At 34.4% G+C, this 72,089-nt stretch overlaps 4 protein-coding genes and 1 long non-coding RNA gene across 15 annotated transcripts; 3 read left to right on the top strand and 2 right to left on the bottom strand.

Annotated features, from left to right (window-relative positions):
- Window positions 1-26,818: 26,818 nt before the first annotated feature.
- LOC112294415 (E3 ubiquitin-protein ligase RKP) lies at window positions 26,819-36,186 on the top strand. Of its 5 annotated transcripts, XM_090243735.1 has the most exons (15): window positions 26,857-27,207; window positions 28,263-29,119; window positions 29,470-30,114; window positions 30,503-30,804; window positions 30,988-31,525; window positions 31,895-32,058; window positions 32,220-32,358; window positions 32,591-32,674; window positions 32,828-33,112; window positions 33,288-33,428; window positions 33,748-33,947; window positions 34,087-34,291; window positions 34,506-34,644; window positions 34,958-35,669; window positions 35,886-36,186. In XM_090243735.1, exons 2-14 carry the CDS (start codon window positions 29,081-29,083, stop codon window positions 35,254-35,256), a joined length of 3,180 nt encoding a protein of 1,059 aa, XP_090099861.1. In that variant the 5' UTR covers window positions 26,857-27,207; window positions 28,263-29,080; the 3' UTR covers window positions 35,257-35,669; window positions 35,886-36,186. The 5 variants fall into 5 exon arrangements, with proteins under 5 accessions (XP_024400550.1, XP_090099860.1, XP_024400552.1 ...); XM_024544782.2 differs by having other exon boundaries at window positions 26,819-27,207; window positions 28,263-30,114; XM_090243734.1 differs by having other exon boundaries at window positions 26,832-27,207; window positions 28,270-30,114; window positions 34,958-35,527.
- A 74-nt stretch (window positions 36,187-36,260) lies between these two features.
- On the bottom strand, window positions 36,261-39,553 carry LOC112294279 (uncharacterized). Of its 2 annotated transcripts, XM_073540258.2 has the most exons (8): window positions 39,143-39,553; window positions 38,721-38,881; window positions 38,393-38,612; window positions 38,104-38,153; window positions 37,768-37,993; window positions 37,475-37,663; window positions 37,021-37,281; window positions 36,261-36,854 (listed from the first exon to the last, which is right to left on the bottom strand). In XM_073540258.2, exons 3-8 carry the CDS (start codon window positions 38,540-38,542, stop codon window positions 36,483-36,485), a joined length of 1,248 nt encoding a protein of 415 aa, XP_073396359.1. In that variant the 5' UTR covers window positions 38,543-38,612; window positions 38,721-38,881; window positions 39,143-39,553; the 3' UTR covers window positions 36,261-36,482. The 2 variants fall into 2 exon arrangements, with proteins under 2 accessions (XP_073396359.1, XP_024400341.1); XM_024544573.3 differs by having other exon boundaries at window positions 38,721-39,553.
- Window positions 39,554-54,854: 15,301 nt separating this feature from the next.
- Window positions 54,855-56,648, top strand: LOC112294138 (copper chaperone for superoxide dismutase, chloroplastic/cytosolic). 5 transcript variants are annotated; one of them, XM_090243733.1, is made up of 5 exons: window positions 54,855-55,058; window positions 55,273-55,348; window positions 55,488-55,610; window positions 55,764-55,996; window positions 56,229-56,648. In XM_090243733.1, the coding sequence occupies exons 2-5, from the start codon at window positions 55,321-55,323 to the stop codon at window positions 56,565-56,567; spliced, it is 723 nt and encodes a 240-aa protein (XP_090099859.1). In that variant the 5' UTR covers window positions 54,855-55,058; window positions 55,273-55,320; the 3' UTR covers window positions 56,568-56,648. The 5 variants fall into 5 exon arrangements, with proteins under 5 accessions (XP_090099859.1, XP_073396351.1, XP_024400098.1 ...); XM_073540250.2 differs by having other exon boundaries at window positions 54,855-55,098; XM_024544330.3 differs by having other exon boundaries at window positions 54,861-55,098; window positions 56,223-56,648.
- A 37-nt stretch (window positions 56,649-56,685) lies between these two features.
- On the top strand, window positions 56,686-59,185 carry LOC149987548 (uncharacterized). Its single transcript, XR_016497928.1, has 2 exons — window positions 56,686-56,823; window positions 58,492-59,185. It is a non-coding gene; the product is annotated as an uncharacterized LOC149987548 (long non-coding RNA).
- A 637-nt stretch (window positions 59,186-59,822) lies between these two features.
- Window positions 59,823-63,202, bottom strand: LOC112294228 (serine carboxypeptidase 24). Of its 2 annotated transcripts, XM_024544492.2 has the most exons (10): window positions 62,929-63,202; window positions 62,319-62,432; window positions 61,963-62,058; window positions 61,732-61,824; window positions 61,513-61,598; window positions 61,048-61,320; window positions 60,786-60,919; window positions 60,552-60,653; window positions 60,341-60,446; window positions 59,823-60,181 (listed from the first exon to the last, which is right to left on the bottom strand). In XM_024544492.2, exons 1-10 carry the CDS (start codon window positions 63,200-63,202, stop codon window positions 60,038-60,040), a joined length of 1,422 nt encoding a protein of 473 aa, XP_024400260.1. In that variant the 3' UTR covers window positions 59,823-60,037. The 2 variants fall into 2 exon arrangements, with proteins under 2 accessions (XP_024400260.1, XP_073396350.1); XM_073540249.1 differs by having other exon boundaries at window positions 60,341-60,653.
- Window positions 63,203-72,089: the final 8,887 nt, after the last annotated feature.

Below are 72,089 nucleotides of genomic sequence, written 5' to 3'. Positions count from 1 at the left end.
TTTTTGTATTTAGTTTTTATTTTTATTAAGTCTATTATACAAAGACTATCAATAAATATATATATCAATTTGTAATAAACTTATGATTTTATTTTTTTAACATCTAAGATTATATAATGTATTACAAATCTCTCTCTCTCTCTCTCTCTCTCTCTCTATATATATATATATATATATATATATATATATATATAAAAATTTACATCTTCATGTTTTTTTAATTTAATCAAATAAATAATAAATACAATATATTATACATTTTATTAATTAAAAAAAATCTCAGAAGATTTAAATTTTTAATTTGTGATGTTTAATTATAGTAATGTACTTGTAAAATCTTTTAAATTTTTATATTTTAAAATATTAGATTTGTAGTTTTACATTTATTTGAAGATCATGTTTTATATAAAATAAAAACTAATTTGATTTCAAATAATCAATAAATTGATGTAAAGATTTTTATTAAATATTTTATTTTATTCTTAATATTAATAAAATAATCCAATTATATATATATATTTTGTTTAAAAGTTTTATATTTTAATAAAAATCCTAGAATATATTTGTAAAAAATAGTTATTTATAATTATACTTTATTAAGTTAATTTTTATTAATTAAAATTTTACTTTATATTTATGGGATTAAAAATAATTATAATTTTTTTAAAAAATAATGATATCATATTTTTTTAAAAATAAAATTATTATCTTTAAAGACAAAAAATTTAAAGACTTTTTATTTTTTCATTTTATAACTACAAAATATATAAAGAATATTATTGTGATGTAACACATCTATTGGATGAAAGAAAAAATATATATAGATTATATTATAGAAGAGCTTAATTGAAGAATAGTATAAAAAATCACTTTAAAAAAACATAAATAAAAGATAGGAGTTTAATATAAATATTTAGTATGAATTTTTTTATTTTGTTAAAAAAAATAAAAATAAAAAAATAAAAACAAAACAAAGCAAAACAAAACAAAAAAAAAAAATCTACTTACTTTGTAGTATCATAAATAAGACAAAAAAAAGTGCATTAGAAAAAAAATATCATAAGTATTTTTAGGTGAAAATAAAGACTAACTTCTAATAAAAATTATTTAGAAAAATTATAAATTGATAACTAAAGAAGATTAATTGTAAATCAAGGTTGAAATCAGTTCCTATAATATAGAACTATGTATCTACTGCAATTTTAGGATTTTTTTTATTAATTGATGACTAAGATTAAGAAAAAAAATTATAAAATTTGTTTAAATATTAATTTTGATAGATTTGAGTAGATATTAACTTTAAGTGAGATTTGCAAAGTCAAGGTTATTCTGGATGATTTGAGATTTTTTGAAATATAAAAAAAAGTTTATATATATGAAAAATTTATAAGTATTGTAGCAAGTCAACATGTGAAAATTTAAGAAGTTGTGAATCTATTTTTTTAATGTATTTTATAAACTTAATATCAATAAAATAATCCAATAAAAGGTTATTTATATTTAATTGGAGTAAGATCTTAGAAATTGGATTTCAAGAATTAGTAGAAGTTTTTATGAACTTCAAAAATTTATTAATTGGATTTTAAAAAAAATTGAGAACTAAAATAGAACTTAATTTTTAAAAATTTGATAATTTTTTAGGAAAGTGAAGTATGCAATAAATAACTATTATTACTAAAATATTAACATGAAGGTTGAAAATGGTATTTTAAATGAATAGCCATCAAGTAATGCGTGATATATACAACATCTCAATCTGAATACAAGAATTGTGTTTGTGCATGCCAAAGTGCATATTGCATTATTGTGAAGAAAGAATTTATTCTTAAGAAAGTATTGGATCTTTTGTTGCTATTAATTACTCTATTTTCTTTTAAATATTTACAAAAAAATACAATAAATTTGAAGTCTTTTTAAAATTATTTTATCTTAAATTAAATTTAAAAAATCATATATTGTAAGTTCAAAAAACAAAATAAGAGAGAAAAATATCTTTTAGAGGCTCTTATATACTTTTCAAAGAAATTTGTAACTTTCTAAAAACCCTAAATCCTATTCTAGCTTTGAATCCTAAAGCTTAATCGTACATCCTAAATCTTAGTTTCAAATCCTAAATTCTAAATATTTAATTTACTTATAAATAATTTTATTTATTTTTCAAAAGGTAGATTGAAGATTTTAGAAGATTGATGCCATCATACTTTAGCTACTATCAACTTTTGGCTTTTTTTTATTAAAAAAATTATATACCTATTTATTTAGAAGATAAATATATAAAAGATATAAACATCACACATCATGCTAATATTAAGGAAGATTCCTTATTCTTGCTCATAGGTAAAAAATCATCCAATATAATTCTTTAATGCAAGTAATGTTAAGCCAATCTTTTAAATATCTTCAATATATTAATTGAAAAATTTAGAAGAATATTCTTTTTTTTTCTTATTTCTCAACTACCATAGAATTTTGAACCCAAGATCTCCTAGGTACCACCTTAGATCCTTATCATCTATCCACCAACAGAAGCTTTTAGCCACCACTTGATATCCAAAGTTTAGAATTTTATTCCTATAAGATTATTACATGACCACTTTTTATTTTTTAATCCTTTATTTTTCACAATCTATAACTCTTTTTTAATCAAAATTTGCATACCTATTTAAAAAATTATTAAAAATATACCTACCAATTTTTATCTTAAGTAGACACTTTAATCATTAGTTATCTTTAGATCCTAATTTTCTCCTTTAAAGTTTTAATTTCAACAAGAAAATTGGTACTTCTTGCTATTAAAATTCAAATATTTATTTTTAAGTTTAAGAAAAATATTCTTATTGATTTATTTTCTAATTTATAATTTAATTTACTGGTTATTTTTTTAGAACATATTTTCCTTCTAAACCTTTTATTTAATAAATTAAACATATATCAAGAAACTAATGGATTTTATGGTCTTAAGATGATTTTTATATGATATAAAAATTTACATTATGACAATATAATATTATCACTTAGATACAATATATGCAAGCCTTCAAAGTGGACTATGAGCAAATTGTGGCACATTGTGTATCTTATATGAAGGCACAAGACCAATAAAAAGTATTAGCAAATAGAGAAGTATGTATTGTAGAAGGCCCCATAATACATAGAATTCCTCTTATATGTCATTCTTTCAATGGTTATGTAGATAATCTTTGCAATTTACTTGGCATCATGAATGCTCCTTATAGTTATTATTGAATTTTTTATTAAATAAAGAAATATATGTTTAATACTTTAAGAATGAATTTACTCTCAAACACATATAATGTCAATAAAAAAAAGTCACATTTTCTTTGCTCCATCCTTTTCTAAAACCTTAATATAACTTCTTAGAAAGTACTAAAAATAAATGTAAAGAATTTTATAAGATATATGTGGGTACAATAATAAATTAAATTTTATATGTATTAAAACAAACATTGATTTGTGTTTTGTCTATACTAAGAACTATGCTTATTACCTACATAGAAAATTATATCATTGAATATATAATCTTCTTCTAATTATAAATAAAACTTCTAAATTTTCTTAAATAGATATTTTAAAATTTTAATCTAAGTTGAAAAATACCTATACAATAATTGTTGAAGTAATATAATTAAAATTTATAAAAATATATAAAAAATTATTTATAAAAATCTACTATTAGGATGTCAATCTTTGCTATCTTAAAGAAAAAAACGATGAAAACTTTGAAAAATATGTTGCATACTTATAATCCATATGCATGATTTTTTATTAATTTAAACTAAAAATTAAATAGACATGTAGAAGATTATAGTCTTTGATCTTAGTCTTAGTACTTTGGCAAAATAATAGCCAATGCTATAATTCAATAATTTTTGATGAAGTTGGTGCAATTATAGTAGAAAAAGGCAATGATGGCAATTCCAAAAAATAAGATATTATTTTAAAAAATATCAATTAGAGTATTTTTTTGTATTTTTATTGTTTTATCCATCATATTTATTGCTTCATTATATGCTTTTATTTCCAAATAAATAATATAAATGAAAATTTAAAATATATTTGAATAAATTTCAAAAAGATAGAAATATATTTATGACTAAAGATAATCCTGTCATTGTATATTAAGGTAGTTCTAAGCATGTAACTTAATTGTAATTCCATAGTTACAAGCTTCATTTTTCATGTATGTAAAAGCAATTGAAATAGTGCATAATTTTTGATATCTCAACTTAATAATTATCTTTATGTGTAATCTTAAATGGCCAAAAATTCAAAGCAATGTTATTACTTGACTATATAACACAAAATTGGTCTAACATAGTTAATTAAGTATTTTAATTCAAATTAATTAAACTCTTCACAAAAATTTGTAGCAACCTTTTTGAGTTAATCTTTACAAAAATATATATGATAAAATTTAAAATAAGAATTTATTGCATGCATGTGAGCCTAAAATCCACTACTCTATAGAATTAGTACTACAAAACAAGCTCAAGATGTAGAATGGAAGAACTCCCAATTGTGTAATTTTTAAATTAATTTAAATGCAAGTGTTTATAGTTCAATTAAAACTAACACCTTTCAAGCGATGGTTACTAATATTAAATTAAAATATTAAATAAAATTTAATTTGCAAAAATGATAAAAATAATTAATTAAATTATTAATATTAATTTACATTAGGAATAAAAACTTAAGTTTAAGTTAAAATTAAAAATTAAAAATTAAAAATTAAATTTAAAGTGAGAATATTAAAGGTTAAAAGTTAAAATTTAAAATTTTTTAGCCAAAAGTTGAAATGTGGAAATTATGAGTCACTGTGAAGATAAAAGTAAAAATAAAATAAGGAAGATAAAAGCAAAGGTATCTTGATAACATCCAATGATTGAAGGCACTGACCCCCTTCTACTCCAAAACTTGACAAAAATTATAACTAGCTCCAAATTAAATAATTCTTAGTTTATTAGAAGATTAACTTAAAGATGCTCTTGTTCTAATAAATCTTATTGTAATTTAGTGATCCAATTGTGAAAATTGCTCTTTTGAAATTGAGTGATCCAAACTTTTTGAAAAGCTAATACCAAAAGCTACAACCAAAAGGAATTTCACATTGAAACTAAAAAAAATTGAATGATTGATTAAGTGAAATTTAAGGCTCTTGAAACCCTTGGAATACTTGGAGGCCAAGAGACCTATCTACCACAATGAAGCATGTTTTAAAATCCAATGACTATCATTTACAACTAAAAATCCATGTACATCCATCTACAAAGTTTACAATGAGATTTTAAAATCTAAATGAAATTAAGATTAGGATTTTTGGCCAAATTTTGGCATGGCTTTGCCCTTCACTAAAAGATGAGAGAGAGAGGGTCCGAAAAACCAAGCCTCTCTTATACAATTGAATTGAGGCTTGTGGAAGGGTGGTTGCATCTCCACCCTTGATTTCTAAGATGCCTTATCTAGATCTATGGCCTTCATTCATCCAAAAGCTAATTTCGTTACCAAAGCTGATGGCTATTATAAGTATTCAAAAAAGCAATTTTTGGTAAATCTAACTTCACCATTGTGTTCAAAACTCCTTTTTATGCTAAGATTGTCTATTCATATGCCTCCATCTATATTTATTTGTAATTTTTATGAAAGTTTTTACCTTTAAAGATTTTAGCAATTATTGTAAAATCCTTCAAAAATGAAAATTTCATTGCTCCACTTGTATGTTGGAGGAGAAGGTGCTAATCTTGTTTTCTTCACTCCATAGGGTGAATCCAATGCTGCCATTGCATTTGAAAGTCTCTATTAATTGAAAAAAACTACTTTGCTGCTTGAATTTGTTGAAGTTGAAGAAAAAGCTTCAAAATCATCATTGCTAAACTTCACTAAATCTTTTAGAAGGTTCTAATTCTAATTCACTCTAAATCATATGATATGATTGTAGATTAATTCATAAGCTTTCAATCAACCCTTATAGCAATGACTAACGACCTCTAAATTATTAAAACTAATCAAATTACTATTCAAATTTTTTAATCCTTATCATTTTGGTCTTAATTAACCTAATTCAAGGAATCAGCCTAGGATTTATACCATCAAAGGTTATAATCCTAAAATTTTAATAAAACCAAATTCTACCTATATAAATGCTAATCTAACATGCTCAATTATCTTAAAATAAGAAAAAATTAAAAAGTTAAATTTTGGAGCATAAATGAGAGCTCAAAGTGCACATAACTTCATTATTTTCAAAGGTAATAGAAAATATTTAATGTAAAAGAATATAACTTGATAGATTATATTAAATTCTTAGATCTAAGTATATAATCTAAAGCATATAATATGATGATTTATTATTTTATTCATAGTTGTTTTGATGTTTAAAACTCAAATGTATCATATAAAAATAAAAACCAAACCAAAAAGTACAAAAAGTGCTAATTCTATGATTTCAATGTATAAATGCAATTGATAAGGATAAATATTGGATATTTGTTTATCTGAGAAGTTGAAACAAATATTGAAATAAAAAAAAGCAGAATTTTTTCTTCAAGCAGTTAATAAAAAGTTAAAAGAGAAGTTAGAAATTTTTCTTGAAGATAGAAAAAAAAGATGAGAAATTGAAAAATATTAGAAACAAGAAAAGAGACAATAAGATTGTTGAAAAAAAAAGAAAAAAAAATATAGAATTGGTATTTAAAGGCCAATCCAAGCATCTCAAATGAAAATGCCTACTATTCAACTTACATTTGTTACTTAATTTTCAATGGTTATATTAAAGAAAGAAGAAACAAATCTTCATGTAATTTAATGTATAATGAGAGATTTTAAAATAAAATTTTTAAAATTAAAAGAAAAATATCAATTGTAAAGATTATTAATAAGACAAAGATCAAAACTAATAGAAGATATGGTACATAGATGACGTGGTTTGATAGCATAGATTATTGAAGAAAGAAATGCAAAGATTTTATAGAAACACTATAAAAAGATATTATTTTTTAAAGATAGTATGATATATTTAAAAAAAATTAAAAAAAATGAAGAACAAAACTTATTAAAAGAAAGATGAGAGTGTTTATATGAGATGTTTTTAAAGTACACATAGTTTCAAGCAATGATATATCAACAAATTAGATGGAAGAAAATCCAAAAAAATATCTAAGAATAAATTTTAAATTTCTAAGAAAATCTAATTTCCTATAGTTCATTACACCAAATTATATTAATAAAGTAAAATTTATTAGAAACAATTTTTAAAATTTTTACAATAAAAATTTATATATTGGTGTGTAAAATTAATTTGGAGATATATTATTGATTTATATATATTAAAAGGATTAATAATGAACTATTGATAGAAGAAAAATAAAAATAAGAATAAAAATCATAAAAGGCCATCAAAAAGGACTATAAGAAGAAAAAAAGTACTACAACAAAATAATCCTATATATAACAAGATAATAGCAAATTTTTCTATAAATGAGAAAGAATTCATAAAAATAAATAAATAAATAAATCATGCTTATAAATAACAATCAAATATTAAAAATACTATAATTTTTTTTAAAAATAATAAAAGAGCATTTTTTTATGAAAAGGTTAAATTTATAATTGGTGAAGTATTAGAGATTGCAAAGCATGAATTTTATAAATTTATTTTAATAAAACTTATATATAAATTTGAATTCTTCTATAGCCACATGTCAATTATAATTTCAAGATAAATTTTACATTTTGGTCCCACATTTGATAAATAATACTTTCTTTCAATATTTCTCACAATAGTCAAGGAAGCCACATTATGTAAAGAACTTTAAAAAATTAAAAGTCATGTCCATAAATTATTTAAAGGTGCATGTGAAGCTCTTAGCTTACTTTGCATAAATAATGAGTAAGATCAATACCTAATTAAAGCTACAAAAGTGCTAACAAGGCCACAAATTTGAAACTCTATTAAATAAAAATTTAAAAATCTTATATTATCACTTTTAAGTTAAAAATTAAAAAGACTAAATAAAATGCTTGCAAATTTTAACATTCTTTTTTCTTTAATTCTTCTTAAGGAGCTAAAAATTAATAAAGTTATCAAAGAATAATTTGATACTAATGTAATACAAATCAATAAAGATATTAAATAAGAGATTTAAGTCCTAAATAATGATTATCATATAATATATTAAATAATGATTGAAGCATGCATTTGAAAAGTCTTTAAGAATTTTATCATTGAAAATCTTAGGAATTTTTTTAAAATCAAATTAATTTTTTTTAAAAAAAAATTGTATATACATATGAAGAATTTACTCTTATGGTTGTATCTTTGGAAATTATTCTATATAAATGCAATAAAATATGATGGCACCTTTTAGATTTTAAATCATAAATAAATTGAATTTCTTAATATTTTCCATATTTAGAGTAAATTAAATTTAATAATGAATTTATGAAAAAAAATAAGATTAATTCTTTGGAATAAACCTCTACTTAAGAACAAAATAGCATTTGAAGTAATGGATAGAATGCTTTAAAATATAACCAAAAATAATAAGTCTTTTAGAGGTCTTATTTTTTTTATATCTAAGAACTTTAGAAAAGTCCTCTTAGTAATTTAAAAAAAGACTAAACCAATATTGAATCACCATTAATTAAAAAAATAAAAATTTTAGAACAATGATGATATTTTTTATTTACAAAAAAATAAGCAAGTAGTTATTGCATATACTATAGATAGTAAGATTGGAGATAGAAATTTTGTCAATTTTTTTCTTATTCTTAATAAAAATAAATCATATCTATCAAACATGATTATTTTTATTGTCCACCAAGCATAATCTTGAATCAACAAGATATCTTATACTTAATTGACAAGACATACATTACAATATAGATTGGTTTTAAAGATAATAAATTTTTAAATAAATATATTATTTTTGGTTTTTCATAATAATATAATTACTATAATAAATAAATAAAATATAAAAATAATAATTAAAGAATATTATGATTATTTGAGCATACACAAGATTAATGAATAACAAGTTACAAAGATAGTTTTACTAGAATACATAAACATATCACAGATATACATACATATTTTAATAAATATCTATATCATTAGATAGAAGTAGATAAAAATAGATAAAAGTAGATTTATTTTATAATTACTTCAAGAAAAGCTTTTTAAAAGCTTTATAGATATTATTTTGACTTTATATGAATTTGTAATTAATTAATAGATTAGAAACTTGGTCAATAAATTAATCACTAGTTGATAGCTTACAAAATAAGCTAATTATGTGGTGTATATATAGAAAACTTGTCTTGTAAGTTAAGATATGTGTATTACAAAGTTAATACATTTTGGAGGTCTTATAGTATATCACCACATAGTTCCTACTTAAAAGTATATATGGAGGCAAGAATGAAGCCTTCTTCATTCTTATCAATACCTTTCAAGTTCTCAATCTTATTTCAAGACTTTTTGGTCTACTTATTTTTAGCAATAGCTATTCTAGTTCAATACTATATCATCTTTGAATGACTTTCTAGTTCTTTTCAGTGACACAAGAGTGTATGGAAGATTTTTTTTTCAAGATTCATGTCTTTAATACTTTGGCATGAATGCTAATATATTATTTTTATCTTGTTTTAAAAGTGAGTAGAATACTGTACTTCTATTATTGTATTTTGAAGGATGTTGACTATCGACCTTTAAACAAACAATCTTATTTTCTAACATTGATTTTTTCCTTAAAGAGAGTGAATTTCTCTTCTTTATGGAAACTTTTATTTAATATTATATATTATAAATTATCCTCCTCTAAATTAACTTTTTGAATTTATTTGAGTTGATTATAGAAGAAAAAATTATAGATGCTATTCTTAGCAAAAGTGAGAATAGATTTACAACTATGGGTATAAAGATTAGTAACCTTGAAAAGTTCAATAGAACAAGATCAAAATTTCAAGGATTTTTATAATAAGTCAAGTTCTATTTAAGATTGCATCCTTCTTATAACTTGATGGATTTATTCAAGTTGGATTCATAGATGCAATTCTATGAAGAAGTATTCTATCTTAATTTGCATCTTTAATAGAAAAATACTTGTGACTCTTTTATGATTTAAATTTATTTTTAAAATTTTTTATAGCTATATTTAGAAAAAGTGATAAAGAAAGAATAGTAGAGACCAAGCTCTTATCTTTATAGCAAAGATCATGGACAACTACTATATATGTTGCTGAATTCTAAAACCTTGTTTCCAACATGGACTGGAATAACAAAGCCCTTATCGATAAATTTTGATATAGATTGAAGGATAATATTAAAGATTTATTATTAAAAATGCCATACACAAAATCTTTAGAATAATTTATAGCTTAAGCTATTGTATGTAAAAATTAATTATTTAAAAGACATTATCATAATACATGAAGTCTTGCTTAAGAATACTTCGAGCTCCTAGTTGTGGAAGGTAGAATAGAAATTGCAACAACAAAATCCTAATTCTAATAAAATACTAAAAATACTAAATAAGCTTTAATCAAATTCAAAGAAACCTCAAAGAAAAAATAACAAATCTTTAAGAACTATTAGACTGATTGGAAGTATATCTCAAATAAATCTCAATTCAATTTTAGTGTAATTCTAGTTAAAATCCTATTAGACTTCATTCAAACTTTAGGCCAAAATTAATTAAATCTTAAATCCTAAAAAACCCTAATAAAATCCTAAATCCTAAATCAAATCTTAAACCTAAATCAAATCCCAACCAAATCCTAAACCAAACCCTAAATCCTAAATCCTAAATCCCAAATCAAACTCTAAACAAACCCTAAATCAAATCCCAACCAAATCCTAAACCAAACCCTAAACAAATTCAAAACCAAATTCTAACCAAACCTTAAACCAAATCCTAAATTCTAAGTCAAACTCTAATCAAATTCTAACCCTAAATCAAATCCTAAACCTAAACCAAACCCTAACCAAATCTTGAACCCTAAACCAAATTTCAACCAAATTCTAAATCAAATCCTAAATCCTAAATCAACTCTAATCAAATCCTAACTCAAATCTTAAATCCTAAATCAAACCCTAATCAAATCCTAACTCTAAATCAAATCCTAACAAAATTCTAAATCCTAAACCAAATCCTCACCAAACCCAAGTAATTTCCATTACAGATTTAAACCTCAATAACTAATGAATGAACCATTGATCTTAACTCAAATTTTTCACACTTTTTAAAAACTAAGTTGAAAATAATCACAAAAAAATTGAAAAAGATCAGAATTACCAAGCAAACGATAACCTCAAAAACGTGCTCAAGTATTGATCGGCCTCCTTTTCTAACCTTGATCCCAATCTTCGAGAGCCAATATCTCTCCTTTTCATTGTTTGATTGATTTTAAAATTCTCATACACATAGAAAAATAAGTCTAATATCTTTCAATCTAACTAGTAGTTTATAAGAAATCTTAAAAACCCTCACTAGACCTAAAATTCTACTTTTTGAGACCTTGACTCACTTAAACTTCAATAACCCTCAATTCAACTATTAGATCGAGCTCAAATTCACAACACATATTGAATATAACTAAAATCATTAATCCACAAAATTTTATCCATAGATCTATTACAAAACTCTTGAAATCACCCAAAACATAAACCTTATTTTATTTCACAAAACTCAAGTCATCCAAAACAAACCTTGACTTTGCATATCTCCTAGAAAGACAATACAGATCCAAATCACCCAAAACCAATGCTTATAGAAATCTTATCTAATCTTCTATCAAATCCCACTCTTTGATCTGCCAAAGAGACTTGGAGTCATCGTCGAGACTCGGTTTTGTGCCTCAGGGTCTGATTTCGACCCTGGTTCATAACCGGCCATCTCTGGGTATCAACATCTAGTTTTTCTAAGTAATTTTTACTAGAATTTACTCTTAACTTCTTTCTAAAGATGTCTATATCATTTATTTTTCCAATCTATCTTATTTTGTCTTATTTTTGGCCCTACAAAGTAAGTAGAAGCTATTTTTTCTAAAAGGGCAGCATTACTACTAAAACTTTTATTACCTTCCTATCTTTTATCCATATTTTTTTACTTTTTTTTTTACTTGGCTATTCTATAATAAGATCCATATTATCATCTTTCACCATATAGTTGTGTTATAATATGACAACATTTAAAACAAAGACTTAGCTGAAGAAGAATAAGTCAAATAATAATTATAACTCCAAAGTTTTCAAAAACTTATTCATTAAGGCTAGAATCAATGCAAATTGATATGGTATGTTTTAAATTCCACATAGAGCAAGAAAAGAATCAACAACTTCAAGAAGGCTTATGGTTATATTCTAAAGAAACTAAACATATTACTCAATAGTGTCCAAAGAAATAATACAATAACAAAATGAAAAGCATGGTTGCCAAAGAAGACAATGTGTTGGAAAATAAATTTTTTGAGCTATAATAAGGATTGTGGAGTTGGAATCTTATGTAACTCCTAGTGAAGGTCTTATTTTTTCCTCACACCTCTATCCTTGTATTACAATAAATATTTATTTAGGACAAAAAAATCACAACGTCTTAGCTTTGTTAGTTTTAGGAACCTCATTTTGTTTTATAAATAAAGATTTTGTTAAAAAATAAGAAATATTGTTGGTCAAGAAAATTAAATCCATATATATAGAAGTCATAGATGGTCATTTGCTATTTTTTAGAAATATTAGATATGAAACTATTTCTTTAGATGTAGCTATTAAAGATCATAATAATATAGTAATATTTAATGTAATAAGTTCTTTATTCAATCCAATTATTTTAGGATTATTTTGGTTAAAAAAGTGTAAACTTGGAATAGATTAGATTTTTTATAACCTTAATTTTTTTAACAATTTAATCTAAAATCTTGTTATCCAAATAGAAATATATAAGTCTAATACACCTAAGCTTTCATAAATATTACAAAAGAAGGGACATCTTTTGCTATATATGCCACATCTATTTTTGATGGTGGAAAGATATCAAGTAGTATTTGTAGCTAGTATTAAGATTTCTAAGACATTTTTGAAAAGAATAATGGAAATATTTTTCCAAAGCATCATCCTTATGATTATTTCATTGATCTTCAAGAAAGAAATTAAGTACCATTTGGACCAATCTATAGCCTATCACAAAAAAAATTGGCTGCACTCAAAGAATATATTGATAGAATTTGACTAAGAATTTTATATACTATTCTAAATTTCCAACCAAGGCTCCTATCTTATTTGTAAAAAAAAGACAGATCTTTGTAAATGTGAATAGACTATCAAAGATTCAACAAAATCACCATCAAGAATATGTATCTTCTGCCTTTGATTTCAAGAGTTTTTTATCAATTCAATCAAATAAAGATCTATATAAAAATAGATCTATGAAGAGCATGTAATTTGGTATGTATTAAAGAAGGAGATGAATAGAAAACTTCATTTCAAATCAAGTATAGACATTTTGAATATAATGTCATACCTTTTAGAGCCATGAATACACCAAGTGTTTTTCAATATCTAATGAATAATGTCTTTTGTGAATTTCTTGATAATTTTGTTGTCTGTTATTTGGACGACATCTTAATCTACTCTAAAAAATAGAAGAGCATGAAATTCATTTTTATCATGTGTTACAAAAACTTAAAGATGTAAGATTATATGCCAAATTTTAAAAATATGTATTCTACACTACTTAAGTTAACTTCTTAGAATATATTATTTCCAATGAAGGATTAATGATAGATCCAAACAAGGTCTAGAATATCATGGATTTGAAGATTCTAAGAACAATAAGAAATATACAATATTTTTTTGGCTTTGCCAATTACTATCAGATCTTCATCAAGAAATTTTCTCAAATTGTAGGTCCATTGATATGTTTGACTTTTAAAGACAAATTTAAGTGGAATAAAGAAGCCAAAGTATTGTTTGATGCTTTAAAAAAAGAATTTATTTCTACACTAATCTTATATTGTGTTGACTTCTCCAAGGCATTTTCATAAAACAGATGCATCAAACTTTGCCTTGGATGCAATATTGACAGAAATGGGATCAAATGACAAGCTCCATCTAGTAGCTTTCTATTTTTTAAAAAAATTAGTAGCTGAGATTAATTAAAAGATCCATGACAAAGAACACCTCGCAATTATGGATTCATTTTAAGAATAGTATCATTATTTAGAAGGCACCTTGAGTCTAGTCACCATGTATATAAATCAGAAGAACCTTGAGTATTTCATATTGGCACATCTTTTGAATTGTCACAAAGTTTATTGAAATATGTTTTTATCAAGATTTGATATTAAGATCATATATTAACTTAAAAAATAACAAAATTTATTAGATGCCTTTTCAAGATGTTCTTATCTTGCACCAAAAAAAGAGATACATCTTTTGATCAATAAAGAATAATTTTTTTGGAGTTGAAGCATTTTCATCTTCAAGCAATAAAATCAACATTAATTTTTTATTCAATCTTTGTCAAGCAAATTCAATCAAGTATATCTTTTGATTCTATTATCTATAATATCAAGAATAATTCTTTTAAATCTCATGATACTTCCATATTCGAGTTCAATAACAATCTACTCTATTTTGAGAGATAATTATATATTCCAAAAGGCGAAGCATAATTATATGCTCTTGAAAATTGTCATGACGTTTTAGCAGCTAAACATTTTGAATACAATAAGACTTTGGAATTAATATTGAAAGATTTTTTGTGGCCTCAAATGTAGAAGGTTGTTAAAGACTTTGTATAATCATGTGATATTTGTTCAAGATCCAAAACTCCTCGCTATTGATCTTGTGGACTTCTTTAGCCATTATCTATTCTAGAACAACTATGGTCTACTATTTCTATGGATTTTATCATGGATCTTCTAGTCTCAGATTTGAATAAATTTATATTTGTGGAAGTAGATTATTTTAGCAAGATGATATATTTTGTATCATGTACAAAATCTATCATAGGTAAAAAAAAAACAACTAAACTTTTTTTTTAACAATATCTATCACTATCATAGATTGCCTAAAGATATTATATCAAATAAAAGAACTCAATTTATATGAAGATTTTAGAGAATCCTTTTTAAAATTTTAAAGGTAGATATAAAGCTCTCTTCAACTTTTTATCCTCAAATTGATGGACAAATGGAACATGTGAATGAAGTTTTAGAGCAATATTTGAAATGTACCATCAATTATCATCAAGATGATTAGACAACATTTTTTACCATTGGCAGAGTTTACATACAATAATTTGATACATTCTTCCACTCAATGAATACTTTTTTTTGCCAATTATGGTTATCATCTATGACTTTTTATTTTTTACTTTTCAAAAGTTGATAATCCTATAGCAAAAGATTTGGCAAATTATTTGTCAAAACTACATGCAACAATGAAGGCGCAGTTAAAGGAAGTTCAAGAACAACAAAAAATTATTGCAGATGTCTATTACAAAGAACAACTATAATTCAATGTGAATAACAAGATATGGTTATCTTGTTGCAATATCAAGACTACTTGTTGTTGTGACAAGTTGGACTTTCATAGGCTTGGATTTTTTTCTATTTGTGAATAAGTCAATCATATTGCTTATTGATTACATCTATTGGAGTCTATGAAAATCCATCCCATATTTTACATGTCTCTTTTTGAGGCATATAAGATAGTGAATATCTTGAAAAAAAGACAAATGCCACTTCTTCCTATAGAAGTGGATAATAATCAAGAATTTGAAGTAGGAGAAGTTTTAGATTTAAAGCGATGCCAAAATAAGTTAAAATAATTTATTTATTGATGCAGACATGATATTAGTGAATGTACATAGAAGCTAGCAAAGAATCTTGTAAATATAGCAAAGAGAGTTGAGGCTTTTTATTGACGACATCCATCAAAATCATGATGAAGAATAGCAAATCTTTATTGTAAATAAAATAAGATCTAGAGAAGGTAACATTTTACCTTCTATTTTTATTTATAGATTTTGTATATTTGTAATGCTAAAAAGATGGAGAACAAACTATTAACATATTCAACTCAAGAGCTTTTATTTGTTGACTTACCAAATTAGATATTACAATTATCACAACCTTCAAGATGATATAATCAAAATGAAGAACTTTAAGAATGACATGTCTTTTTTAGAATAGATGGCAAGATACAATGTATATGGTACCACGATCTTAAAAGATATTTCTAATGTTTGGTGATTTTATTAGAGATAGGAACAAAATTTAACAATGTTCAAAATATTTTATTTGAAAGAAGTTACAAAGATCTTAATAACAATCAAATAATAGGGTAGTCTTCTTATCCTGAAATATGATACTGTTGATGGCTTAGAAGACCTATCAATCATCTTCAAAGAAAACAAAGATCAAAATATATAGCAAATATGATTTTTTGCATATTGGATTTCATCAACATATGATGACTGCTCTTCATGGAACTCATCTCTAAAAGATGAGGTAATGTCACAAATAGACATGTATAGTTTAGTAAATACCTATATGATTAGATAAAAGTATATTAATTTCATAATACCTTTTAGAAAAGCTTCCTAGAAGCTTTGTAGATATTGTTTTAACTTTACATATATTTGTAGGTGATTGATAGGTTAGAAACTTAGTCAACAAGTTAACTACATGTTGATAGCTTGCGGAACAAGTTAACTATGTGGTGTACATATAAAAAACAAGATATGTGTCTTATAAAATCAACACGTTTTGGAGGTCCTATAAGACATTGCCATGTAGTTCCTATTTAAGAGTATATATGGAGGCAAAAGTGAAGCCTTCTTCATTCTTATCAATGTCTTTTAAGTTCTTAGTCTTGTTTCAAGATTGTTTAGTCTTTTTGTTTTTAGCAATAGCTTTTCTAGTTCAATATTATATCATCTTTGAGTGATTTAATAATTCTTTTCAGTGACACAAGAGTGTATTTAGAATTTCTTTCTTTAAGATTCATGTTGTTGATAAAAACATGTTGGAAATAAGTAAATATCGATTACATCAGCTTATACTACAAGTTGATTTATTTGTGATGCTTTTCTATAATTTTGTCCTAGTAATTGATCTTTTTTATAGGACTTAGCTAATTATCAAATATTTTACCAATTAAATCATTGTAATTAAGGTATTGATATAATAAAATTATTATATTACATTTATTTCTAAGATCACATTGACTTCTAAAAAGCCATGTCTTCCTTATGCTCTTAGTTAAAAATAATTTCTATTGTAAATAGCTTATGTAATGGCATTAAAGAGATTATACAAGAAATAATAAAGTATACTAGGCCAAACTTAACAAAATACATCTTTTTTCATGACCAATTATATGTTTTATTTTTTTATATAATATTACTAGAAAATATAAAAGTTTATTGGAGAGTATAATTAGAATTGATATTGGATTAATACACAATTTTTTTTTTGCTAAAATACTTCAATGATTAAACAAAAAAAAAAAAAAAAAAAATAGCCATAGTTCTTTCTTAGATGACTTTTTGAATTTTCTTGTAACTTCAATAAATTAATTAGTAAATAATTTAATTTATTTTAGACCTTTGTGAATTTATTGAAAAAATTAAAATAAAATTTTCTAACATTGAGATAAAAAAAAATCAGAAACAAAAAAAAAACAAAAACAAAAACAAAAACAAGTCAAAATCTATTGTTTTAGGTTTTAGAAAAGTTGAAAAGATTTAAAAACATAATTTTGACTATAATATTTTTTTAATAATATCTTTATTATTTTTTATATTTAGAAAAAATAGAATAAAAAAATTATTCTCCTTTTTTATTTTACAAATCAATTTACTGATATATACATAAATAAACATAAAATGTGAAGATTTTGTGTTTTAAGAATGATTTTTAGTACATACTCTAAGTGCTCCAAAGACCATGCCCTTAAATAGTTTGACATAGTTATTTTTTATTTGATTTTTTATCTATTTAAAAGACCACGTGGATAAAGACATTTCATTTTTTACATTCACTTTGTCAAATCCTACTAGCGAAATAATACCACATCCTTCCATTGTGCTGCAAACTTTAATTTATTAATATTTAAGATTTTTAGAATACTTATGCCAATACTTTAAATTCTTTAAAATTAATAATTTCCTTTAAAAAAGAATATCACATAATTTAATTCTCATGTATTTCTTCATTTGGTTCTTTATTTTATTAATAATTTGTATTCATGTTTATGTAAGAACTTTCTATATTTTTTTTTATCTTGCCTAATTTAATCCCAAAATTCTTAAAATTTATGACATCTTAATTTTATTATTATTATTATTATTATTATTATTATTATTTTAATAAATTGATTTCCAAAACTTTTTTGCTGAGAACTTAAATTTATTAATAAAAATATTTACAACATCAAAATATATTATTACACATATGTATCCAAATTTGAGATTTGTAGTACAAAAGTGAAAAATAATGCAATTTTTACAAAAGAACCTTCAAAATCTGTTTAACTCTTTAAAAAAAAAATTCAAGTCATTTCTCATAAACCTTAAATGATCAAATCATAAAACAAAATCACTTTTGAAAATCGCATTTTTTAACAATAGCAAAGAAATTTCTTAAATAAAACAATGTCTCCCTTGTGTTGGATATTATATATTATCACATGTTACAATGATTGTAAATATGCTGGTATTTTAACTAGTTTAGAATATTTTGAAGTCATCTTAAAAACGATTTTTAGTCTAAATATTTGACAATGTATCATGATTTGCCAAAGGTTACATCATTACAGTTGTACAATGTGAAAGGTTTACTGTTTATTGCAAATGATTCTCATTTTATACAAAGAATGGATCAACCCTAATTAATGATCAATGTACATGAATGAACATTCTTGTCATTGAACTCAAAAGATGTTGAAACAGATTTTTATAAGATTCGTGTACTATGACTTAAAAGTCAAAACTTCACAATATATTAATTTTAAATATATTGAGACAACAAAAATAACATTTAATGTGGTCCATAAACCTCTTTTTAGAAAAAATAAAAAAATAAAATTACCATCAATTTTGCCAAATCCAATCTTATCTTTGTAATCGTTGTTCTTCTTGTGTTCAAGCTTCAATATACCAATTGAACTAATAGAAGTGGATTCAAACACGAGGAAAGATTGGTTATATGAATTGAGTCTGTTAGTGTTACAATTGACTATACTCTGGCTATCTGAAATCAATTATCAATTACAAAATACCAAGGCTTATTACTTTCATCTTAATTCAACATAGAATCCATTCTACGACTATCAATTCAACAATACTTCCATATTCTTATCCGTTCATCTCCCACTTACTCTCTTTGTAGTTTATATATATTCAATTACTGATCTCTAGCTTACCTATTGTATTCAGTTTCTCAATTCATCACACAGAATTCAATATCTTGGCTTACGACTCTCACAGTCTAGCTCTCGGCTTACAACTCTCATAGTCTGGCTCTCGGCTTACGACTCTCATAATCTGGCTCTTTGGCTTACGATTTTCATAATCTGATTCCTTGGCTTACGACTCTCACAGTCTGGCTCCTTGGCTTACGACTCTCACAGTCTAGCCCCGATCTCTCTTTCCTCAACCTCTTTATCCTACAAAAAAGATGATCCATCCGTCAGCAGATTCCAAAGATTATGACCATTTGAATTCTTAATCATTTATTCCACTAACAACTAACTATTACCAACTAAATTGCCTAACCATTAGTCTAATTCTCAAGGTTATCAATAACCAACCAATAACTTATCACAAAGTTTATTTACCTATTCTACATAGCCCCACTCTTAATTGTGCAGCACCCTCACAAACATACAATTGTTACCTATCTAAAAACTACTTAACAAAACTCTACTAAGATACTATTTCCTCTACTCCACACAATTGATCATTTACTGCATTGTCAAATGTGCGTTCCACCAAATCTGGTTTCAATTGCAAATCTTCTTCTTCTTCCTCCAGTTCGTCCATCGACTCCTTCCTCAACTGGTTTGAGAGATCTTCATTATACTCTCCCAATTCATGGTCTTGAGCTTCCAATTTCAAGATTTAGACATCTCGAAGTTTCAATTGTTGTTGCTGCTGACTCATCCATTCTAGAACATCTTCAATCGACACTTGTGACTAGCTCCTCACTGTTAACTCTTAACTGGAACTACTATTCTCAAAAATACAAGAAATACAAGAAAATGGCACTCCAGCCAACCCAAAACAACACCACATAATGACTTTAACTAGTGCCCTACTCCTATTCTTTTACTACCTGGCAATAATGACAACATGTTACCCATACTGTCCGTGAAAAATAATGAGAAGTAATCTTTTTTAGTGGCTGTATTAAGTTTTCAAAAATCCTAACAAATTCAGATTTTTCCGTTCTTTTTAGCACCATCACGATTAGAGAAATCCACTCACTATTCGGTACCGAGTAAATAAAACCAACTGCAAGAAGCTTGTCCAATTCCTCCTTTACTATGAGAGAATATTTAGGATTAAGGCGATATTACCTCTACCGTATCTATTTAGCGTTTTGCTCTAAAATGATATGATGCTCACAAACTTCAGTGGAGATACCTTTTAGATCAACATAAGTCTAAGCAAAAGCTAATTTATGATGCAAGAAAAATTATGTCCAGCAGGTTAACTCTTATTCTTTAATACCTTCATATACTTTAATTATCTGAGGCTTTGCTGTGGTTGCCAAATTGATAGTTTGACATAAAGGTGCAGTGGCGATGTTTGGTTTCAATCCCCATGCTAGTTTAAAATGAGTCGATAAGTCTGACATGTACGAAGTACTGAATCTTGTGTCCAAGGCACTCACATAATCTTGTGTCCAAGGCGCATAATCGTCACTGGCTCTACGATTGGGACATTCACTGGCATAATGACCAATCTATCTGCAATGAAAACAATGAAGTGGTCTTCGTGCACCTCCATCTCGCATATTGGGTGTCTGCATCGATATATACGTACTAGGCTTGTTCCATGTAGGATTAGAAAATGATCCTGGTTGGTACAGAGGGTATTTGGTTCAATGATGCCAGTGGAGCATATTGCTGATACCTCTGCTGCTCCTTTCTATAGTTCTGGGGGTTTGATGCACACCCCTGATTAAAATTAGAACTTTGAAAGTTATTGAATATTCGATTTTGTGGATTAGATCGATTTCCATTTCATCCATACGTATTTTCCATTTGAACTTGATTGACTTTCCACTAAGTTGGTGGGATCATAGTCTAATTACTGAATTATTCTTGCTTTTGTAAATGCAAGCAATTTTGGGTTGGGTGATTTCTTCCGCAAAATGTACATTAAACACCCGTTTGTTTAGGTGATGGATATTCCATATCAAAATGACCTTGTTCCTTACAATTATTACACCATACATTAGATCTCGTATTAGAAGGCTTATGTCGTTTCTCCTTATCTTTAGCCAAATTCATGGCCAATTCTTCCATCTTCTTTGTTAGATTTAATAACAAGGCTTCATTTGGATCTTTAACAATCGCATTTGTGAACAATTCCAGTTGTTGATAGGGTAGTGATATAAAATAAGGTGTCATTGTTATTAGAGCTATTGCTTGGAGTGGTGTAGCATTAATTGTTTTTTGCAACATAACATTCTTCATGTTGGAGTCAACCATTTGTGGATAATTACCCATCGACACATTTCCTGGTTGTATTTGTTGGCTTCCTGAACTTGGAATCATCGTGGCCTCCATTGTTAATAATTAGTCATAATGACATTCTTCTCACATCTTTGCTCGTGCTAATGATTCATCTATCGTAGCTGGTCGAGCCTCTTTTACAAACATTTTCAATTCTAGTGGATGCAAACCGTTAATTAATATCGACAATATAAATGCATTTGGCATTTGATTATTTGACCATTTATGAAGTATATCTACTGTCATGATGTAACATAGATAATAAGTGAAAGGGTGAAGAAAATATCATATTTTGAGGATCTCACTTCAAAAATATTATATCAAAGTATCTTGGAAAAATAGATATTAGTCAAAGAGTAGAAAAATTAAAGGTGCTAATGTTGCCTATTTGCAAATTATGCTTCTATTTACTTTATAAGGTAGATTAAAAAAATAAAGGATATAGGCATATGTAGGGAGGAGCTAGGAGTGCAAATTAGTAAAAATTACCTCAAGAAGACGAAAGTTGATACCCGAAGAGGACCGGTTATGAACCTGGGTCGAAATCAGATCCCAAGGCACAAAACCACGCTCTGACGGTGATTCAAAGACTCTTTGACAGATCGGAGAAAGGGGTTTGATAGAAGATTGAATAGGGTTTCTATAGGTGTTGGTTTTGGGTGATTTGGATCTGTATTGACTTTGTAATAGCTTTGCAAAGTCAAGATTTGTTTTGGATGACTTGGGTTTTATGAAATAAAATAGGGTTTACTTTTTGGATGATTTCAAGAGTTTTATTAGAGATCTACGGGTGAAATTTTGTGGGTTTATGTTTATAGTTGTGTTAAATATGTGTTGTAAATTTGAGCTTGATCTAACGGTTGAATTGAAGGATATTAAGGTTTAAGTGGGTCAAGGTCTCAGAAAGTAGAATTTTAGGTCTAGTGAGGATTTTTAAGATTTCTTACAATCTATTGATTGGATTGGAGTGAAACTTGTGTGAAAGGATATTAGACTTGTTTTTCTATGTGTATGAGAATTTTGAGATCAATCGAACGATGCAAAGGAGGTCTAGTGAGGATTTTTAAGATTTCTTACAATCTATTGATTGGATTGGAGTGAAACTTGTGTGAAAGGATATTAGACTTGTTTTTCTATGTGTATGAGAATTTTGAGATCAATCGAACGGTGCAAAGGAGAGGTATTGGTTCTGGAAGATTGGCATCAAGATTGGAGAAGGAGGCCGGCCAATACCCAAGCACATTTTTGAAGATATCGTCAATTTGGTAATTTCGATCCTTATCAACTTTTTTTGTGCTTGTTTTTAACTTATTTTTATAGAACTGTGCAAAATTTGAGTTAAGATCAACGGTTTATTCATTAATTATTGAGGTTTAAATCTATTGTAGGAATTATTAGGATTTGGTTTAGGATTTGGTTAAGATTTGGTTTAGGATTTTGTTAGGATTTGGTTTGGGGTTTAGGATTTGGATTAGGGTTTGATTTAGGGTTTAGGATTTAGGATTTGGTTAGGGTTTGGTTTAGGATTTAGGATTTGATTAGGATTTGGTTTAAGATTTGGATTAGAGTTTGGCTTAAGATTTGGTTTAGGATTTGGTTTAGGATTTAGGATTTGGATTAAGATTTGGTTTAGGATTTAGGATTTGGTTTAGGGTTTGGTTTAGGGTTTAGGATTTGGATTAGGATTTGATTTAGGATTTGATTTAGGATTTAGGATTTGGATTAGAATTTGATTTAGGGTTTGGTTAGGATTTGATTTAGGATTTAGAATTTGATTAGGATTTGATTTAGGGTTTAGGATTTTATTAGGATTTAAAATTCAATTAGTTTGGCTTAAAATTTGAATGAAGTTCAATAGGATTTTAACTAAAATTAAATTAAGATTGAATTGAGATGTATTTGAATGACATTTGTGTTCTTTCTAATGTTTCTTTAAAAATTCCTATTGTTTGTTTGAAATTTCTTTGAGGTTTTTTTGAATTTTATTAAGCTTGCTTAACATTATTATAGTCTAATTAGAGTATTGTTAGTATTCTATTAGAATTAGAATTTTGTTATTATAATTTCCATTATTCCTTCCACAACTAGGTACGCGGAGCATTTTCAAGCCAGACTTCATGTATTACGACATCGCCATCTGACCATAATAGGACTCTATTGATTCCCCCGCAAACATCTTGTCATTCATAAAACTTTCTCTTAGCCAATCTTTAAATTCAATTGGTCTAAAATGGGATAGGAAGGGATTTCTCAAGGCCTCCCAATTGAGAAATCTATCCAATGGTTGCCAAATATACTATTCAAAAGCTATATCTTTTAAAGTTGCTAGCAACCATCTCAATCAAATGTCTTCAGTTCTATCATTATTAGCCACGCCTACTGTCAAGAATTGAGATATATGGTGATCAGAATCAAAGCCCGGCCAACCACTAAAAGTAGGTAATGGTGCCACACTTGTAGTTCGGTCTCCTATTGTTTCCATTTATACTACAATTGGTACTTCTGGCACTCCCATGGCCATTGGTGTTATCATTGGTCTCTTTGCTATTTGAATTTGAATTTTATTTTTTTTGATTTTATTTGGACCTACAATTTCTTTTTGTCATTCCCGTAGGATATTTCTTATGCGTAATTGCTCCTATCTTTCTTTCACTTGTTAATTAATTCTTTGATAATCTTCTTCTTCATGATTATCACTCATAATCTTTCATTCTTCTTTACAAAATCAATATTACCTTGAATTATAACTCACATATTTATAACTCTAAAACTGGTTCTTCTCATATTCTCATTTAACATATAATTTCATCTCCCATACAATCAATTTCTAACATTTCATATTGTTATCATTTCCTTCGTAGCGACACCAAAATGTTGTTCTCGTTGTGTTCAAGCTTCAATATACCAAAGCAATTGAACTAATAGAGGTAGATTCAAACACGAGGAAAGACTGGTTATATAAATTGGATCTGTTAGTGTCACAATTGACTGTACTCTGGCTATCTGAAATCAGTTATCAACTACAAAATACCAAGACTTACTACTTTCGTCTTAATTCAACACATAATCCATTCTATGACTATCAATTCAACAATACTTCCATATTCTTATCTATTCATCTCCCACTTACTCTCTTTGCAGTTTATATATATTCAATTACTGATCTCTAACTTATCTATTGTATTCAGTTTCTCAATTCATCACACAAAATTCAATATCTCGGCTTACGACTCTCACAGTCTCGCTCTCAACTTACGACTCCCACAGTTTGACTCTCGGCTTACAATTCTCATAGTCTGGCTCTCGGCTTACGACTCTCATAGTCTGGCCCCTTGGCTTATGACTCTCACAGTCTGGCCCCGATCTCTCTTTCTTCAACCTCTTTATCCTACCAAAAAGATGATCCGTCGACCAGCAGATTCCAAAGGTTATGACCCTTTGAATTCTTAACCATTTATTCCATTAACAACCTACTATTACCAATTAAACTGCCTAACCATCAGTCTAATTCTAAAGGTTATCAATAACCAACCAATAACTTATCACAAAGTTTATTTACCTATTCTATAGTAATTCTTGTAAAATCTTAGTCAAATTTTAATGAAGTATAAAAACAATTCTGTAGATTTCAATTCAGTGTGCATCCATTCTACATGAAGATTAATCTCCACCAATTCTATTATAAACCTTATAATATAATTAGTGTAGCATACTTCTTCACTTGTTTAAACATCTATTTTCACAAAAATGAGAAAATCGATTTGGACATAATTAATAAAAAAATGATAAAATTTTATGAACAATAGCAAAAGTAAAGACTACAAAAACTATTAAAATTTAACAGTATTTTCTTACATAAGTAAAATGGATCTTGATGGCAAGAAAATATTAAAAAAATTAAAGAGAATTACATAATTAAATGAAACAATAAAATTAGGGTATTGGTAATGCTATCACAATTTTTGCTTTTAACACTACAATTTGCCATCCACATAATATATTTATTTAGTATTATTTTGTTCTAATAAAAATTTAATATTTTTAGTAATTTTTCTTTTTAAAAAATCATATAGAAAGTAAATTTTATTTTATTAAAAAAAGTTTAACAAGTTAAAAAAAAAAAGTTGTGAAGGAATGGCTTCTCTTTCAACTGCAGCTCTAAACTCCTCATTCTTACAACAGCAATATGGACCCCACATTCATTCCCAGAGGCTTGGGAGTTAATGTTATTGTTGTATATTCAATGTCTTTGAGGTTCATGGGGTCCACTGCATTAGTGATTGAAGAATTGCCATGGTGCCCAAAAATCACCCCCTCTCACCTCAGTTCAGCAACTTGATACACTCATAAAAATCATGGATGCAAAAGCTCACTTAATCAGTGGGTTTAACCTTCGAAGAGGGCACAGAGCATACAAATCAAACTATTTTTTCTAATGACGGTTATGAAGAAGTTTGGAGTTTCCGTAAAGGATACATATATACTTGTCAAAGTTGTGTAATTATTTTCACGTTCGATTTCTCTCATTCTTCCCTTGGAATTCAAAACCTGCTGCAACATCGGGCGTGTGTTGACTGGTTGATAGGGCAGGAAAAAGGACAACAAAGATGAATGAGTACAAAATGAGCTTGTACCGAAGGTCAAAAAAGTGTGCAAACCCAGAAAAGAGGGGAACCAGTCTGCACAAAATCCTGAGAGCCTCAATCGAGGGGACAGTGGATGCTTCAACAACAGAGAAATACACCAAGCGAAAGAGAGAGAGCGAGAGAATGTGTGAGTGTGTGAGAGTGACAGTGAAATTCAAGTTAGAACCTTTTCTTCCTAATATAAGTCTGATTCTCGAAGCCAGCCCTTGAAACCACAACCCAAGTGATCGGCATCAAGAGCAGGAGGAATAAATTCTAGGCCTGTACTGGCACCAATTCCGCATTTATTCTGTGTGGAAAGTGGGCAGCGAATTGGGTGGGATGCTCACCAAATGTGGCAAACAGGGAGGGGCGGAGATAAATGTTGGCTGCTGCAGGTGGTGGTGCCCAGTGTGAAGAGAGAACCTTTATGGGCTGCAGTGGGGTCCTGTGTGAACGGGGAACCAGTCGGGGAAGAGGCATCGCTAAGGGGGGAGGAGGAAAGAGGAAGAAGGTGGATTCCATTGCCTTTGCTCCGCTTTGCTTTGCTGTGCTGCTTGAGGAGGGACCCGTTGAGGAAGAGGAGCAGAAGCAGGAGGAGGAGGAGGAAGCAGAAGGGACGATGGTGGTGTTGGTGATGGGGATGGGATTGCGGAGCCTCTTCTTCTTCTTCTTCTTCATCAACATCTTCTTCACAGCCTCACAGAGTGCTGTCTCCCACTTTGCTGCTTGTGCCTGCTCGGTTGGGAGCTCCGGTGATCTCTGTCTGATGCTGAGATCTTGCCATTAGAACTGGACCAGGAGTGATCGTCTCAGGTGGGTCGTTGTGGAGGGGAATTGGGACCAGGGGTATAGTTCGGCTTTGACTGATGACGAGGGTGGTATTTTTACGTGTAGTTAGAAGTGGTGTTTTTGTTTTGTTTTCTGTATTTTTGTATTTTTTGTTTTTAGTTGTGTATGATGATGTGATTCCAGAGGCTTGATTTTGGCTTGTGCGAGCGCTGGGATTTGAGTTTGAGACTGGTGGCGAGTGGAAAAGGTTTTTTTTTTTTTTTTTTTTTTTTTTTTCGGTTGAGCGTGAGCGTGTAGGGTGCCCTGTGGCATGCCTGTGCTTGTCTTGTCTCTCTCCCCCCCCCCTTTTGTTTTTGTTTTGTTTTTTTTGTTTTTTTTTTGCTGTATAAATTTTGGGAGGTGGCGGCCAGATGAAGATGAGGGAAGAGCGAAGGAGAGAAGAGGAGTGGTGTGACGGTTCCGAGTTGTTGGGGGCAGCGTTTCTGTGCAGCATGGATGAGCACATGTGACGATGTCTTTCTGGGATAACGATAGTGGAATTTTGGGGACTTGGTTGCCGTTCCTCGTTCTTCTTCCTTGAAGAAAGCTTCCTCAAAGAAGAAGTTCCCCCAATTAGTTTATCTTTACCTTTTCGGGGAGATTTACTTTGACACTGGGTTATGAATCGTGACTCCTGCTCATCGCATGATTTGTTTTTTTGTTTTTGTTTTTGTTTTTCTTTCCGCCTTTTTATTTTCATACGGGGTTTGCCGCTAGGCATTGAATTGTAGAGACAGCCTGGGGCATACGGCGCAAGCTTGCTCATCTTGATCAATTACGGTGATGATTGCCGAGATTAGTTTTAGGTTTTACGCTCTTGTATTGATTAAAGTGTGGGAAGGTAAGCGGATGGGAACAGCCCATCGTAATTAAGCTTAGGTCATGTTGTATCGAGAACAAAACTCCTCCTTTTGGGATGTCTACTGGTCGGGAGACGTGTGATTGTGAGAGCATTTCTTTTGTGGCTTTAAATTTTAGTTCAACATGTCCTCATTTTCCAGAAACGTTGGGTTGTGATATTGAAGGATGTCTTTGGTCAGTCTGCAGGTATTGAATTAGAAACCTTAATGCGTAAGATTTCTATTGGACTTGGAGACAACTACAGCCGTCCTCCGTTTCATCGAATACAGCAGGATGTAGGCTTCTATGAAGTGGCAGAGGAAAATAACAGCTCTGAAGTGAGCAGCCGCAGATATGTAGTGGAAATTGGATGTGTGGAATGTCTGCATTGGGAGGTGGCGTGACCTTTGCTCAGACTTGGTTGTAGAGGGTGCAGGCAGGCAGGTTCGAAATATGTGGGCGGATGGAGGTCTGCGGAAAGGGCGCCAGTTTCAACGAACCAGATCTACTGGTTTGGCTGCCCTCCTGGATGAAAAAGAGATTGACGCTGGGGTTATTGTTGCGTCTTGTATGCATGATGAGTGTAGCAAATGGGGGCTGGACCGTACTCTGGCACACGTTTTTGGTGTGTCACCTGGGTTGGAGCTCTCTTTGTTAGATCATGACAGGATTGATGCAAGTAGTGTGCGATCGTACCTGTATTCACAACTCAGTATCGTTCGACAAGCAGATGACTATTCCACGTCTGATCGTGATCATAAGAAGAGCGTTTTCATTAACGACTCCCCTTTTGGAAATGGTATTGTTGCTATGGATAGCGCCTCTGCTTGTGGAGACATCAAGTTTGATAAGAGATTTTTGCAATTGGAGAGCCATTCCGTTTTTATCAGCGCTCGTGCCAATGCATGTGTTTGGAGGGGTCGGTGGATGTATGAAGCTACTCTTGGGACAGCAGGCATTCAGCAACTTGGCTGGGCTACCATCTCATGTCCTTTCACGAACGAGGAAGGCGTAGGTGATGCAGCAGATTCGTATGCGTATGACGGGAAGAGAGTCCGTAAGTGGAATGAATGTCATGCAACTTATGGTCAGCCTTGGGTAGCAGGGGATGTTATTGGTTGCTGTTTGGACTTGGAGAAAAAAGAAATAATTTTTTACAGGAATGGTATTTCTTTAGGTGTAGCTTATGACAAAATCAGAGCGGTTGATCCCAAAGATGGTTACTACCCAGCAATCTCATTGTCACATGGCGAGCGCTGCGAATTGAATTTTGGTGGGAGGCCATTCATGTATCCTGTTGAGGGATTCTCTCCTATTCAGCTGCCTCCAACAGTTGAAGTCGGCGACATGGAGAATGAGATGAATTCAGTGTGTGACAGAGCAAAATTTTTGCTTGGTTGTTTGCAGAGGCTTGTGCGATTGGGAAGTGGAGAGGTTGCGGCAGCCATGGCACCTGAGGACAGGCTGAAGAGATACACTCCCCTAACAGACCATGATGTTTTATTAATAGGTGCGGAAATCTGCGATTTTCTTAGACCGCTGCTTCTACGGAGTTCAAGTCTCGGTAAAGATGAGAAATCAAATCTACCAGAAGATTATACAGTTTGGGGTGCACTTGTTCCGTTCCTGCTGGAGACCTACAGATCAGAAGCCCCCCATGATGCCCCTAGTGTTGATCTGGCACTGGATCTTTTGCTCCCAGGATTAGAAAGGGATGCTTGTGGTAGCTCTTTTGTCTCCACTATTATGGAAGCTCTTGCCTATGGCTGCCGCACATCTCCGTTTGTGTTGGCTGACCATCCTTACACGGGTCCCTATCCATACCTGGCCTTAGCTTGTCATCTGCTGGAACGATACGATTTTATGGTCTCATGGTGGATGTCAGAAGGATTCGATTTATGTCTGGAGGGACTGCTTACTCGGAAGGGTCCAAACAAGAATGATCTTGAAGGGTTGATGCCAATAGTATGGTGGCCTGGATCTCGAGAGGACCTCTGTTCAGAGGGTAAAATGAGGCATGCGGCAACAGCATTGTCTAGAGCAATTGTCAAGGTGCTTCCATTCTTTGACTGTGTTTTCGACTTGTTTCTATGTGAAAGCTAGAGAACTACTCAGTCTAGTTTGTATGTAACTGCTTCTTGACTCGGCAGCTCAAATCATTCTTGATAATTGTCTTTGGATTAGACACGCATGGGCTATTTTAGTCCAAATCTCTCTCATTATGTATCTTTACACTGTACTTCTTTAGGCATGGTTATCGTCTGTGTGATATGGTGACTGGTGCGATCCACGTGAAATACCACGACTCAATCACTGTTGGGGTCTCGAACTTTGTGCATGGATTACTTCCTTTAGAAGACAGTGTGTATTTTCTTTCGTCTGGGTTTTGTTATTTATGGTTACTTATTCTTCTACGCGCACTAAGAGGGATTAAATGTAGATAGAAGATTTGCAATGGGAGCTCTGCGGTCGACTTCTTCACTTTGTACCGCCTCCGACTGAAGAGTTAGCCCAGCCTCTCCCTGGTGTGGTTTTTCGGAGGTTTTTACGCAACCTCATATGCAAAAATCGCGGGGCTTACAGGAGTATTGCGCCAGCAGGGCTGTCTGATAATTCTGTGCTAGTTTCGACACACTGTGTTTTGCTGCGACTTCTGTCTGAGGGCTTCGGACCAGGCAAGGTGATTGGTGATACCAACGAGGGAATGAAGGACCATGATAATTCTAAGGGCTTTCTTCATAGGTTATTGGACTGCACATTTTCCAGCTTTCAACCCTTCTCTTTGCTGGGCGTAGTTATACTTGTTTTTCTCCTCGTGTTACGTATGTGTCTTTTCTGTTTTAGATGTATCACTTTTAACCAGCATGCATAGTTATTGTGGCAATACTGTTTTAAAAAGATACTGGGTTTAAATTTATCCTGCAGGGTTGGCAAGCGTACTTTTCCCGCGAGCATCTTCTTGAAGGACTCTGATTTCGCTCGTTTAGGGGGAACCTTCAGTCATTTGGTGAAAACCTTTTCTGGGGGGTTGGATGTTCTGGAAGTGGAATGGGAGGAAAGCTGCATGGATGAAGAGGACGACATCGTACGACATGGAGGGAAACTTAAGCCAGCTTGTTGTTCAGATCTTGCCTTAAGTGAGTTGCTGGGCCCTAGCAAGAGTCTTGTGAGGGTTCCTAGTAAGATAGTTGCTGTTAGTACATCAGCTGGAGTGGGTGAAAGGATCAGTAGTCCTATCAGTAGTACTTACACTAGTGGCCGGAGTTGTGACGAGTGTGTTGAGGATAAGCCAAGTTCAAGTGGAAGGGTGTACATCAGCTCGGGAGGGGCTCCTGCATCTCGCAGTTACAGAAAGTCAGGGTTTAGATCTGTCAAGGAACTATCTGAGGCTATTAGAGAAGAGGAGTTGCTTGATATTATGCTCGTCTTCTACCACCTCGGGCTTGCTCAAATTTTTAGACAGGTATGCAAAATTGTTCCTTATACTACTTGTTTGATCATATCTGGCTTGTCAATGTTTTCCCGTATTTATATATACACTTTCACATATACATTCATATAAATACTTTTTAAAATTTCGTGGTTTTTGTTGGAGAGCAAAGCCTGTTGGCAAGCTTTTTTTTGTTAGAAGTGGTTTTGATAGTGTTTTTCTGAGGTTGATTTTCATGCCTTACCTGCTCTTGAGCATTTCACAGTTCCTTCGGAGTGGGCCCTAGTAATACGGTTGTTCTACTATGATTGTGAGAACCTATTGACACTTTTATATGTGATTTTTAATTCTTGATAAACGTAATTTTTATTGTTTAACTCTTGTGTGTATATGTGTGTTTAGGCCTCGTTCTTCATGCAGCATCAAATGCAATCTATCGCACAGCTCGATGAAACCGATCGTCAGATACGTGGAGAAAAGATGTCTTGTGAATATTTGAAGCGGTTGAAGGAAGCCAGAACAGTGTATAGAGAAGATTTGATTGATTGTGTACGGCAGTGCACGTGGTATGTTGATACTCCTGCTATCAATGGTCGTTCTAATCGAACTTGCGGTGCTTATAAGTTATCATATCTGCTGATGTTAGTAAGTAATAATATCAGTTTAAACATGTTCCTCTGCTATGCGCATATCTACACCATGCATTGACACGACTGTTGAAGTGCAGGTACCGAGTGACAATGTTCGCAAGATGGAAGCTCAGGGGAATGTATGCTACATGTATCTGGGTTGCGCAGCTATTGTTGGTCCTGAGCAAGAAAGATTCTATTTTTAGCTTCGTTCCAGAGTTCTATGTGGAGACTTTGGTGCGTGACTACTTTGAATATTATTTTTGTTTCCGACTTTCTTTATGCGTGCCATGATGTTGCTGCATTTAATGTCTTTTCTATTTTAAACCTGCACATCATTAGCGCTGCTTGTTGTCGAGATTTTAATTTTAATTTTATTTCTATTTTTATGTTTATCTTGTGATATCTTCTCAAATGCAATTTTAATTTGTGTTTGTCTTGTGATCATGACAACTGGATGTTTTATCAGGTAGACTCTTTTCATGTTTTGCGAAGGAGTGACCCTCCATTTGTGACGCCTTCTTCTCTCCTACAACAAGGCCTTTCGCCTCTGGTAATCTTGTTGCTCCTTCGTTGTTTCAGAATGAGTTCATTTGTAAGCTTATCAAGCTGCTCCTTTGTAACTTGAGTTACACGTACTTTCTTCTTCTCTCACTGTTGTTTTCTTAATAGTTAACACGGCTTGTTTACGATGTTGCCTCTGCAGGTGACTTTTTTGGTTACCCATTTCAGTGATGCCCGCATAGCAAATTCAGATGTGCGAGATATTTTGTTGCAATCAATTTCAGTGTTGGTGCAACATAAGGAACACGTCATTGCATTTGAGCGGAGCCAAGCAGCCCGTGCAGGCATGGTTGGCTCTCTTTTAGCTTCTTTTGACAACCGCTTCTGGATTCCTGTATCCAACATCTTGTTGCGGCTCTGCAAGGGTTCTGGATTTGGAGCTTCAAAATGTTTATCACATGGGAAACCATTCTCTCCCCACTTCCAGGTTAGTTCAATTTATTCGTGTCAGCGAATCTTAAAAGTGTACAGATGGTAGTTTTTTGTATATGTATTTGTTTAAAGATCTTGATATGTTGCTTTCGATGTTAAAGTTAGTCTGTGGTGCTAAATTCGAAGCCTTACCTAGCACCCAAGCTCAAGGTACCGGTGCTTGGTTGCAGCGTTTACTAAAAGAAAAATGCATGAGCGATGAAAAGCTTTTTGCATCGTTTCTTAACCGCCTCTTCAACACACTGAATTGGACCATAACAGAGTTTTCTGTCGCAATCAAAGAGATGCAAGAACACTCCGACCTACGTCAGGTGTTACCTTTCTACATTTTCCTAGTACCTACCATTTTTTCTGAGATTGGGTTTATGAAAAACATTCTTTCAATGCACAACTTGTCCCAATTACATAACGCTTTTTTTGGGCGGCTGGACCCTTTTTATGTATGATAAATTATTGTTAGTTCTTTTTGTTATGAATATTTGACAGAATTCGTGTTTTATGTTGATCGGCAGAGGTGATACCGAAGTTGTATTATGTGATTGTTTCTAAACTTGAGTTGGTATATTTTCTAATTTTACATTTTGGTGTTTCACTATATATAATTTCTTCCCTTCTCTGCATTATGTCCAGGTACCAGATTTGCTGCAACGGAAATGCATAGTAATGTTCGAGCTTTCTTGCAATTTAGAAAGGATACTCGAATTTTTCACACAGGAGTTGCCGCATGCCTTCTTACAAGGGCCTGAAATCAATCTCGTTCGGCTTTGTGAGCTCATTATATTCGTTCTCAACCACACTACATCATGTGCAGATGCCCATTTTTTTGACAGGTCTGCAACTTAAGCTTTTAGAATGAACAGAAGTTGGCATGTTTCTTCTCATTGTTTAATAGAGAAAGGAGGGAATTTTTTAGTTATCTTCTTAATTCTCTTATTAACAGATTGCAACGGTTTGCTTCTGTTCTCTCAGCACTGTCAGGCAGCAAGGGCAATCTTTAGAAAGGGTCAACAGGGCAATGATCTTGGCTCCTCTCGTTGGCATTGTGCTCAATTTGAGAAGTACTACCTCATTACCAAGTCCAGTTATAGCGCACGACATGGCAACTGTCCTTGCTGCTGCAGACATTTCAACAGCTCTGATTGGCAATTTCCAGTATCTGATGAACTATAGCTGGGTAATGCTTAATGCCATGTTCATCGAGCTCCTGCACCTGCTTGAAAACATCTCCTTGTAGTAGACAGCAGAAGCTTGTGCTCAGCTCCGTTCAGAACATATGTATATTCGTGTGGAATGTGGTGGTAGATTATATAAATGAAGATGCTAAAACGTTGTCTTTGGGTGATATCTGTTGAATGGACGATTTTTCACAAAAGAAATTTGTGCTGTAGGAGGTGACATTCAAAGGTGATCCTTCAATAAAAAGGATATCAGATTTGAAATTTTTTATATCGAAACTTAAGGATGAAATAGAGAAAGTTCGTCGACAAGCTTCTGTCGATTCTTTTCTTTCATCGAACCCATCTTCAGGTAAAATTTTCTCCTGAGCTGCTCTATATTTCTCCGTTAAGATCACAAGTCTCAATCAAACTACCATTTGTGCTTTTTTACCTGGTGCTACAATATATTCTATGTAGAAAATAGAAGCCTTCCATTTCAAAGGCTTTATTTTATTTTATTTTATTTTAGTTTATATTTTTTTATAGTTAAGCTGTTACTTAAGTTTTCTGAGATTAAAATGAGTGGCCTGATAACTAGAGAAGGAATTTCTTCATCTTAAGTTCTGGTAAGCGCTCGTGCACACATCAGTATTGAATCGCCGATCAACTTGGCCTTGTTGCAGATCCTCTGGGGAACCTTGCAATTATGGATAGGGAAGAAACTTGCACTATTTGCTATGCTTGCGAAGTGGACACCGTTTTCTTGCCCTGCAAACACAAGTCATGCCAACGTTGTATATCTCGTCATCTCCTAAACAATCAACGATGTTTTTTCTGCAATTCCAATGTCATTAAAGTTTCTTCAATGTGTGCTGTGGAAAATGACGAGTGCCCAGCAGATCTAAGCAGGACTTTAACTGGCACTTTAGCAGATGCCAAGTTACCTCAACCTAGCACAGGGCCACCACCAACGATACAATAGATGATAGTCATGCAATGTTAGATCAGTCGTGGAATATGATGAATACACCTTTTTTGGAATTTTAGGGTAATTTTGAAGATATGAATCATCTTCAAGCTTCGACGAGAAGTTTCTAATAGTTAACTGCACAAAATTTGCCCCATACACGACATCTAGTCAAGTGTATTAATTCATTGTATATCGCATTTTGTATGGGCACACCCTAGGCGCGAGGAAGGTGTGATGACCAAAGTTATCAACTCATTTCAGTTCGTTGGGTTTATTTAAGCAGGTGATGATATTTGAATTTCTTTGTATGCATGACTTCTCTGTTATTCCAACAAAAATAGGTGTAGTACAAGGTACATTAATTCCAAGTGGACTTTCTGAGAGAAGCTCTTGCCGGGATCAGCATGTGCAACCTCCTGTATTAGGTAATGTTAGATCAAATTGTCATTCCGTTTTAGTCCATGAATTTGGTGCTTTGATTGACCTTGATGGTTCAGGACCAGTAGGTCTCACTACCTATTAAGAATAGGATGAAGTCGGCTTTTGAGGAAATTAAGAGAATTCGTCTATCTTGGTATTGTGAGCAAGTAGCCAAGTAAAAGAATGCTGTTACTGAGGTAATGTAATGGAATGTGATGCAGGCTTCAGTATGACTACGCTGCATTGTGAGGTGAAGATGAGGCTGTAAAGACTACATATTGAATGGTGTTTTGGATATCGTTCCAGTGTTGGGAAAGTTGCTTTATGAACTTCCTTGCAGATATACTTGCTTCCTTATTTCAGAATTTCCGTATTATGTTTTGTTCAGATCCTTATTTCGAGAAGCTCTGTCCCTGTTGCCACGCTGTCACTTTTATCTTGTGGCAACATTGTGAGTTAGAAAATGTGAAGTTGCTTTCACATTGTATTTTGAATACCAATACCCCGTTTCTTTTCTTTTTACTTTCTTTTCTTCTTCTTCTCTAGCTCTCGTCCTTGCAGGTTCCTATTTTGGGTGCTCTTTTTTAATGAATTCGATAATTTTTTTTCATTTCTTGCAATTTTGCGTTGTCCTTAGCACTCTGGTGAGAATATTCAAGGAGAAGATGATTTTACTACGTTCTAGTTGTACCCAGTTCCTTTTCTTAAGCCTCAATAGAGAATTATCGCTAACATCTGAAAGTTTGTTGACAGTTGAATGATGACATGTATCTATCTAAGGTGCTAAATGCGAAGAATATGAATGCTGAACTGCCGGTTCAGCTTTCCTTCTGGAACACCCTCTGTGGATCCACATGGGATGCAGTTTGGGCGAGAGATCGATTCTCCTCATTGCTTGGAAACTCATTTGACGAGTTCATCTTGAACAAGTAAATCATCCAGAAGTTTTGAACATGAATGAAGTACCAACAACCTGAAACGAGTAGTACAAGTCCCACAGCCCCTGCTACACCGGCAACAGTAACTCCTGCTATCTTGTTCGCGGGCCAATCTATCACCTTGACCTTGAAGGTGCAATTTTCGCAACAGCTTAGCTTTCTGAACACTGAAGGATCCTCGTTCATCAGCGTTGCTTTGCACACTCCCTCGCCTTCTATTTTCTCGTCCTTGAAGGATTCGCATGGACCCGTCTATAGGCATACCCAGTCCAAAGTAATTACACGATTTAGAACATCTAGCCACCACTGGGTAGAGTGCAAGATAATCATTAATTTACGCGATAGAATGGAGCCAACCTCGCGAAACCTTCCTGCATGGGTATTTTGATGATGGTTTTGCATATATAAATTAACTTACGTGGTTGAAACGAACTTTTGTGGCTACTTCGTTGTCGTCGAACTCTTGTGTATGTGATCTTTTCTTACTGTTAGCAGCATCAACGAACGGAACTTCTTCTATTCCAAATTGTTCCTCCACCTTGTTGTTGAAGATGTGAAGGGCCACAACTCCCAGGAGCTCATTGCTGGGCCCAAGAACTGCTAGAGAAAAGTCGGAGTTCTGAATCTCAGTCTCTGGTAAGCTTGTTATTCTGCCACCACCGTCTAGAAGAATTGTCACCTGCTGGCAAAGATGATCGATTTAATCGATGCTGTTCACTGAGAATGTATGAATGGGTTCGTTGTGTGGTATGTGAAGAAAAAATTGTACCAGTAAACCCATAAAAGAAGTCTTATCTTCGAGCAATGCAGACGTGGGCCCATTATTAGAATGGTTAATGACAAAGGAAACAAGGGATCAGTGACCAGCGGACCTTGAGATATTCTGTTGGAATAGTTGCTTTATCAGTTAATAGTTTTATCGCATGATTGATGGCCTTGATAGCGTCTGCGACCTTAGGATCGGAGCGTCCTCTATGAGCATCAAATTCTTTCCCAGATATGCTATTCTTCAATCTATTCAGCGGTGGTTTTCCATCACTATCACTGAAATCCACTTGCACCTGCCCAATGCAGATATGTTATTTCATTTGTAGGATATGTTGGAAGAAATATATAAAAACACATGTGTATGCACCCACCTTGACCAGTTCGAAAGGAAACTTACAAACGAATCGTTCAACAGTGGGCGGACGTTGGGATTGTCTCCGTTGAAAAACAAGATCTTAATGTAATCTCTCACCCACATAGTATCCAAGAACTTGAGTAGAGTTTGTTTTACTTTGCTCGAGTAAGTCTCTCCCTCTTTACCAGCGTTTAACTCCTTATGCATGGAATGTCCAGAGTCTACCAGTACAACCACCCCCTTGCGAACATACGTTGATTGAAGATACCTGCCAGGAATTTGACATCCCTCAGTCAGGAGATTGGCAAGACAACTTCAAACTCCAAACACTTCGACCACATGCACCCCAATTCACATAATGAATTATTCACCAATTACCAGTGTCGTATTCGGGGATCATAAGGTGCTGCTTTGGAACATTCTTCATCCTACAAAATGAAAGCAATCAACAACCATTAAACCTTTTTGGCCCACATTCATGGTCTACTGAACATAATTTCACCACCACACATGATGTCCTTCTGTTAAGATCAATTTCATCCTATCAAGAGCTGACCAGAAAACATGTTTGCCATATTCCTTGATGCTAGGCAGGCTTCAAGCATCTAATCAAGCCGATTCATTGATGGATCAACTTGTGTTGATTGAGTTTGCATAGGATCAGTACCATTCCTGGGAATATCTTCAGTGTGCCTTCCACTGATCCAAAAAACACTCGGAAGAAATGTGTGTGATTCGACATGGATTTGAACTTCTCGTCCAAATTCCTCTGCATATAGATTGATCGTGCTGTAGTTTGATCTTTAACAACCAGCATGAACACCACACTCCAATCAATGTCGTTTCATTGTTGCAAGAATAGGCTTCAGTCAATTATAATCTTATGCCTACAGCCAACCAAGTGCATTGTAAATTTCACTGTATGGACAGTTATTGTGGGCGAATCCGTTAAGCCCAAAAGACAGTGAGAGATCAGTCGAACACAAGCACCTCACCATACTCCTTTTGTAGTCAAAGTTCTTCCATAGGCAGGTCAAGTTCGACGCACAGTTGGAATTTGGTTTTGAGATTTTTTGGCACATCAACTCTGCTTCCCTTGTGGCGTAGCGGAAACAAGATAAGCGGGAACAATTCTGCGGACAGGCTGTAATCAAATCTGCTCATCCAAGAATGAATTTGATTCAATAGTTGCCTCTGAGATCACTCAATGATTGATTCAAAAGAGAATCGAAAAGGTGGTCTAAAACTTGAGTTGACTTCCTGCCATGAAATATTCATTTTGACCAACTGAACCCGAAGTCCCTTAAATACGGCTTCAAAAATATGAGGACTTACTGCGTTTGATATGCGTTCGAGTGTATCGTTCACCGGATTTTGTGAGAAGAAGGTAAGGGAGAAAGTAAGGTTAAAGTGTTACCACATAAACCGGCGTTTCTCCGAACAAGTGAGGCAACTTCTTTCAGTTCTTGATCCTTTTGCTCTAGAAGTTCGGTTGCATTTAGTCCTTGCGCTACGGCAATGAAACTGAGAAGGGCAAGAGTTTGTAGGAAACGACCTAAATTTTCTAGAGTGCAGGTTCTCTTTAACACCAACATCGCCCCAAAACCTGATGGGCTGTTAAGAAATTAACAGAAATCACTGCCGTAAGAGCAAATTCTACTGTAATATGAACACACCAAAAGTGGGGTTATAAAACATATGACAATGACATAGGACTTCATGCGCAGATTTAGACATTCTGATCACTGCAAACTCACATCAACCATCTACAAAACCGATATAGATTACATGATCAACAGCAAATAGAACTCTTGGGAGACCCTTTGGAAATGCACGCTCTTGGTTCTAGAAGTTATGAAAACTTTCCGAATTGGTGCCAGATATTCAAACACAATCGGCAAGATGACATCCTCAAACTGGGTCGATACTGACACATTTATATATTCATTCATTTCCTTTCTTCATCATGCGAATATGTGCCACGCGCATTAATACGCTTAATTGATTGCTCCATTGAATTAACATTCAATATTTGCAGAATTTTCTTCACTTTAAATCCTGCTAATAATAAAAAAATTGCCTTTTTTGAGAGTTCTCTGGAAGCTTTTCGGTTACAGTGTTTTGAATCAATTGCTCAGTCGTACTTTCTAAGGCTACAGTATTGGTCACCGTTGCTGCGAAAAGGAGAAAAAGGCATTCGAAATTGGTACGAATTTTACTCTCTAAATTATTATTGACCTTGGCGGACAAGCCAACATTGCGGCCAATACTCTTGCATAAACTAATTCTCTGCAGATCGCTTGGTCTATACTATATCGAATTTAGTGTAGCTGATTTTTGAGTACCTCCTGAATCCTATGAACATGTTTTTCATCTCACCATAGCTTAATAAGTAATCTAAGATATAAAGATGGTTTCATTCTCTCGAATTGAGAGCCACTAATCTTGTGTAACAACCCCTTCTGACTTTGTTCACATGTTGTTTAGTTCCAGGACAATGAGGCTGATGCTTGTGATGGACGATCTCCATCACAAGCTCGCTGGTCTTCCCAGTCTGCTCCTGCTGTGTGCATAGCTTTTAATGCCCATGTCTTAATCTCAAAACAACTATCTATATTCGAAATGTGTTATAAGTTGTGGTGAACTGCCATTCTACGCAGGTGCAACTTGGTTGTCATTGATGATTGCTCCCTCAGCTTCCTTGTGATTAATTTGTGATGACAGAGGCACTACGCAACTTGGGAAAGTCATTGTAATGAGTATTTGAATCAATTCATTGCCCTGGTCCCACTAGAGCCAAATGGTTTGATAACCTTGAAAGCGAACAGTGTGTGAATTACAATTTAGGAATGTCAAGAGCTTGTGTTACAACCCAGATATTGACTGCAATATGATCCGCTCTTGTTTATCACCTGATGTAGGAGGATCCAATCGTACGTGGGTAATCAAGTTGATTAAGCATGTAAGACACAAGTACGCTAACTCAAGTAACGATTACCTGCAGCAGCTTTGCCCAATCCTCCAATAAGATGCGTGGACTATTCAACACGAACTAAAAGAAGTGGTTCCTCAGCGCGCATTCGCAGTTCCTGAAGAAGTAACGACACTGACTGTCACTTGCCGATTAATCCACCTGGGAATTAAACCTAGTACATTATTTCCCCTAAACAAAATCATGCCAGTATTTACAAGTTATGACGATAATCAGAATAAGTAAAGTAAGCTTGTGATTCTACATACAACCCCATCCATCAGTAAACTTAGATGGTGTTGTGGAACATCTTGAAGACCGTTCCATGACTGTGCTGCATGTAGTCGTGGATGAAGGAAAGGGGGCACCCTGCACACAACCAAATACACGGTGATAGGAGATCCAAAGGCACCTCCTTGATAACCCACTTTTGACTCTAGTAAAAAGTGTATAGTGAGAGGAAGGAGAAACCTTGCTGTTTGTGCGACTTTTTTCATTGGGAAATAGTGGAGGCTTTCCGACTATGACTCCATTATCAACAGCACATTCTGGGTATGAATTCAAATGCTGCCTGTAACCTTGCAGACGAAGTTCATGAGAGGGATCCAGAATGTATGATTCTTACAAAACACGTGGCACACCACCCCTCCGTAGATACTCGCACCAAGACATTAGTGAGTGAACGAATGCTAAAAAGGGCCACGTTTGGATTTGTGACGCACGATAGAGGTGTCACGCCAGGTCTGGTTGGGAAGTAAAGCTGCATCATGGATAGTTGATTTAACAAGTCGGCCATTTACGAGTCTCTACTAGAAGTCCAACCAGTACAAAAATCATGAGTTGAAGTCAAATTTCCCGACACTTTCTCACAGCCCGTTCACAACGAACACACAGCCGTCAGAAGCAGGGAGTTCTGACTTAGCCGAGCCCAGACACTAAAAAACATTGGGAGATTGATGTTAGCAGAAGCATCTTATCGGCGCGAGAATTGCCATGGAATTTACAGCAGAATGGTCCTGACCGGCTTATGTCAACGCAATAAAATATAGCCCATGGATTGCGCTACCAAGAGGAATTTAAGTATTTCGTATTTTCAACAACAGATTTTAGAGAATGATTATTCCAGGGTTATGATCCATATCAAAATGCATCACACTATGCCAAATCATCGTCCATCTCCTGACAAAGCCCAGCAAAATACGCACAATGCTAGCCTTCTCCGCCGCAACTCTAACTTCACTTCCTTGGGAATTCTTTCCTCTGCGACTCCACCATTTTTCCTTCTCGTAGAGTGTGTGGCTAAGGCCAGTCCAAAATACCTGCGCGTTGGACCACGCCTCGACGTGAAGCTTGGGTGCGCTTGGGTGGGCGCAATGACACAGCACAGGATTTCTATCCAGTTGCCAGTCCAGGAATCGAAACACGGGGAACAGGAGCTTGTCCGTCAAGTCTCACAATCCGAACACAATGTTGTCGAGAATGGTGAAAAGACAGTTTGCAGTTCCCCCACAGCTTTGGAAGTCATGCTCAATCAGTGCTTTATTGCGATTACTCTTTTCCGCCTCACCTTCTGAGCTCGGCTTCATGTGTAGTACACCCCTAAGAATCTGTAGAACCAATTAAACCCGCGCCAGGTCAATCCCAATCCTCTCATGCGCAATCCACCTACCTTCACCTGACTTGCTGGATCTTCAGGTGAAGTTGGACTGAAGAGATAAGATTCCAGATTCAACTAACCCTGTAGGAGTGATCCTCATGGACGCAGGAGAATGCGAAATATGAAATGCTGGCCTTGGAATGCTGCGCAGTGGACCACCGGGTGTAAAGGTAGCATCCCCACGGTCTGCACTTAGATTGCATGAAAATCGTCAACACAAAATGAAGAAAAACGATGAGAATTAACTCAAGCAAGTGGTGTTTCAAGGAAAAGCAACAAGTCACCGCGAACAGTAAGTCATGAAAGAGTCGAGTATCGATGAGCGATGCTTGTAGCTCCAACAGTGTGAACCTAAATATCAAGGTTCATGTCGAAGTTTTGCAACGAGAGTGGACTTGAAATCTGGAAGACCTTGAGGTTGAGAAATAAAATTGGGTAAGGAACTAGAATAATCCTCTGTAGTGATGGGGGAGAAAACATGAATACCTCATTGGCTAAGACCAAATCGATCAGGAAGGTGGACCTGTGTGAAAAAACTCATCAAATGTACCACCATTACCTGGAATAAAGAGACGTTATTGTGCACAAAGTAGTTACACAGCGGCTTACGATACAAGTAGTATTTCGAATGCATTGTAGACTGCAAAGCTCACATAATATTGAAAAATAGGAAATCCAAATCATATATTACATCAAGAGTGTATACTAAAAAAACTGACTTTCCCTCTCAGAATTGCTCTGCTTTAATGTGGCATCAGAGATATACATTTGATTAGCCAGTTAATCAATGCCTGTAATGCAGGTTTGCAGGCAATGTTCCACTTCAAAACTGAGCTTATCACTCCAACCTCCTAAAAATTTGCGCATATCACAGCAGTGCTACAGTTGATGAATCACATCACTTCCAGCCCTAACCCTAAAAGATGAAGAAGTATGTTTTGGTGGTTTAGTTAAACCCTCAATCCCGTGCGTGTACTAGTTCACAAAGCTCTTTCCAAAGTAGCTTACATAGAACAGGAAACTGAAATTATTGTGGGAATTGAAATAGTTGAGCTCTTATGAATAGAAAAGATACATATAAATACATTTGGGAGCATTGGTCTTAGTTGGAGAAATTCTAGCTCATAGTTGAGGTCAATAATGGTGTGTAATGATGGATGATAGTAACTGCTATTTTTAAAGCAAATCTAGCTCACAATTGGGGTCAAAATTGTTGTATAGTGGTGGATGGTAGTAATTCCTATTTATAAACTTTGAGTGATGGTAATTTTTTTTCTCAATTTAATGGGCATTGCTATAATCCGCATTTACTTAAAGAATATTTGATCACATGTTTTGGAGAAGAATTTTTTATGATTTCAATTTTTTTGTTTGACATGTCTTCTTTTAATGAGCTTAAGTTTAGTAAAAGGCTTAAAGAATAGGTTTTATTTCTTCATTTTAGAAGCTATTATTACCTTAAAGTATAAATTTTTGTGTATTATAAAATCTACATAACACACTTAGATGAAGTACAAAGTAGATTAATAAAATTTAATACTATTTGACTTACTTCGCTCAATAGATAATTCTACTAAAAATATATATATATATATATATATTTTTCTTCTTCTTAATAATACATATTTATAAGCATGATTATATATAGTGCATAGTACTTGATTGGGAGCTTTTTATTTTTATTTTTTCAATAATATTATCATGATTAATTCTTGAAACACTGTAATATAATTCTTAGATTTGATGCTTATAAATAGTAGATCAATAGCATCTTAAAATAAGAAATATTTAGACAATAGACAACTTGAAGAAGAAAATTTAAATAGATTTAACTACAAAAATAATTTGTACATGTTATTAAAACTATTTAGTTAGTTAGTTTGTTAGTTTTTATTTTAAATAATTTATGGATGTTTTTTTTAAATAATATCATAAATAAAATTTTTATTTTTATTTTTAGAAATTTAATTTGTATGTATAAATATAAAAATAGATCAAATTAATATTAAAATCAAACAGCAATAAATATCTACCTTAGTTTTAAGGCTATCTTAATAGGTCTTTAGAAGCCTGCTTCAAAAGTCCATGGTTTAAAACTTTTACAAAGGTGCTTTGCATACAGAAGAAAATATTTTCTTAGCAAGCCCTAATTGTAACAATCATGAAAAATACAGAAAATAAATAAATAAAATAAAAAACCTTGATAAAATATAAATAGTTATTTTTTTCTATTATTAACATACCATCTTATAATTGCTTCTCAAAAGTAGACCTAACACAAATTTTAACAAATAAAACTATTGATTTTATGAAAATTTAATAATTTCTTATTCTTCCTCAAAGTTACTCCATTCTTAAGAGTTATATTCTCTACCCCCTCACCTCCTTGCAAAATCAGCAATCACCAAGTGCAAAATTAAATTATTGGTGAAAGAGTGCAAAATTCTAGAAAGTGTAGGAGCAAAGTAGAGAGACGTGAAGTGGACCAATTTAATTTTAACTAATCCAATTTTATAATTTTATGTTAAAATTTATTTATACTATATAAATAATTATACTATATTTAATTTTTTAATAATAATTAGTGATTATTAATTTCAACTATATTTATTATTTATTCATACTATATATAATATTTAAATAAATAATCAATAATTATTATAAGAAACTTATGTATATAAGTTTCTATATATATATCTTTTATATATATGTATATATATATATAACTTTTATATATTTATATATATAACTTATATATATATATATAACTTATATATATATATATATATATATATTTCTTTTTGATAAGATAAAAGTTATTTTAGAGAAACAAATCAATTTAAGTTTTACAAAAAGACATTAAGATTATAAAATATAATGTATATGTAATAAAAATATTAAATTTTATTTAATGAGATTAATTGTGTATAATATATATATATATATATATATATATATATATCCTAGTAGAAATTGGTGTCATTTGCAATGTAAAAGTTATAAAATCTTAATTTAAGATTTCTAAGTTAAATATTGACCACTTCTGAAGAAATGTTTATCAAGAAAAAAAAAAAAAAAAAAAAGAGTATATGCATAACAATGGAATTATTTATGATTCTTCATTGTAATTGGTAAACATAATTTTTATTTACAACAACTTAAATACTTAAGTTAAAAGAACTTTGGAATAAATCATATTTATAGTGGTATTTTTGTTTTTATTATTTTTAGGATTTATGATTTAAATCATATTTAGAGAAGTATATTGTAAAAATCCATGTCATTGGGTACAAAAAAATATTCTAAGCTCTTGTACATTCTTCTAAGTTCTTGTTCTTTTTCAAATTCTTTTCTTTACAATCAATCAAAAAACTTCTTTGTCTCTTTGTCTTATATCCAAGTTGTCTCATATAATTTTTTTCAATCCTAATTAATTTTATAATTTTGTCAAAGTTTTCATTGTGGATATTTAGAAACTACCACGAATTACTTTATTGTCTTTCTGTCAAGGACAAGAACATGATAAAGAAAAATAAACGAGTAAGACTTCTCTCAAAGAAAGATGAAAAAATAGAAATAACTTGATATATATATATTGAGAAAGAAATTGGAATGGCTATTGCCAAAAAGCCAAAAAAACTAGAGACCCTTGAAACTAGACTAGAAGCAAGAAAGGAGTTGACAAGAGTGAAGAAGGCTTCACTCTTATTTCTATATATACCATGTAATTAGGGATTACGTGGTGACATTCTATAGGACCTCCAATATGTGTTGACTTTGTAGGACACATGCTTTGACTTACAAGGCAAGTTTTTCTACGTGTAGGCCACATAGTTAGCTTGGTCTTCAAGCTAACAACATGTGTGGCACATGGCCAACTTGTTGTTCACGTTTTTAATCCCAAAAAGTCAATTAAAGACACCTATAAAGTCAAAGCAACGTCTATGAAGCTTTTAAGAAGCTACCATATCAAATACTATAGAATTAACTTACTTTTATTTATTTTTACTTACTTCTACCTATTTATACATGTAATTATTGGCTCACATGCATATGTCCATGACATTACCTCCCCTTCTAGGGACGAGTTCCACAAGGAGCGGTAATCATATGTTGAGGAAATCTATGATGCGACGAATTGTATTCGCTACATACTTTGATCTTTGTTCTCTTCGAAGATGATTGATAGAGCCTCTCAACCATCGGTAGTGTTCTATACCAAGGCGGGAAGACCACCCAATTATTTGATCATTGTTGAAGCCTTCATAACTTCCATTGAATAAAACATTTGGAATACCATCAGAAATTGTTCATACCTCTGGTAAAATCACCAAACATCAGGAGTCCCTTCCAAGGTCGTGACATCAAAACATGTTGTATCTCGCCATCTATTCGAGGAAGAATATGTCGTTCTTGAAGATCTTCACCTCGATTGCATTGTCTTGAAGGTTGTGACAATCATAACGTCTCGTCCGGCAGATGAGCAAACGAAGGCTCTTGAGTCGAATCCACTGGTTGTTGGTTCTCCATTTTCTAAGTGTCACAACTACAAAGAAGCTACAAACAAAGATTGAAAGTAGAATGTTATTTTGCTGAGATCTTGTTTCTTTTATAAAAAAGGTTTTCATCTTGATTTTGATAGATGTCATCGATGAAAAGCCTCCACCGCCTTTGCTGCATTTGTAAGATTATTTACTGGCTCCCATGTGCATTCACTAATATCATATCCGTGCCAATAGATAAGATATTCTAATTTATTTTGGCATCGCCTGAAATCTAAGACTTCTTCCACTTTAAACTCTTCATTATTGTCCACTTCTATAGGAGGAGGTGGAGCTTCTCTTCTTCTTGGTATGTCCATTATCTTATATGGTTCAAGAAGAGACACATGGAATACTTGATGGATTTTCATTGACTCTGGTAGATATAAACGATATGCAACTGGATTGATTTGTGCAGAAATAGAAAATGGTCCAAGCCTTCGATAGTCCAACTTGTGACAAGGATGAGTGGTCTTGATATTGTGACGAAGTAACCATATCTTATCATCCATGTGGAATGGTAGTTGTTCCTTTCGATAGACATCCACACTGACCTTTTGTTGTTCTTGAGCTTCTTTTAACTACACCTTCAACATTGCATGTAGCTCTGACAAATGAATTGCCAAATCTTTCGCAGCAAGATTATCAACTTTTGAAAAGTCAAAAGTATCAAGTCATGGATGATAACCATAATTAGCAAAGAAAGGTGTTTATTTTGTAGAAGAATGTATCGTGTTATTATAAGCAAACTCTGCCAATGGCAAAAGAGTTGTCCAATCATCTTATTGGTAGTTAATGGTATATCTTAAATACTACTCCAAAACTTGATTAATAGGCTCCATTTGTCCATCAGTTTGAGGATGGAATGCCAAAGATAGTTTTACATCCACTTTTAGAATCTTAAAAAGAATCCGCTAAAATCTTGATATAAATTGAGTTTCTTTATCTGATATAATATCCTTGGATAATCCATGATAGTGATAGATATTGTTAAGAAAGAGCTTAGCTATTTCTTCACCTAAGATAGATTTTGTACATAGTACAAAATGTGCCATCTTGGTAAAATGATCTACTATCACGAATATAGAGTCATAAGAACCTGAGATTGGAAGATCCGTGATGAAATCTATAGAAATAGAAGACCATGGTTGTTCTGGAATGAATAATGGCTGAAGAAGTCCGTAAGGTCGATGACGAGGAGTTTTTGATAGATCTTAATTTGATTCAATTGATCAAGAAGTCTAGATATCAAAGGTAGCAGGTACTTGTTTTTGATAGTGATTTTGTTGAGTCTTCGATAATCAACACACATCCGCAATTATCCATCTTTTTTCTTGACAAATAAAATTGGAGCTCCTGTTGGACATTTAGAATGGCGTATGAAGTTCTTGGCCAAATTCTCTTCAATATACTTCTTGAATTCAGCTAACTCATTTTGAAATAAATTGTAGATTGGTCCAAATAGCGATTGTGCTCCTTCTTGAAGGTCAATTGACCAGTCATAGGAACGATGTTCTGGAAGAGTATCCATATTTTTTTTCTCAAATACATCTTGAAAATCTTGATATTGGCTTCGAATGCCACTTGAAGTCGTTCCACCAATAGAAACAAGTCTGACATAAATGACACAAGGTGATCTTTCTTTTGCAACATGCAAGAAAGCACTTGCACCTACAAATATAAGTTTAATTATACTAGACTTATGACTTTCTACTTGATTAACTATACTCTTAGTTATACTTTCAAAAAAGTCAAGACTACAAGAAGTCCAATCTATTTTAGGGTTATATTTTTTCTAGCCATGATAAACCTAAAATGACTGGATTAGAAAGAGATCTAATGATATTAAATATTATAAAGCTATTATGACCATTAGTTGCTATTTCTATAGGAAGGATTTCATGCATAACATCTCTTGAAGACAACGAACGACCATCTATAACTTCTACATGAACAGGTTTAGATTTCTTTACTAAAAATATGCTATGTCTTTTAGCAAATTTTTCATCTAAGAAACATACTAAGACTCTTGAATCTAGCAAGGTAGAGGCTTTGAAATGTTTAGGTCCTAGAATAATATTTATCGTAAAACATGGAGAGGGTTCTAAAGAGAGGATAGGACCTTCACTAGGCATTGTACAAGGTTCTAGCCACATGGTCGCTATTGTAGTTGGACAAATTCATTTTTCGACATGCTATCTTCCATGATTGCCGTACTCCTCATTTTATGGTTGCGTCACTTCTTTGGATAATGTTGAGCATTGTGCTTAGGTTCTCCACAATATAAGCACAATCTTTCTTGATGATGATGAATCTTTTCTTACTCAGTAAGAGGTTTGAAACATACTGTATCAATTTGTATATCATCTACTTTCGAATGTATGTGTTGAAGAGGTATTGGTGTTGCCATTGAATTATAGTAACGTTGAGGTCTACTTGTATGGTTCTCAGATCAGAATTCAAAAAGATGATTGTCGCACTTCACAACAAAGTCAATTGCTTGACTCAATGGCTGAGGATCAGATAAGTTGAACATTAATTTTTTTACCTCTTATTGTAATCCATAGAGAAATTGGCTAATAAGTGCACCATCATCCTACTTGATATCAGTTGCAAGTTGTCAAAATTATGAAGCATACAACGTTACTAATCGATTATTTTGTCATAAAATACAGATCTTATTGATTGTTACACGAATTGCATCATGTTCTCCATACATGGATCAAAACTCCACTAAAAAATCTTCTAGATTATCCAATATTGAATCTCGTCATTCAAGAAAAGATGAAAACCATGATAATACTGAACTTAAAAGAAGCATACCAATGAATCTAACTTGTGATCCTAGAATTGGATAGCTTTGGAGTTGAAGTTCAATCACAAGTTGTACTTGATTGATAAATCCTCTAAACTTTGATCTGGTGCCATCAAACTTCTCGAGTGAGCAATTCTTGGTTCTCTAACACTAGAAGGGCGTTCCACCATAGGAGAAGGGACATGATTTGGTGCACATATTGAAGCAGCTCCAATCATTTCTATATCTTCACTTCTTGCCAATCTTGTTGTTCTTTGTGGTGGTAAATTGAGTTGATGCATCGCAAGCATTAACTCCCTCAATTGCTCTTGTATTTGTGCCATTGCACTCTTCATTTTAGCAAGTTTTAACATGATAACACTTAGAAAAGAGAAGATGTTTAATATCACTCAAGACAAATAGAAGGGAGGACTTGAGAACAAAGAAAATATTAAAGACAATATTAGTTTAGAAGAGGGTAATCCACAACTTCTAATATGCTTATGTCTTATGAAGAAAAAGAAGTAATCCACTCTTAATCAAGATTAGACAAAGCTCTAATATTGTAAGTGTACTCTTGTCAATCTGTCAAGGACAAGAACACAATAAAGAAAAATAAACGAGTGAGACTTTTCTCAAAGAAAGATGAAAAAATAGAAATAACTTGATATATATATTGAGAAAGAAACTGGAATGGCTATTGCCAAAAAGCCAAAAAAACTAGAGACCCTTGAAACTAGACTGGAAACAACAAAGGAGTTGATAAGAGTGAAGAAGACTTCACTCTTATCTCTATATATACTATCTAACTAGGGGCTACATGGCGATGTTCTATAAGACCTCCAATATGTGTTGACTTTGTATGACACATGCCTTCACTTACAAGGCAAGTTTTTCTATGTGTAGGCCACATAGTTAGCTTGGTCTTCAAGCTAACAACATGTGTGGCACATGGCCAACTTATTGACCATGTTTATATTCCCAAAAAGCCAATTAAAGACACTTATAAAGTCAAAGCAGCGTCTATCAAGCCTCTAAGAAGCTTCTATATCAAATATTATAGAATTAACTTACTTTTTCTTATTTTTACTTACTTCTACCTATTTATACATGTAATTATTGGCTTACATGCATATGTCCATGATACTTTCTATTGTTATTCTACATATTATAGTAAAAATCCATATTATTAGCTGAGAAAATACTAAAGAGTTTTATTTGTGGTTGCTAAGTTAAAAATTGATCACTTCTTAAAAAATATTGACTAAAACAATTATATAAAAAAAAGAGAATTAATACATAACAATAGAACCATTTATGTTTTTTTTAGTGCAATTAGAAAAAAATAGTTTTTGTTTACTATAATTACTTGAATAACTAAGTTAAAAGAACTTTGAGACAAACTATATTTATAGTAGTATTTTTGTCATCATTAATTATAAAATATAATGAATACATTATAGATCATATTCAAAGAAGTGCATCACAAAATAGATATATAGAAAAAAACATGTGTTGTTGAGTACAAAAAAGTATTTCCCTCTTTTTGTATATTCCTATGTGTCTCCAAGTTTCTATGAGTTTATGTCAATTTCTATGCATTTCTTAAGTTTTTCTAGATTCTTGTATATTTCTCGAGTTTTCATGGATTCTTATATGTTTTCTTTGTATTTCTAAGTTTTCATTATTTTCTGTGATTTTTGTGAGTACTTCAAGTTTCCATAGGTTCTTATCTATTCTTCTAGATTTTTGTGCATTTTTCCTAAGTTCCAATTAATTTCCATATATTTTTCATCTCTTTGGTGCATGGAATTATATAATTGAGGTAAAAAAGAATCATTTCTAAATCCAAATTTTTCAAAGCTTGTAATACAATTGATCAATTAAGTTTAGGATGCACAAAGATCTTCTAGTATTAATATATATATATATATATATATATATATATACGTGGAACAATTGATGATATTTTTAAGCTATAATCTATGATAGAAGATTTTTATATTAATAGAATATAGAATATTGATATATTGAGGCTATATTTATAATAGATTTGTGGTACATTACATAATATTGTTATATATAGAAAAATCATTAGTGATTGTACCATAGAAATTGCTTAGGATAGTAGTTACAACCTACTATATTATGGCTAAGAAGATTTCTCAGCTCATAGTAGTCACAACCTGTGAATGTAGTAGTTGCAACATTGGCAAGTACAACAAAAAAGCTTTTCTATAAAAATACATTGATCAAAAAGGCAAAACACAATTTGGGTGTGAATAAAGAGGAGGAAGAATGATGATAACATACAATGCAACCAACAATAATGAGGAAGAGAATAGGGGTTGGGCAAAAATACAACACAAATGAACATCCAAGAGAAAGACATAATGTGTCTTATACAACATATAATTTTTTGGCGAAAAAATAGTTATTAAAAAAAAATTTAAGAATTCTAACCACTTGGTTCTTGGAAATCCTCATGGTTCTAACATTTTCTTGTGTTTTCCAAGTTCTTAAAGTTTCTTTGTCAATAGCCAATAAAAATGTATTTTTGTTTCTTTATTTTATATCCAAGCTATTTTATATAATAGAGAGAAAAATGTTAAAATTACTTATTAATTTATTAAATCTATCTATCTTATTATAACTATTATTAAAAAAATTGATCGTCTCTAAAAACCATCATTACAATTATGACTCTTATTCCAATCCTCCTTATTCTCACCCTATGCTTTCTTCCTTCTTAGCCTTCTTTATCCCAATTCTCCCATTTCTCTCATTCTATTCATAACTTTTATTTCAACCTCTTTCATTTCTCACAATAGGTTGAATTGATTTAATAAATTGGTAGGTCATTTTAACATTTTCCAATATATATATATATATATATATATATATGAACATCTAATATGATTATAATATTTCATAATTCATATTAAAATTTGATATAAAAGCTAAATAAAAAATCATAAAAATAATTTATAAAAAATAAATTAATGGAGACTATAAATTAAAAATAAAAATAGATTTATTATTAAAATCATTGATTGTATATACATATATATATATATATATATTTATATTTATAAATATTATTGTTGTAGATACTTTGATAAGACATGGTAGAAAAGTCTTACAAAGATTTTTTACTAGATAATATATATATATATATATATATATATATATATAATTTTAAAGCCTTGGTTATAGTTGTTAGTGTGAAGTGATAAGAACGTATGAAATGGTCCAAATCATTTTTTTTAAAGTATAAATATGTATATTTATTTCTTAATTCTAACCATTAAGCAAAATATAAAAATCTTATATTCTATTTATTTTTTTTACTATTTATTTTAAGCAATTTTTGAAGTTGATTGGTAAAATTTTATAAAAACCTAATTTGAAACAAGATTTTTGCAATTTGAGAGGAATAATAATGCTCTTGCCATGTAGGAAAATAAACGTGTTCTACCTAATATTTTCTTCTTAAGACTTTTGGACTAATTTTTCTAAATCTAAAATCAACTATATGACTTTATAATTTTTAACAATTAGAAAATTTATAAGCTGTGGAATTTCACGTTCTCCCCAAGTATACAGACCTCCTTCAGATCGCATACTAGAAAGGACAACTTTCTTTTCTTTTATCCAAATTTTGAATGTTCAATTTCACTTTGAATCGTAGTGATGGTTGGAACATCAGTCACCAGGAAAATGATAAAAAGAGATGACAAAAAATTTGAACTTCGTTGGAAGCTTTGAACATTTAGAAAAGTGGGACTCAAGCTATGAATATTCTCATATGATAAACACTGCAATACCAGATTTTATTTTCTTTCTAAGGAAAAAATAGACTAGAAAACTCACACTAGGTATGCATGAGTTCCTTCGATCTTCACACCTCTTGCGATGAGGAGGCCGGCGACCGGCCACTCTTACACAACAGCAGCTTAAGCACAACTACGAAGGAATATCATCAGTAACAGAACCAAGTGAGGATTAGAAGATGTGTGAAACTCCCATGTTTCGCACATCTTGCATAAAGGATCATCATAGGATCCGAAGTCACGCATGAGAAGACTCATTAACTCGCCATCAGGTTTGACAACCAGAAAAACTCGTGGTTCCACGCCTGCAATTTACGCACATTCGCATCAATTCAGCAATAATGTCCGTTGTTGTAAGTTGTCTTTACAATATCTTCCAGAGATAAAGCTAGTTCTGTTCCTTCAATCTGTTTCTTAAGGTTGTTGACGTAGGAGCGGTGGTGCTGCCCCCAATGATAATCCAACGTCGATTTGCTCATGTGAGGCTCTAGCGCATCCTGTCACACACAGATATGCATGAGATTAGTCTTCAAGCTCAAACTTCCTGGACGTCCCCGACCAAAATCTTTGAACAACCGCGACAAAGCTTGACGACCAATGCAGCAGGTATAGCGCAATCAACGAGCAGCGGCGGAGTGTTTGCACCCACCAAAGCGTAAGGAGGAGGCCTCAAGTCCACCGTGCTCAAAGGCAATGGAACTGCAGCCATCTTGGCGACACACACCGCGATACCAACAGCAGCTGGGTACTGAGCGCAATCAACAGGCAAAGATGGAATGTCCCAATCAAGCGCCAAAGCATCACAGAGCCTTCGACTTCGCGTGGTTGGCGAGGTCGGAGAGAAGACGATGAACACAGGCTGAAGCGTGGCCGTTCATGACCAGAATTCCTTTTACTAGAATTGGTGAAAAAGAAAAGAAATACAACTATCTTCGCTCTGCGGTGAATACCCATTGCAGTACTGCAGTGTTTACACTAGTACTGTGTACGATCTTCGAAGGAATCCACACTCGGCACTAGCCCACGTATTCGAAAACGAAAATCATCTACTGGACTAAAACCCAAAAAATCGAAATCCGAGGACTACATGTTACAGAGAATCTAGCATATCAATCTTTGAAGTTCGGCATGGAACGAATGACGCTGCATTGGAGCTCGAATCTCACAATCAAGTTACCCAACTGACGAGTGGTAGTACATTTTAGAGAAGTCCCAGTACAGGTGTCGTATAAGCTTGTACCACAATGGGAGTAAATCTGGTAGTACAACCATCGTTGAGACCTCGACCGACGATGACATCATCGTGAGTTCATCCCTTTCCTTCACTTTGTGTCAACATTTGTAAGAGGCTCATACTATTTTAGACGGTATTACAATGTTGTATATAGTCCTGACCGGTCAAGCCGAATATTGTCAGCCAACTGCTCACACTGTCGATCAGGATCGAAGGTTTTAGCGTTAACTTGAATCGCAAAGACATTAAACCATGCCTTTACGCTACTGCAAACTTCTATACTTCTCTTATGACTGCTAACAAGTTGAGTTCCAAGGCCATTGTAGACGAATTTCGGCACCAGGTTGTGAATATTGCTTCCGTAGATGTGATTCCGTTTGACAGGCATGGAACGATGCTATACATTATGAGAATTTTGCTGATAATTTTCATTGTTGAGAAGAGAAGGAGTTTCTTGAGTTGTTGATGAAATGTGTCCGAAGTATGACTCTGATTGCGCGATGGTGTTCTCATATAGGGGGCAATCTCTAAAGAGACTAACAAGCCGGTCCAAGGTATTTCGGTGATGGGAGCTCTCAAGAATGTAGCTACTGGTAAAATCGCACATTATCACCATGTCGAAGTGATCCCTCTAATTTAATGCCTGACGTATTGAATGTACTGAGTCTGCATTACCGTCTTTACATATGGTCACGCACGGCGTGCTAATGATATCGTTGGATATGAAACCAGGAAATGCCGGCAGCGTTTCAAAGCTTGGACCAAATCAAAGGATCCTTGAGGCGTTGAGCGCCACACAGCCCAGCAAGTATTCCGAGTCCATGTTTGCCAAAACCCAACCGAATTCATCCGCTTGTGAGATCCTTTTCCCTGTCGATTTATAATGAGTCGCAATCTTTCGCGCTAATGCAACTTAATCTTTCTAATCCAATGGACTTACAAGTCGTGAAACCGTGTGGTATTTTATTGATATGCTAAAAGTGATTTGAATGGATGAATCGACCTCAGGCGTGCCGATGACGATTGCTGTGGCGGAATTCAAGGGTCCAGACGTGCATGGTGTGGTTCGTTTCGCCCAAGAAAACAGCGGGCTGCAAGAATGCAGCATTGAAGCTGTCATTGACGGCTTAGCTCCTGGTGCGCATGGCTGGGCTGTTCACGAGTACGGTGACCTAACCAGAGGCGCTCTGAGCACTGGTCCCGCATCCAACTTTCCCTCGAGCGCAAATTCCCCTACCCCGGTAAGTTTTACCTCCTTTCAACATCCCGTCTCCATCAATCATAACAGCACAAATTATCAAAACTCCATTAAAATATCGAGTCATCAGATGAGTGAATCAAAACCGTCTGGCAAGTCTTAGGCAAAGGTTTGAGAAGGGTGCACTTGAAAGCCCTCGCTGGAAACTCCTAATTCATATGCAGTGTTGACACTAAAGAATGGTCTCTCACCGAATTGTGACTGTGCAGGAACAGCAACAGCAGCAGCAGCACGAAACCCATGAGGGCAACTTAGGATCGTTGCTGGTGGACTGTAATGGCCACGTCCAGAGCACATCGACGAACGACAGGCTCAGTATTGCAGATGTGATCGGCCGCTCTGTGGTGCTGTATGGGGTAGCAAGTGAGGCAGATGGAAAAACGCACACAAGGGTGGCAGCAGCAGTGATCGCTCACAGTGCCAGACCGAGCAGCCTCAACCCTCAGCTCTGCAACTGCGATGGCTCTTACTGTGGCAGGGAAACACTCACTGACACATCAGTTTTACACTTCCCTTTTTCTTCTCATGTACATATTTCTGGAGCATACTTGTAGAATTCTTGCGTCGGTGGATGCAAACCAATTCGCCTCCTCCCCATGTGGGTGTTAAATAATGAAAGATTGGCTCCCCTCAAACTGTTTCCTTTATGAGCTGCGAGTGGCGGTGTCCCCAACGATGCGGCATTATTTTACTTGTTTCTGGGTGTTTAATGATGCGAATTCATTTTCAGTTGCGATTTTGGAATGGTGTTCAGCCCATTATATGATATGCTGGAGATGTATTACTCACTTTTTGTGGATTCAAAACGAGGTATTTGTTGAAGATCGAACACATGCCCTCTTCGTCTATTACTATACATGGATGTCAACTCCATTTTGGACAGATGTATGCACCTAGCTTTCTAGAACAGCGCAGAAAGTTATGGATCAGAGGTCACAAGGCAGTATCTCAGTTCTCTTGTTTTTGAGTGTTTCATTGAAAGTTAATACATTATCAGACTGTTCTGTGCGTAGGTGTGCTGCTGTATTCCTGCTGTTCGCCATTCACAGTATTTATATTTGTCGTTTCAAAATTGATGCGACTGTCCATCTTGATCGACATTTCAAAGTGACAATAATTACACTGAAATTGCCCTTTAACTGTATTGGATTCAATTGCCGTATTATATGTGTTAGAACTGAAACTTCCTCATCCTTTGGACTTGTTTGCTTGGTTTTTCCACCATGTAACCATTTTAATGTAAGTGTTAGGAACACACACCAATATAATAATAATAATCAACCTATATTTATTTGATTTCATAAATCTGATTTACTTGTATCGTTCTTTGTCGTTTTTTTAAAATAGAAAGAAATAGTAAAGCTAGTGGATTTGCACTACACTTACATTTTATATTAAATTCCTGAAATTATATTCTTTAGCATCAATATGAATTTTCATGGCAAACATTCTTGATTCTAGATGCCACCAATCATTACTTTCAATACTTATTTGTTTATCATTGTATAATTTCATACTTTATTTTTTACCATTGTATAATTTCATAATTTATTTTTTATCATTGCACCAATTATTACTTTCAATACTTTATTGTTTATCATTGTATAATTTCATACTTTACTGTTTACCATTGTATAATTTCATACTTTATTGTTTACCATTGTATAATTTCATAATTTATTGTTTATCATTGCACCAATTATTACTTTCAATACTTTATTGTTTACCATTGTATAATTTCATACTTTATTGTTTATCATTGCACCAATTATTACTTTCAATACTTTATTATACAAGAGTTGTGCTTTCAGAAGATAAAAAAAAATTAATCTGCCATCTTCCCATTTTGGTAATCTATTAAATGACTATAATGTCCCAGACCTGTTTGTTTGTTTGTTTTTTTGTTTTTATTTTTTTAGTTTATTTTATTTTTGAAAAATCAAATAAACCAATAGATGAATCTTGTATTCTTTTTAATGAATCTAGTCTTCCTTAATTATTAATTTACTGAAAATCTTCTAACATTTGTATACACAAACATGATAATTCCTATTGATGTTTCCACTGCAAGAATTGGTTATTATTGGCATGGTTTCTTGTTGTGGTGAGTAATATTATTTTAATTGTTTTGTTCCAGAAGGAAGTGATTTATGTTCTTATTTAGTGACATGGGCAAGGGAACCCAAAAATATATTATGCGAACGAACCCCATCTTGTCCCTTGGATGTAGAGATCAATCCGAAAAAGCATACAATCATATACATAATGAACTCAAAGGCACAATTGACAACATGAAAGCAACGTGCTTGTGACAGTAGATTCAAACCCTAATTTGAGTGAGGTTCGGAGCACTAAAAGCCTCAGGTCGTCGAAAATTGTCATTGCAGAATGACATTTTGATGAATTGGGTGTGTCTAAGGTACAAGTAACTTGCCGTATACGAGCGCTAAAATTTTGCATAGGTGGTTTTGATGACAGGCACTGACACTATTGTGAGCAGAGCAGCTGCTGCAGTCGTGGGTGGTACAGTTCACTGTTGCTGTTTCACATTGCATCATGTGGAGAAGAAGCAAGAACGATGGTGCTGAACTCTTGGGCTGTTTCAATCCACAGCCAGCAGAAGGTCTATGGCCAGGCTCACGTCCACCTGCATATTCCTGAATGCCGTGAATCCACTGAAATCACTGCATGAACGTGCCCTGCAGATCCTAGTGTAAGAATTCATGAGAGAAGGGAACATGCATGATCGTCTTGTAAGTCAGCGCAAGTTTTTTGTTCACCTCTTTATTTCATGGTTAGTTCACGGTCAATCGTGGTGATCAAAAGAAGTCGAGCAGTGTCTTGCTTAACCACAGAATGTGACCAAGACTTTTATTACATGCAACTGCCTACAGACTTGAATGTTGACTACATTCCTCTCAGGGTCACAAAGTTCAATCTAGAGGTTGAATTGGTACAAGCGATAGGAAACAGCAGTAGCCGTTGCCTGTGGTTTGGAGTGAAATGAGTATATGAGAAGGAGATTGAGACAAAAACTTAATGTTTGCTCCAATACTTGTCCAAGTACAAATTCGAATAGTAAATATGTTGTACTTCGGCAACTCTAAAGCCGCAGATGAAGCCGATACAAGTCCGGCTGACACTGCAGAATACGGATTTCTGTTCAATCTAACTCAAGAGTAGATCCATTCGCGGCACTGCTACAATACTTTCTCACATGCTTGCGTTAGGTTGAATACAACAAGTATTTGATGGTTGGACTAACGATGTCTAGGGTTTTACGTGAGAATTTCCTTAACGGAGAAACAGAAATCAATGCGTTTGCGAAGCGAAGGGATGAATATCCTAGGGGGCATTTCAGGAAATGGCCTAATTTGGTCTTGAGAGTGCCTTGTTTGACAAGCATGGGTTTTCTTCCACCTGTGTAATCTTCTACATGCAAATCCATTCAATTTTATATTTCAATGCAAGCCAGGGTTAGCATACGCGTCATCACGGTAAGCACCAGTGGCAACTTCTGTAAAAATCTCACAACTTTTGACCGTAGTTGTATACAGCTAAGCACCAGCTCTATTATTACGGTGGCAAACGTTCCTATGGAATTGTTGTACTTCCACTGTCAATGACAAGGGCATCTCATGGTGATTTTAGATTCAGAGAAACATAATTCTAAAACTCGTTCCCCAAAATTCGCAACTTTTCTATTAATAAAACTGGTAGCTAGTTTTCCAACATTTTCTAAGTAATGTCATCAAGAAAACCAGCCAATCAGTGTGAAACTTTTGATACGCAAGAGTAGGTTCCATGCATGAGTGAAAGTTAGGGGATCTGATTTTATTGACCAAATAACGTTGTTCACAACAAATTCAGACAGTGAATACTTAATATCATCCACCTGATTTGAAACGTCATGGCCTTAAAACAAGTGCACCTTAAATTCTCAATCTGTGTTATCTCGGAGCAGAAGAAAATTTGAGCCAGAAGGAAGATTTCTAGAGGATCTAAACATGCTTATTTTTCTGTACTAAAAGCTAGGGAGCGGTTTTCCAATAAGAAATCTTCTAAATACCTGCAAAGCTTGGGAAGGTTTGTCTGCTGGAACCATGTGGCCTGCGTCTCTAACTGTCACAAACGTCAAGCCCTTGTACACCTGCGTCCATCCTCCTACCTGCCATGATTTTTCGTGTTAGGGCTTCCTCCATCAACTCTGCCATGGATAGTCCTCGAACAATCTTTTCTCATGAAAAGCACAATATAAATTAAATTCAACTCAGAACAATTCCTTAAGATAGTTGTTTCTTAATACCAGTAACGGATCATAGCATACCTGCGTGGAGTGATTCCATGGATACCATGGCACCTCTACAATAAGGTCGAGCTGTCGAAGCCAGTACCTCGTGCCTGTTGTCGGTACTACTCCATCAATATCCCCGCTGCAACAAAGCCCACCATCGTCACCATCTTTCCTTCGAAATCCCACACAATGCATAGAAAATGAATGCTCTAGCAAATTAGAAGAGATAGTGAGTATGTAGTACCTGTAAATCCAAATTTTTAGGCCCTTCGTGAGAAGATATCGATAAACGGGCAGCATGGACTCCACCACGCTCGCCACACTGTATTGACTGTTAATTTGCAGGCTGTATAGGATGCGATCACAATGAATTAGTCCACAAACACCAATCTGCCCACCTTGTCTCACATTCTGCCACAAAATTGTAGAGATTGTCATCCATTGAAAGGGGCGATTACATCGGAGAATGTAAGCCTACCTGCATTCAGTCCATTTGATCCCAGGGCGGGCATGAAGTGCAGCTTTCACCTCTGGCAAGTTGAGATAAGGTGTAGTTGTGTCAGGTCCGCAGAAGTTGGAGTCCTTCAAACCGAGGAAGAAACTTGGCCTCGTCTGCCATCACAAATTGAATCTTATTACAAGGAGCATGGCAACTCAAAAGCCCGGTGATTTTGGATGGATTGTGAGCGCAATTCCAGACACGGTTGTGATCGTATGAAAGGATTAATATTGAGGGTTACCCTTTTGACCAAGGCCGAGTCGTTGACGCTGGCAGAGTTGCAGTTACCGGCATAGATATTATAAGCATCAATTTCTGCCATTTCGAGATTGGAGGCATGATTAGCAGCGTTTCGGCAGGCGGCGCTACTGGAAAATCCTACTGCAGGTTCCAGTCTGTAATCACAGCTCCTCTGAATCTCGTTATAGGTCTCGTCCGAGATCAAAGAATGATGGTACCAGAAATCCACGGCGCCCTTGTTGTCATAGTAGGAATCAGTCCAAGGATTTCCTATCTGGCCAGGATTCCCACATCATTGGACTCAAGCCCTAAATGAGATATGAAAAAAAAAAAAAAAAAAAAAAAAAAAAAACTTGCTTCAGCTCGAGATATCTGCGAGAGTATTTCATCAAGCTCTCTCAGAAATAACAAAGTATATAGTCCTTGAGAGATCGTGGGATGGAGTAACAGAGGCAAGTCTACGTACCAAAAAGCCCTTGAGATTGATGTCGAGTTTCCCGAGGTTTTCATTGTGGATTAGAATCTTACTCGCTAAATTGGGAGCATAATGACCTGAAAGCCCAACATCCCACAGCTGTTGGTAACTACAATCTTCCCAAAGAAAAAATGACTAAATTATATGAGGCAAGTAAGGTTGAAGACCCAGTGATAGCTATCGGGCTTTGGGAGGTTGAACAACCATTACCTGCGTAGCTCTCACCGAGGAGATACACTTCATTGTTCTGGTACTCAGGAAATTTCGCAAACCATCCCACAAGAAAAGCCAAGGCATCCACAGCTGCAGATAAAACCCATTTACTTCATCAGATGATCAGAATCGAACGACATTGGATGAACCGTCCCGATATTTGACGGTACTAGAAGGACACGGAAATGTTAGACTCGACTTGGCCGTGGCGGATACTAAATGCTTTACCTGTAAGTTCGTCGTCTAAGTAGTTGTAATCAGCTGAGGTGTTGGAATACGAGTAACCAACTCCAGCTGGCGAGTCAACGAAAACGATGTTCGAAGCTGCAAAACATGAATTCAATGAGAAAGGTTCAACTAAGTCTGCCGAAAGTGGCGCGAGTGACAACAAGGGAAGCAATTGAGTCATTTCAATAAAACCTTTACCAGGAGCATCCAAGAGGCCAAGGTTTTATCTGAACCAGCTCTGTGTTTTGAAATCTCAATTGAAAATCAGAGGATTGCTATCGAAGCTGCTTAGTTCCAGTTGAAAAATATTGCGAAAATCAGCGTCGGGGCTCCAAATTGTGTTCCACAGCGTGTACCTTTGTTCCACGCATGTTTGTTACGCACCAGTCCTGACTCGCCAGGTTCGTTCTTGTTATAAAAGGGGCCTAACTCAGACATTGCACCAGCTCCTATAGATGAGCATCCTGGCCCTGCAACGACAACAATACCCAACACCGCTCGTTGCTATTAAGATCAGCGAAATCATAGGGCGTGAACTTTGTGCCAGACTATATCTACTTTAATTCTTTTTACCTTGTGCAGACTGGACCCGCAAAAAAAACTACAACCGTGCATGACAGCGGTTTTCATGAGCTACGATTACAGCAACTTCGAAACAGCATCTAAAGTTATACAGCTAGTTACATTGCGCCTTGAACGCCCCGACTTCAAATATTACTGTCTGCAGAAATTCTTAAGGCGATGTTTGTGAAGTTTGACTACTTTGTAATGTCGCGACAAAGTGACAAACACAGCTGCGCGAACTTGGGGCAATTAAACGCAGAAATCTTGTTGCACAATGTTGAGAAATGGGCCGTTTCTCCAACAGTTTTTTTTTTTTTTTTTTTTTTTTTTTGTTTTTTTTGGTGGAGGCCATTGAAGCATTAAGATTTTAGAAGTCTCTAAGGCAAAGGAGAAAGTTAGCACCTCCGTTGAACCAAAACGAGACGGGCATTGTCGCGGCTTTCTTGTGGTCTGCTTCGATGAACCAGTAGAAGATGGCCCTGCCTTTCTCTTCGTTCACGATCACGTATCCTGCATACTGCTCAAAGCGCACTGGAGGTTGTCCTGGCAGCCTCTGCACTCTCTGTGTGGCGTCTGCGCTTTCCACGGACGCTTGTTCCAAAACCAGAAAAATTGTAACACAAGACAGCCACAAACTGAACGCATTCTTCTTACTCATCGTTCCCATCTTAAACATTTATTCCGCTCTTGCTAACAATGAATCAGGTCTTCTCCAAATACGTCTCCCTCAGGAGAAGTGTCCTAATGGGAGCCCAAAAAGAAGCGTGTTCCAAGCGGATGGTACTCGTTCAAGGGTAGAGCGCAATTAATGCTCCGCCCAGCTCGCAATGCAGCTGCGACGTCACGGTTGATGGGAAAGAGCTGCAGAACGATACAGAAAAATCACAACCAGCTTTTGACGCTAATTTAGGCACTGCCTGCCTGAACTGTTTATTGCACTCATATTGCGGCTGACTCGCTTCTCTACAACCCACCCCATACTCTTCCTCCATCGATAACTCGCTATCCCTTCGCTACTGCAGCCACAGTTACCCCGCTCTATTGATCTCTCCACTGAACCGAGAAAAATCCACGGAAGAGAAGAGAAGAAAAAAAAAAAGAAAAAAACACCACAGGGACACCAAACGGATAAAAGCACAGAAAAGAACTTCCGAGGGAAGCAGAAACCAGCAGGCATCCCCCTTTCGAACCCAGGCTCAGGGTCTGACCCTACCAGGGCGATCCGGTAATCATTCGATTACGAAAAGGCTGGCAGCAGCTGAGAAGGAGTAGGGGCATACACACTCAGAGAACACACACACACGCACTTACTCCTCGCAGCTAGCACCGTCGTCGATATTGAGGGCAAAGGGCACGAGTGCTGCGCGCAGACTTCGACAAGCTAAGTCCAAAACTAAATGTAGTAGTAGTAGTTGTAGTAGTAAGGAAGGCCAGCTGCTGCCTGCGTAACTCACTCATACCAAGTTCTCTGTTGTCTTTCTTTCTACGCCGGCTGCTTCTGCTACTGCGGCTGCTGCACAGAGCTGCAAATGAATGTGACATGTACTAGAAGGCAAAAACTGAGGGACTGATCCCAGGGGAAGACGTGGAAACTGAGAATGCCAGAGCCAGGGCTGATTCTGGGTTTGACTGCATTCTGAAGAGCAAGCAATCGAGAGGCAAGCGTCAAGCTCTCCGTTGGGCAGTAGTAGCAGCAGAAGAAGCACCAGCATTACGATGGAAGTCAGCCGGGCTACGTCGCAAGTCCATGCGTCCAGTCACTCCCCCTCTCCCATCACTCCCTTTATTCTCAGGCATTATTGCGGTTGCCTTGCCGTTGCAAATGTGCTTTCCCTTGACATGATCTCTGGGTTCAGCCGGTACTCCTCTTAAATCTCCCTCTAGTTTTCCTACTCGTCATGAATTTATGTAGGGACTAGCTAGGGGAAGCTGGAGTTTTGCTCTGCTTCTGTCGCCACGCTGCAGTGATTAATCCAGCCCCCCCCACTAGACTGACGTTGCCCATGATGCAGGTCCAAACTAGCTCCTCTTCATTCCAGAACTTTTCTCCGGCCTTTTCTCCGGCATTCATCCTCGAAGTCGTGTCTGCAATCCAGATTGATCCGTCAGTTGTTGACGTCCTGCTAGTGAAGTTAACTGCACCGCCAATCTAGCAAAGCAAAATAATTAAAAATATATTTAAAATTTTAAAATTTTAAAAAATCACTCCATTTTTGTACAGTTTACAAGCAACCAGGCCACAAACCAACCAAAACAAATTTCTTCGGAGATGCATTCATAATTGTAAAACTACATGGTTGTGGTGGTGGTTTTTTTTCAATATGTTGGCCATCCTTAGCTATGGTGCAAGCCAACAATCAATTTCAGTGGGTTTCAACTAAGCACTCCAATGATTGTGTGTTTACTAGGGAGGTAATATAGGGTGCACTGGCAACGTCAAAGATTGCCCAACTTACTCCAGGAGATTTTCTGCCAAATCAGTCCCCTGGAGCCTTGATTAGGGCTGGAGTGGGTTGACTTATTGCTAATCATCCAATGTCTACTTAATTACCCTCCTCTGCCCTCTGCTGTGTGGATTACAGGGCAAGCTCTGTATGAAGAAGGCACACCACATGATCTTTGTAGTGCCATAGAGCCAGGTACATACTTCATACACACTTAGCAACGACTTTATGCTGGACAAGATTGGTAGACAAAGTCACATCTACAGGTACACATACAGTTTTACTCCAACACAGTGCAACAATCTTGAGCTGGTGCGGGTGGGTTGATGGGCTGAAGACAGACAGATGACAAGAGGGAGAGCAAGAGAGAGCTAGCTCCAGAGTGTGACAGTCTCCAGCATTAGTTAGTAACACAAGGATGAGAGACCCAGAAGAAAAGCTGGGAGGGCATGTATGTCACCAACTAACTGCTTGGTGGGTGTTGTTGGGGTTGACCTAGTCTGCACTGAATCCAAGGAGGACCATGGTGAGCTTGGAGAAAACCACATGGGTACCATCATCCCCCCATTTTCACTCCCCCCCCCCTTGTGTCCCCCTCTGGAGACCACCCTCTCAAAAATCCTCCCTCTCTCCCTCTTTCTAAGGCTTTGGTCTTACCTGGCTCCATGGCCTTGTTGGGGAAATAGCATTAGTAGAGGAGTTTGCACATGCTCTTGTTTGCTCTGTCTCTCTCTTTCTCTCCTATTATGTCATCTCTTCTTTTAGCTTTCTCCTGATTGATTTTTCTTGATATTATTCTTTTTGATGGGCCCAAAGTTAGTTACTCTGCCAATGCACTGTCATGAGCATGGTGGGGAGGAGACACACACCCAAGTCCTTCCATTTCCCAGCCCAAAGGCCATCCACTGTTTCTGTGGTAGTACCTCCTTTTGGTTCATGATTTTGCTTGGGCCCACCTCCACCCACTACTTGTATGTGTATATTGGTGTGTGTGTGTGGGTGCAGGTTCAGGGCATCATTCTCTGACACAGACCCCCCCCCTCCCTCCTCCTCCCCCCCCCAGTTTCATTACAGCAGCCCAATGAGAGCTTTTGTGGGTCATGGTCTCAAGGCTCTTTGAGTTTTATTGGGTTTTCAGATGTGACCACAGTAGTTTGATCACAGTATTTTAAAAAGCTTGCCTTCTGGTGAAGGCAGAGTGGGAGTTGATGACAGGGGCTTGTCAACTGGAGCTCTGGATGCTACAAATCCAACAGACAATCTCATGGGAAGGCTCTAAGCATGGCACAAATCAAGACCTAACCTGACAGTCTAGGTCTCCTAATATAGGAATAGTAATCTGTATTACCACCACCCCCCCCCTCTCCTTTTTTCTTATTTTTCTTATTTTCTTTCTATTTGTCAGCTTCATTGAGCTTAGCTCCACAAGTACCTGATATTTCACTTCATGCTTTCTCCCACCCTCATGAGGCACTGCAGGCAGAGTGGGAATGTAAAGTCTCTGATATTCTCCTCTTTTTTTTCTTTTTTTTTTCTTAAACATAAACAGAAAAACACACACACACTCACAGAGAAAAAGGGGTTAGGGGAGGATGTGAATAGAGGCTTTTTTTAGGGTACAGAGATGGAATAGAGTGGACCTACAAGAGCATTTTGTTGCAGCCATTGGCAAAGTCAACAGGCATCCATCAAAGAGCCCATTAGACAGTCATTGGACCCTCATTCATTCCTCATGCATTTAGGCCTCAACAGTGACTGTCCCTCTCTCTCAAGGACAACTAACTGAACTCCACTCACTCATTCATTCATACATACATCTGACTTACACACTTGCTTACTTTCCTCTTCTTCTTTTTTTTTTTTTTTTTTTTGACACAAGTAAAATAAAACTTTACTGCAGAGAAGATAAAAGTACAAAACGTGATGACCAGGTCCAGCCCCACAACACACCACTAATTACACTAACTTAGTTCATCAACCCTAGGCTTACTAATCTCCGGTGGGGGGACCTGTGACCCATGATGCCACCACCCCATTTACACACCATTGTAGATGGAAGGCTTCTAGTGTTGCATGGATATGGCTAGGTATTTTTTGTCATTGCTTATGTCAACGCCCAGCCTATTCTCCCATAGTTGACTAAACTCAACCACATTGTATTAACAGCTTGTTCTTGGTGCTAATACTTGCCATTGAAGATGGCATTATTCCTCTTGATCTAGATCAATCATATGATGATCCCCCAAATTAACAACCATACATGATTCATACTTCTGTATTGTCATGGAATTCAATGGAAAAAGATCCCTTGCTTCCATTACAGATTGAACAAGTGACTAATACTATCTCCTATAACCTTATTGCTATGAGGTGGAAAGGTAGTATTAGTGTGACTACCCCTTTGATCCCACCTTAGCCTTGGTCAAATCCAAACTATTGCATCCATGCACCTACCATTCTTTATTCTATATACAAGTGGCAACTTTATATCCTACTCCATCAATCTGTCTAAAATATTGTATCTCCATGTCCATGCTCGTTTGGCCATTGGACATTTTCAAAATTTATGAATCACAAATTTGGCAATACTTCCAAGGCACATAGTACAACTATGGTCAATATTGGTATTCAAATGTCTTTTCCATATGTTGACAACTACTATCTAATGCCAAATAAGCCAAAGAAGTGTAGCCTCCTTTCTAATTTGTTGGCTATCCTATACATTATATTAGTATAGTTTGTACAAAGGTGGCAATATCTCCATCCATTTAGGCTCTACGATTGTTGGAATCTTGTGCTACTATTGTAGAAGCTATCTTCTTAGTAGTATAGAATAATCCATTAGTAGCATTTTGTCATTCCATTGAAACCTCCTTAGATTCTATTAGAATTTGTCAACTTTACTGTAGAACAACAAAATCTTACATTTTTATTGTCCTTTTAATACTTGTGTCAAGGACATGAATCTCAAAGAAAGGGAATCCTCAATACACTCTTCTATTATTGAAGAGAACTAATTCACTCAAAAGATAATGTAATATTAACTAGAATGGCTATTGCCAAAAACAAGAAGACTAGAAAGTCTTGAAACAAGACTAAGACTAGAAAGGCGTTGACAAGAGTGAAGAAGGCTTCACTCTTGCCTCCATATATATTATCTAACTAAGAGCCATGTGGCAATGTCCTATAAGACCTCCAACATGTGTTGACTTTGTGTCAAGGACAAGAACTCGATGAAAAATAATTCAGACAAGTGAGCCTTCACTCAAAGAGAGGTAAATAAACAAATATATATATTGAAAGAGAAACTGGAATGGCTATTGCCAAAAGACAAGAAAACTAGAGACCCTTGAAACTAGACTAGAAGCAAGAAAGGAGTTGACAAGAGTGAAGAAGCCTTCACTCTTGTCTCTATATATACTATCTAACTAAGAGCTACGTGGCGACGTTCTATAGGACCTCCAATAGGTGTTGACTTTGTAGGGCACATGCCTAGACTTACAAGGCAAGTTTTTCTTCGTGTGGGCCACATAGTTAGCTTGATCTTCAAGCTAACAACATGTGTGGCACATGGCCAACTTGTTGACCACGTTTCTAATCCAAAAAGTCAATTAAAGACACCTATGAAGTCAAAGCAGCGTCTAGGAAGTTTTTAGGAAGCTTCTATATTAAATATTATAGAATTAACTTACTTTTACCTACTTTTACTTACTTCTACCTATTTCTATATGTAATTATTAGCTTACATGCTTATGGCCGTGACATTACCTCCCCTTCTAGGGACGAGTTCCACGAGGAGCGGTCATCATATGTTGAGAAAATCTATGATTCGACGAATTGTATTCGCCACATACTCTGATCTCTGTTCTCTTCGAAGATGATTGATACGGCCTCTCAACCATCAGTAGTGTCCCATACTAGGGCGGGAAGACCACCCAGTTATTTGATCATTTTTGAGGCCTTCGTAACTTCCTTCGAATAGAATATTTGGAATACCATCAGGAGTTGTTCCTACCTCTAGTAAAATCACCAAACATCGGAAGTCCCTTCCCAAATCGTGATACCAAACGCATTGTATCTCACCATCTATTCGAGGAAAAACATGTCGTTCTTGAGGGTCTTCATCTCGGTTGCGTCGTCTTGAAGGTTGTGACAATCGCAATGTCTCATCCGGTAAGTCAGCAAACGAAGGTTCTTGAGTTGAATCCGCTAGTTGATGGCTCTCCATCTAATTAGCGTCACAAATGCAAAGAAGTTACAAACAAGGATAGGAAATTGAATGTTATCTTGCCTCAATCTTGTCTCTTTTATAAGAGAGATTTTCATCTTGATTTTGATGGATGTCGTTGATGAAAAACTTTGACTTTAGTTGATGCATTTGCTAGATTCCTGGATGGCTCCCATGAGCGTTCACTAATATCATATCTGCGCCAATGAACAAGATATTCCAGCTTATTTCGACGCCGCCTCGAGTCTAATATCTCTTCTACCTCAAATTCTTCATTATTATCTACTTCTATAGGAGGCGGTGGCATTTGTCTTCTTCCTTGTATATCCACTGTCTTATATGGTTCAAGAAGAGATACGTGGAATACAGGATGGATCTTCATTGACTCCGGTAGATGTAACCGATATGCAACTGGGTTGATCTGTTCAGAAACAGAAAAGGGGCCAAGCCTACGATAGTCCAACTTGTCACAAGGTCAAGTAGTCTTAATATTACGATGAAGTAGCCATACCTTATCACCCACGTTGAGTTGTGGTTGCTCCTTACGATATAGATCTGCGTTTATCTTTTGTCGTTCTTAAGCTTCCTTCAATTGCGTCTTTATTATTGCATGTAACTCTGACAACCAATTTGCCATATCTTCAGCTGCAGGATTATCAACTTTTGAAAAATCAAAAGTATCAAGTCGTGGATGATAGCCATAATTGGCAAAGAAAGGTGTTTGTTGCGTGGAAGAATGTACCGTATTATTATAAGCAAACTTTGCCAATGGCAGAAGGGTTGTCCAATCATCTTGTTGATAGTTAATAGTACACCTTAAATATTGCTCCAAGACTTGGTTTATGCACTCTGTTTGTCCATCAGTTTGAGGATGGAAAGCCGAAGATAGCTTTATGTCCACTTTTAAAATCTTGAAAAGGATCCTCCAGAATCTTGACACAAATTGAGTTCCCCTATCTGATATGATATCTTTAGGTAATCCATGATAGCGATAGATATTATCAATGAAAAGCTTAGCTGTTTCTTCACCTGTGATAGATTTTGTACATGGCACAAAATGTGCCATCTTGGTGAAACGATCTACTATCACAAATATAGAATCATAAGATCTTGAGCTTGGAAGATCTGTGATGAAATCCATAGAAACAGAAGACCATGGTTGTTCTGGTATAGGTAATGGCTGAAGAAGTCCGTAAGGTCGATGGCGAGGAATTTTTGATCTTGAACAAATATCACATGATTGTACAAAGTCTTTGACTGACTTCCACATTTGTGGCCACCAAAAATCTCTTGATATGAGTTCCAAAGTCTTATTATATCCAAAGTGCCCTGCTGCTGGAAAGTCATGACGTGCTTGAAGAACACGTAAACGTGCTTCTCCTTCTGGAACATATAGGCGTCCTTCAAAATATAATAGATTATTTTTGAACTCAAACTTAGAAGGATCATGAGACTTGGAAGAATTATTCTCGATATCATAAACAAGAGGGTCTGAGGACATACTGGACTGGATTTGCTTGAGAAAAGTTGAATCAACAGTCAATGTTGATTTCATTGCTCGGAGATGAAATTGCTCCGGTTTCAAGAGGACCGTTCTTTGTTGCTCAAAAGTTGCATCTCCTTCTTTTGGTGCAAAATAAGAACGTCTAGATAGGGCATCGGATAAACCTTGTTGTTTTCCTGGCCGATAAGTGATAATGAACTCGAATCTTGACAAAGACATACTCCAACGAGCTTGACGACGATTCAACACGCGTGCTGACATGAAATACTCGAGGTTCTTGTGATCTGTATACACAGTGACTGGACTAGAAGCGCCTTCTAGATAATGACGCCATTCTTGAAAGGAATCCACGATCGTAAGAAGTTCTTTATCGTGGATCTCATAATTGATCTCGGCTGCTGAGAATTTTCTTGAATGAAAAGCTATCGGATGGAGTTTGTCATCTGTTCCCATTTGTGATAAAACTGCACCCAAGGCAAAATCTGATGCATCTGTTTCCATAAAAAATGCCTTGGAAAAGTCAACACGATATAAGACTGGTGCAGAGACAAACGATGTCTTCAAGGCTTCAAATGCTGCTTCCGCTTCTTGATTCCATTGAAATTTATCTTTACTAGTCAAGCGTGTAAGTGGAGCTGCAACTCGTGAGAAATCTTTGATGAAGATCCGATAGTAATTGGCAAATCCCAAGAAACATTGAACATCTCTTACTGTCCTTGGAATCTTCCAATCCACGATTGTTTGGACTTTCTTAGAATCCATCATGAGACCATCATTTGAAATGATGTATCCTAAAAAGTCAACTTGAGTAGTGTGAAATACACACTTTTCCATCTTGGCGTACAATCTTGCATCTCTAAGTTTTTGTAATACTTGACGAACATGTATTTCATGTTCTTCGACGTTCTTGGAATAGATCAGGATATCGTCTAGATAGCAGACGACAAAATTGTCTAAGAATTCACGAAATACATCATTCATGAGATGTTGAAAAGCAGCTGGTGCATTCGTGAGTCCAAAGGGCATGACATTATATTCGAAATGTCCATACCTGGTTCGAAACGCAGTCTTCCATTCATCTCCTTCTTTGATCCGTACTAGATTATATGCTCCTCTTAGATCTATTTTTGTATAGTTCTTAGCTAGATTTAACTGGTCAAGGAGTCGTGATATCAAAGGTAATGGATACCTATTCTTGATTGTGATCTTGTTGAGTCCTCGATAATCAACACACATTCGTAAAGATCCATCTTTTTTCTTTACGAATAGAATTGGAGCTCCTGTTGGAGATTTTGAATGGCGTATGAAATTCTTCGCTAAATTCTCGTCAATATATGTCTTGAGTTCAACCATCTCATCTTGCGATAAACTGTAAATTGGTCCAAAT

This window comes from Physcomitrium patens, chromosome 17 (assembly GCF_059467195.1).
Source record: "Physcomitrium patens ecotype Gransden chromosome 17, ASM5946719v1, whole genome shotgun sequence".
Taxonomy (NCBI): domain Eukaryota; kingdom Viridiplantae; phylum Streptophyta; class Bryopsida; order Funariales; family Funariaceae; genus Physcomitrium; species Physcomitrium patens.
The sequence above is the reverse complement of the archived record's forward strand: the minus strand, read 5'-3'. Positions and strand labels throughout refer to the sequence as shown.

Coding starts and splice junctions, on each gene's coding strand:
- LOC112294415 (XM_024544782.2), top strand. CDS start 28,516: ATGTGGGCGGATGGAGGTCTGCGGAAAGGGCGCCAGTTTCAACGAACC. Junction 33,948..34,086: donor GATGCCCATTTTTTTGACAG/GTCTGCAACTTA, acceptor CTGTTCTCTCAG/CACTGTCAGGCAGCAAGGGC. Junction 34,292..34,505: donor ATCTGATGAACTATAGCTGG/GTAATGCTTAAT, acceptor TTTGTGCTGTAG/GAGGTGACATTCAAAGGTGA.
- LOC112294279 (XM_024544573.3), bottom strand. CDS start 38,542: ATGCTGGTTGTTAAAGATCAAACTACAGCACGATCAATCTATATGCAG. Junction 38,154..38,392: donor TGAAGATATTCCCAGGAATG/GTACTGATCCTA, acceptor TTCATTTTGTAG/GATGAAGAATGTTCCAAAGC. Junction 37,282..37,474: donor TTCCAACAGAATATCTCAAG/GTCCGCTGGTCA, acceptor CTTTGCCAGCAG/GTGACAATTCTTCTAGACGG.
- LOC112294138 (XM_024544330.3), top strand. CDS start 55,045: ATGACTGCTAACAAGTTGAGTTCCAAGGCCATTGTAGACGAATTTCGG. Junction 55,099..55,272: donor TAGACGAATTTCGGCACCAG/GTTGTGAATATT, acceptor GTTCTCATATAG/GGGGCAATCTCTAAAGAGAC. Junction 55,611..55,763: donor CCAACCGAATTCATCCGCTT/GTGAGATCCTTT, acceptor AATCGACCTCAG/GCGTGCCGATGACGATTGCT.
- LOC112294228 (XM_073540249.1), bottom strand. CDS start 63,202: ATGTTTAAGATGGGAACGATGAGTAAGAAGAATGCGTTCAGTTTGTGG. Junction 62,059..62,318: donor CAAACATGCGTGGAACAAAG/GTACACGCTGTG, acceptor CATGTTTTGCAG/CTTCGAACATCGTTTTCGTT. Junction 60,920..61,047: donor ACTCGGCCTTGGTCAAAAGG/GTAACCCTCAAT, acceptor TTGTGATGGCAG/ACGAGGCCAAGTTTCTTCCT.